At 48.7% G+C, this 67,484-nt stretch overlaps 2 protein-coding genes across 3 annotated transcripts; both read left to right on the top strand.

The window, feature by feature from the left end:
* The first annotated feature begins 35,299 nt into the window (after window positions 1-35,299).
* On the top strand, window positions 35,300-40,022 carry LYPD5 (LY6/PLAUR domain containing 5). Its single transcript, XM_008520076.2, has 5 exons — window positions 35,300-35,801; window positions 37,684-37,812; window positions 38,328-38,504; window positions 38,757-38,903; window positions 39,178-40,022. Exons 1-5 carry the CDS (start codon window positions 35,720-35,722, stop codon window positions 39,435-39,437), a joined length of 795 nt encoding a protein of 264 aa, XP_008518298.1. The 5' UTR covers window positions 35,300-35,719; the 3' UTR covers window positions 39,438-40,022.
* Window positions 40,023-52,616: 12,594 nt separating this feature from the next.
* KCNN4 (potassium calcium-activated channel subfamily N member 4) lies at window positions 52,617-65,194 on the top strand. Of its 2 annotated transcripts, none has more exons than XM_008520074.2 (9): window positions 52,617-53,282; window positions 56,179-56,274; window positions 57,548-57,975; window positions 59,657-59,792; window positions 62,035-62,145; window positions 62,268-62,386; window positions 62,732-62,801; window positions 64,015-64,182; window positions 64,614-65,194. In XM_008520074.2, the coding sequence occupies exons 1-8, from the start codon at window positions 53,124-53,126 to the stop codon at window positions 64,177-64,179; spliced, it is 1,284 nt and encodes a 427-aa protein (XP_008518296.1). In that variant the 5' UTR covers window positions 52,617-53,123; the 3' UTR covers window positions 64,180-64,182; window positions 64,614-65,194. The 2 variants fall into 2 exon arrangements, with proteins under 2 accessions (XP_008518296.1, XP_008518297.2); XM_008520075.2 differs by lacking the exon at window positions 52,617-53,282 and adding an exon at window positions 54,088-54,193.
* Window positions 65,195-67,484: the final 2,290 nt, after the last annotated feature.

Here is a 67,484-nt window from a genome sequence, read left to right as displayed (position 1 = left end):
TGAAGTAACTATTTGACAGAATGAGAGTCCAATGAAAATGACGAAGTCTTAAACATGGCCACCCTAGCCCATAATCTCCTTCATGATCTGCCCTGTCTGCTTCTCTGATCCCAGCTTCAACATTCCTTACATTACCTTATATATTTCAACTACATTTGCCGGTGTATCATTTAGAGATGCATTTGACAGAATAGCAAATAAACCCTCTTTGCTAGCTTAAATACATATATTTTGGTCAAATAAATGATCAGTGTTTATACGTTACGACTATTAACCACTGAACTACATGAGCTTTTATGTTACATTTCTATTCTCATTACAATTTTAATTTCCTGAAGTTAAAAATTAACGTATGTTAATATGTTTGGTTTCTCCGTGTACAAACTATTCGTTTATTCCTAAATCTCCGCAGAACACATCGGGAATTCTATCAGTTTTACATCCTTCTTGAATAAATTCCTCTGTGACCAACTGGACTATGTGATCTCTAGGCTGGCTGTGCAGCTGTCAGCCAAGGTTTCCTTTCTCTGTCATTGAACAAATCTCATTAGCATTTCTAGGGGGTTGAATCTCCAGTTTCCAGGGGTCCACGTTTTCCTCTTTTTCAGCTACTTTCTCTATAGAGTTTTTAGCCTTCAATAATTCCTGGAGAAGCATTAATAAAAGAGAACACTCAGACCTTGCCTCTCTGAAAATATCTCCATTCTAAATCATCTCTGATTGACATTTTGACAGGTATCCAATTTGAGTTTGGAAAACATCTCAGAATTTTGGCAGCGTTGCTCCATTGCGTTCCAGTTTCCATGTTGCTCTTTAGAAATCTGAAGCTATTTTGATTTTTCTCCCTTTGGATATGACCTGATGTCTGCTTTCTGGAATCTTTAAGAATATGTTTTTCCTTCCCCAAATTCTGAAATTTAGATAAGGGCTTATTATTTTGTGTGTGTGTGAGGAAGATTCACCCTGAGCTAACATCCATTGTCAGTCCTCCTCTTTTTTTTTTTTTTTTGCTGGAGGAACATTAGCCCTGAGCTAACATCTGTGCTAATCTTCCTCCACTTTGCATATGGGTTGCCTCCATAGCATGGCTGATGAGTGAGATATGGGCTTATTTTAATTAATTTCCTGCTAAACAAATGGGCTCTTTCAGTCTGTAAATGGATATATTTCAGTTTTGAGAAACTATCTTGTATAATTTCTTTGATATTATTCTCCTCTCCATGTTTGTATTTCTTCCTTCTAGGGACACCTATTATTCAGATATTCACCTCTGGGGAAGTTCTGCTATTTTTTCCTAATGTATCTAATGTTCTCTTCCCTTCTTCCAATTTCCTAGAGGTTCCCCCATATTATCTTCCAACGACTCTACTGAATATTTAATGTCTTCTGTCACGTTCCTAATTCCAAAAAGCTCTTTTTAGCCTTCTATCATTCATTTTAATAGCATCCTACACTTGTCTTATTCATGCAATAGAGTTTCCTATCTCACCAACAATATTATCTGCAAGTTGTAAAATTTTATTCTACTTCCACAGTATGCCTTGTTTCCTCCATGTTACTTTTCTTCCCCATTTGTCTGTCTTTATCTTTCTGTTTCAGGGTAGAATGTTTCTTCAAGTGCCTGCTGGTCCTTAGCTGATCCATTTCAAAGGATGAAGCCTTAAAAAGCTTATTCAGGGGCTGGCGCTGTGGCGGAGTCGTTAAGTCCGCGTGCTCTGCTTCGGGGCCCAGGGTTTCACCGGTTCGGATTCTGAGTGCGGCCGTGGCACCGCTCATCAAGCCAGGTTGAAGCAGCATCCCACATAGCACAACCAGAGACACTCACAACTAGAATATACAACTATGTACTGGGGAGGTTTGGGGATAAAAAGAGGAAAAGAAAAGCTAATTCAAATCCTGCACGGTAGGGCAGGAACAGTATCAAGTGGGTCTTCCACTATAGGGCTATTATATAGGCCCTGCCATTTCATTAGGGTAATGCCAAGTGTCAATATAAGTAGGACCTTTTTTCTTGGTTGTGTAGTTTCTGCAGGGAGGAAAACTTATGTTTGCTGCCTTGGAAGGCAATATTCAAAGAGGAAATAGCAAATGCATTTAGAAAATTAAATTTAATCAGAAAACTGAAATCTCATCTTGGAAAGAAAACAGGATAAATTTTAGAGGAGTCTAGACTGAGACCCACAGTCGTTGACTATCGAGTGCTTACAAACTGTCGGAAGAATGGTAGCTGTTTGTCAAAGGACCACTCGGAGATCTTTGTTTTACGACAAATGACAAAGTAGTTTCTGAAGATTTGAATATCACAGCTGAGGAGCACAAAGGGGCTGAAAGCTGGAAAACAAGCAGCCAGGAATGTACTGATGTTCACCAGGCGCAGGCTTGGGTTGGCAAAGCAACTCGTATAAAGTGACAAGATGGAGGAGAGAGAATAAAAGGAAACAAATGAGGTCACCAGATGCAGGACAGTGCAAGTGGCGGTGGTCTCCGGGGAGGCTCTGGGAGAGAGGCCGGTGTGGTGAATGTATTGGACTCCCTGCTTATGTCTTTGCAGGAAGAGCACTATGGAGCCACTGGCCCAACCCATGGGTCCCAAACACAAAATATCAAGGAAGGAAAACAGGAATGCATAGAGTGAGGACGTAAATGAATCAGACCCTTTTGTAGAATACAATCCAAAATGCTTTTCTGTAATGTTTGTAGTATTCTCTGGGTGAGTCACTTTCATTGGCACAACAATATTTATCAGAAGATGAAGAATCCAAAAGAGGAGACAGGAGGGTTGAACAAATCTAGGAGCTTTAAGTTTGAATTCTGCCCACTTGGAATGACTAGGGCTGATTGTGACAGCCTGGAAGCCACTCAAGAGGCACGTGGTGCAGAGGGAAACTCCCCGGGCCACTCTGTGGGTATAATAGCTAACCTTACACTCAACTTCTCCCAGGAAATATTTCAAACCCAAAGCAGCCAATGTCTGAGGGATTCCCCTAGAGAAAAGGACCAGGGAGTTGGCTAAAGCCAATTGGTTGAGAATTAGATCGGTGGGTCTCTGAGTGTGTTTAGTGACAATGTCAATGTATAACGATAAAGGAGTGAGGAATTCCCTAGAAGCCCAACTCCAGTCTGGAAGAGGAAGAGAATTCCCATTATCAACTCACCAGAAACCATAATGTTAATGTCTAGAAGAAGTTTATTTTATTCAAAGCCAGATGATCTACAGGGAAAGAGAGTGTGCGTATCATTTTCCTTAGTGTGGCAAATTCAATTTTAACAAATTGCACCTTTGTTTGCAAAATCCTACTTCATATTATTGGACATATAAATATTGATTCAAACTAATTTGAAAGAGGAAACTAGTTCTTTTCTAAGTTGTATATGATTTGCTAGCATTTTATCTAGGGTATGTGGATGTGCATTTATGAATGTCATTCGTCTAAACATAGGCTACACAATGGGGGAAAATGGGCAGTTTATGGCCTCAATATTTCTCTTCTTTTTCCCATTGTGTAGTTTAAAATTTTTAAATGATATGCCAACTTTTAAACAATCTGAGGTTTTTGTTTCTCTCTAAAAATAAGAAAATGCTATAGTCCTGGCCAGTGTCCTCCCATTACAAATGATTAATGGAGCTAGGTAATGTCAACTCCACTGATTGGGCAGACAGCCCCTAATTCACCATAGATTCCATAAAACCAGCTTTATTTATTCACATTAATGGCTTAACCCTGTATGATTTAGAATTGATGATTGCTTTTTTATACATAAAAAGCTTTGGGAAGGGAGGAACACAAGATGGAGTTCAATAGATTTATATCTGAAAATGTCACTCAGTTCACAAAAATAAATAAAATATAGAGAATCTGAATAACATCATTGATGAGGGGTCGGTGAGCCGAGGAGTCGAAAGAAAGATTTCTTAGACTCTTAAGATCTGGCAGTAGTGCTCTTTTATTTAGAGAATAGTATGGAATAGCATGGGGACAGGACCCATGGGCAGTCAGAGCTTCTGCTGCCCCAAGTTGAGGGTTAGAGCTAAATTTAAGGCATAGATATGTGGGTTATCTCTTTATGAGACAAAGAAAAAAAAAAGTTAAAATGGTACCAGTGCCGGTAGGGTCCGGCCATTGGGCGGTCCCACAACTTTTAGGTAAGAATCAAACCGGATTGAGTAAATGGCAGAAGTCACCGCTCGAATATTATCTTCAGCTAAAGACAAAGGAGGATTTTGGGGTGGGGGGTCAGTTACATGAGGTTGCCAGACAGTAAACAACTTAAGTTCTTGCCTTCCCCATTAAGAGTTTCCAGAGATAAGGCCATCCCCTCTTCCTCCTGGTGCAGAGAGGGAGGCATGGAGATTTCCTTCACAAATGCAACTATCTCTGATCAAAGGGGAAGCAAATTCAACTCCTCGGAGCCTGCTTCTCATCTGAAGTTTTAAAATTAACCAGGCTAAAATCCTCATCAATCATCAGCCTGCCTGATTTAATAGATTTAAGGGATAATTTTAAACTGTGAAAAAACATTTTAAAGTTAACCTATACATTCCGATAAGTTTTACTTAAGACAGTAGAAGGAAGATGGCATTGAAGACAAAAGAATAAATTAATGAAACAGAAATAAAAGTAACTCTATACTCAATAAAAATATAAATGATATATAAATGAGACTAATGTTGGTAAATATGGTCAAGACAAAGGGAAAAAATGAACAACTTTATAATGGTGAAAGAATATTAGTCTAGATATAAATAGGCTTTAAGCATCATAAGAAGATATTATGTGCGCAAGCTTAAGAAATGTTTGTTGATGGGTGCAGAAGAAAGAAGACAATTTAGGGGAGAGAGCTTTCCTCCCTTGTCTTATATTTAGAAGATATTTATTGTCCCAATATCCATAGTAGTAAATAATCATATCCCGGGTGACATGATATTGGAGGGGGTTTCCAGAAAGATTAAAAGCCTTGCTGAGTTGGGAAAATGATGAAAACAGATGTAGGATTACCAAATCTCCCAGATACTCACTCCTCTCTTTCTCCACCAAACCCCAGGACGGCAGATTACAGAGGAAGTCTCCCCACCAAGTTCTGCCTCTTTAGTATTTCAAGTGGAGTCCCTGGCCAGGGAAGTTTTCTAGAGGAGCAGCAATAAATCGGGTGATCCACAGGGGTTCTGTGCCACCTGGGGCTTTCCAACTTGCAGCTCTTCTCATCTCCTCTCCATATACTCAACAAGGACACAAACTGTCACCTTTCCATGAGAGAGTTACCAATCAGGGATGGAAAATACATGCTCACAGACTCAAAGGGCTAAGAGAGGGAGTGACTCTTCTCTGATAATAAAATTTTACACGCTTTTGATTTTCTGAACCCTGTTATTGTTCTACATTTTCCAAAAATCAAATCAAATCAAATCACCAAGGATGGGAAGGGATAAAAAGTTAAGACTGAAACAAATGAACCCGACTGTATTTCGCTGACTTCCGTAACCGCAATGAAGAAAGAACAAAAGGAAAAGTATGAACACAATAGCTGAATACATACCCTGAGTCTTGGGAGAGGTGGAAGGTGGAGCAGAAGCACAACCAAATCCTGAACTTTTTTGAGTAGGTTTGTTTTCTGTGGTAGTGTGAATGAAGCAATTCTGAAACAACTTCAAATGTTTTCCTGCTCTGAGCAAATGAATAATTGTGTTACTGTTGTGAGCCAGTGCTTTCACTGAGGAAGATGAGACATAGAAAGTTTGAATGGGGAAAAGCAAAAATGTGCCCTGTTGAGTTTCACTAGAGCCTCTTTTTGCTCTAAATGATCCTGGTTTGGAAAATAAATGATTTGTTCATGCTAAGCATAAACTCTGGGAGTCAGGGAGTGGGGGAGGTGACACTGGCTCATTCATTTGTGTCAAATATATGAAATCAAAGGAGGAAAGCACTAAGTATAGTACTTTCCATGTTTTAACTTCTCTTTAAAAATAAGAGATGTTTGGGCTGGCCCCAGGGCTGAGTGGTTAAGTTTGTACACTCAGCTTCAGTAGCCCAGTTCAGATCCTGGGCACGGACCTAGCACCACACATCAGGCCATGCTGAGGTGGCATCCCACATGCCACAACTAGAAGGACCCACAACTAAAAATACACAACTATGTACTGGGGGGCTTTGGGTAGAAGAAGGAAAAATGAAAAATAGTAATAATAAAAAAAATAAGAGACGTTATTATCATCACCCATTTTCAGATGAGAAAAATTCAATAAATCACCTAAAATCACACCACAGGAATGAAGGAGCCTTTGAATCCAAGCTTGGTGCCCCTAAATCTCCTACTCTCAACTCCGCGTTACACTTAAGCACAAAGTCTTCTCAGAAAAGGAGGAATTCAATGGCGTCTTGTCTACAAATTCTTACCCCAGCATCGAGAAGTCAGTGAACACCTTACCCTTCTGGTGGGTGGATATAGCACATGCCCTTTGTGATTTCAAGGAAGGCACTGGGATATTGGAAGGGAAAAAGGATCATAGATTAGCATCTTAAAGTCCATTTTCACTATGTTATGGTAAAAAAAAAGAAGAAGGAAGACAGGGAAGAAGAGAGGGAGGAAGGGGAAGAGAGGAAACAAAAAGGAGGGATGGCCAGCAGACAGGCAGGCAGGGAAGCCTGGCATTATTTTCAATGGGGATCTCATTAAGGAATTTCCAAGTGCTCAAGAATGATGGTGCATGGGAAGCCGCCACTTCCTGTCTCCAGCCCCAAGCGTAGGCTGCTAAAGGGACCCCACACTCTGTCTCAGCGATGTCTTTGATGACAAGAATATCAGGTCTTAGCAGCTCAGATTTGGGGCCTAATGCCTTTTCTGCTGAGCCTCACCTCCAATGTGAGTAGGACCACCGGTGTTTTAGGTCGGGTTCTCTGGAGCAGAGTCTGAGGCGAGGAAGCTGCCAAAGTGCTTTATTGAGGGAGACCTCTCAGGAGAGAGGGGTGAGGCAAGCAGATAGGGCAGGGGATAAAGGCTAAGCAAGGATGTGGGCTCGGTCTGATCTGATGGGGGCAGATGCGGGGTGGGGTGCTCCGGAGCACACGTTGCAGCACAGAGTCAGTCCCTTATGGAGACCACAGGCTGTGCTTACAGACCCAGTTTCAGTCAGTCACTGGCCCCTGGCCATTCAGGTAGCCTTGTAGGTGAGCTTGCTTCCCATCGAAGGGCAGGTCCCCTGAGAGGAGCACAGGTGTGAGGTTGTACCAGCCAACACTCACAGCAGCTGGGGGATGGGTGCAGCAGTGGGTCCAGGGGTGCCCCCACTTCAGACTGCCTTCCAGGAGTGCAGAGAAGGAACATCAAAGCAGACTCTGCAATAAGCTCCCAGATTCTTATGTGTTATGGTGAATGCGCATAAATGATTAGAAACAAGGCTAGTGTGGAGAGAGAAAACCAGGCCTGAGAGAATGAGAACTAAAAAATGTGGAATAAGAACATAGATAGCCAGATACTTCGGAGCCAAGTTTCCTTTGTCAAAAAAGAGTGCTATGCAGATGTTAGCTCAGGGTGATTCTTCCTCAAGCAAAAATAGGAAGATTGGCAACAGATGTTAGCTCAGGGCGATCCTTCCTCAGCAAAAAAAGAGGAACATTGGCAACAGATGTTAGCTCAGGGCGACTCTTCCCCTGAAAAAAAAAAAAAAAAGAGTGCTATGTATAGAAGCAAGAAAGAAGTCAGTCAGTCATTAAAAGGGAAATAGCAGGAAGTCAGATACTGAGACAGAAGAGGCAGCCCCAAGGTAAGGAAGGTAATTAACTCTGGGTTTTGAAACCGAGAATGAAGAGATTAAATTTTCTCTGGGATGCGGCAGAAAAAAATTTGAGATAAGCTTTGCTAACTGCAGCTGTGCATAGTCAGCATAATCAACTGTAGTTTAAAACTAACCAGGTCTTTCGGTCCCCCCTTTGTATGTGAGTGAGCTGTTTTTCCCAGGAAGTCAAGGTCCAGACATCAAGAAGAAAAGAGATTCAGTCTTGAAGGCCAAACACGGGCTGTTGAGAAGGCACCAACCAGCAAGGCCACGTGCTCCCCCTCCTCTACCTAAAACCCCAAAGAAAAACCCTTACTTTTTCTTTTTTCCCTTCAAGGAGGCGGATCTGAATTTTAACCCCCATCTCCTTGTCTGGCTGCCTTTCAATAATAAGCCTCTTTCCTTGCCACAAGCCTGACGTTCCTGTTATTGGCCGTCCTGTGCACTGGGTAACGACCCTGTGTTTTTGTTCAGTAACAGTTTCCCTTCTTTAGGCACTGGCTTCAGCCAGGAGGGGAGAAGCAAGGTGGTAACCTTCATGTGGTCTCTGTGGGTACCAATGAATAGTGATCAAAATAACCATACATTCAATGGGCTCTTTGCTGGGGCCCGCCCTGGTACAGCAGGTTTTGTCACTGGTGGGTTTCCTCTCTGGCACTGAGGCCAGAGTGGAGTCAGATGTCGGCATGCGAGAGGGAACCATCCTGAATTAGAGCTCCAAACTCGGGATTTCCTGTCTTAATGCCATGGCCTATTTTAGAACTGAGGCTCAGCACTGATGATGTGGTCAATGGCTGGCTTTATATCCATTATTGGTTCTGGGAAATAAATTCAAGAATATATCTTTCCTTAAAAGACTCAGAGTCCACAGTTACATTCCTTTCCTGTGGTCTAAGGAGAACCTGAGAAGAGTAGGGTTTAACCCTTTTCCTCACACAAAGGCATAGCTCTTTATGAATGTTTTTCTAAAGCCAATTTTGACCACAGAGAAAACAAGAAAAAAATGAACCTGGATTTCCTATGTCTGTTATCAAAGTTAGACATGTCTATCATTTTACTTATTCCTCATAATATTCTTACAATGGAGGTGCTGTGATCCCCAATTTTAAAGAAGTTTAAAAGCTTAGAAGGGAAAGGAGGGAAATCCTGGCAGGTCTAGTAGTGAGAAAAGATGGACGGGATGTCTCAGGGAGCCCAAGAACAAAAAGGAAAGGAAGCGAAAGAGGATAACTCAACTAATACAGTAAAATCACAGGACATATTAGAGCCCTCATGAGGGTCACAGATTTCTCCATAATCTTCATATTTAATATGGCACACCATCCCTTCCCAAGTAAGAAAGCATTTTAGGATTCCAAGATAAAGCTCCAACACGAAAGTCAGTTTTTCTGAAATTTTCTAAGGACAAAAAAGAAGAACACACTCACCAAGCAGACGTCTGATGCCTGGATGGTGAGCCTGTCACTGCCAGGGTTCCTGGCCATGAGTGTGAGAGAGCACCTGACCCCGAGTTATCAGTTAGGGACACCATGATATTTCTCACCAGGGCAGCCAATATAATGTCACTGGTAGCTATAACAGCGTCTGCAGGGGGAACTGATAATATCTCTGAGACACTGTTGGCCCGGGTGAAAAAAAAAATAGCATGAGTAATTACTAAGCCCTTGATGAGAAAAATCCAGAGGGACCAACGTACCTTGTAGACAAACTTTCCTGTGATGAGGAAGCAGACATGTCTCCAGGGTGGAGCAGAGGGGACCTCAATGACTTGAGTGCAGACCCTGTAGGACAGCATCAGCGACAAACTCCCGTGTCCCTTTGCTGACATTTTCATCTACCATTATCTCCTCATCTGACTCCACAATCCTGTCACCTGACCCCTCCGATTATGCCAGTCTAGGATCACTGCCTGACCAGCTGAGGCAAACCTGACTTGTCAGCAGCCTGGGATCCCTTTTGCCTATAAGCCCCTTGGGGGGCCCTTGTTTTCCCATTACTGGGAGAAAGTGATTGACTTAAGAAGTCCAGCTCTTGAGGTAAATGTCTGATATCTAAGTGATACACTGATCCACCCTCTGCCAGGCACTGTTCTCTGTACTGAGTATAAAGCAGGAGTTGGCATACTTGTCCTGTACAGGGTCAGATAGTAAGTATTTTAGACAGAGTCTCTGTTGCAACTACTCAACTCTGCCATCGACAACAGCCGCATACAATATGTAGACAATCCAGTGTGGCTGCTTTCCAAAAGAACTTTATTTATAGGCAGTGAAATGTGAGTTTGATAATTTTCAACTATCAATAAATATGGTTCATCTTTCTTTTTTTGACCGTTTTTTTTTAGATTGGCACCTGAGCTAACAACCGTTGCCAATCTATTCTTTCTTCTGCTTTCCTTCTCCCCAAATCCCCCCAGTACATAGTTGTATATTTTAGTTGTGGGTCCCTCTAGTTGTGGCACGTGGGATGCCACCTCAACGTGGCCTGATGAGTGGTGCCATGTCCGCACCCAGGATCTGAACCTTCGAAACCCTGGGCCACCATAGCAGAGTGCGTGAACTTAACCACTCAGCCACAGGGCCAGCCCCCTTTTTTTTTTTTGACCTTTTTTAAAATGTAAAAACTCTTCTTACTTGTAGCTTGCTAGTCTTGTTACTGAACACAAACATAGGTTTCTTTACCTGTCACACAACAGGGCAATAACTGAAACATCAGGCTTGTGGCAAGGAAAGAAGGTTTATTATTATTGAATGGCAGCCTAAGAAAAAAAAGAAAAACATACTCACCAGGCAGACAAGGAGATTGGAGTTAGAATTCAGATCTATGTCTCTGAAGGGAAAAAGGTAGAGGTTTTTAGGGTTTTTGGTAGGGGAGAGAGAGCATGTGCTGGGGGAGGGGAGGAGGAGTATATGGCCTTGCTGGTTGGTGCATTCCCATTAGCCTGTGTTTGCCCTTTAAGACTGAATCTTAAAATCTGGACCCTGAATTTCTGGGAAATAGAGCTCACTCATATACTAAGGAGGGACAGAAAGACCTGGTTAGTTTTGAATAACAGTTGATTATGTTGACTATGCACAGCTGCAGTTAGCAAAGCTTATCTCAAAGTTTTTGCTTTAGGGAAGTTTTTTAACTCCTTAGTTCTCAGTCTCAATCCCCTATTGCCAGCTGTTCATTCCACAGTCTTGCGGGATTAAGGGTGTCATTTCAAATCTGGCTACTTACTGCTGAATGGGGGCATCATAAGGGGACCATGGAATGGAACAACTTGACCCGTCTGGTAAAATTACTTTTAGTGCTTTTTTTCAGTAGGGGTTTTACAAGGTGTTGTAGTAACCTATCTTGTAAATTTATGTATAAGTTGTAACAACAATAGATACCACAACAGAGGCAAATACCAACAAAGATTATAATAATTAGAATTATCAGTAGCTTTTCCCCACCAGGTTGTCCTTGAACCCCCAAAGCAAGAAGCTCTGATGATGTCATCTGGTGGTCAGGTATCTTTTGAGTGGCTTATATAGCAAGAGGCATGTTATCATGGTTATCTCTCTTAAGTTTCTATCAAGCTGTCCAGCTTCAGTTTGTAGGGCTTTAGGAATAAGGGGGTTTCAGTTCTCAATGATTCCAAATGAAAATAATGGAAAAAAATTTGAAAATGTTAGTTTGGAGATTTGTAACCAGATATTTCAGGAGACTAGAAGAATTCAGTATCTAGTCCAGTTTACAGGTAGAAAACAAAACCTTAAAGACAATTAACAGGACCACAATCCAAAATCCACAAATGTGTATTATAGTTTCTGTTGAAACATAATTCTTCTCTCTAAAATCATCCTCATTTTTACCAAAGATAGCCAAATTAAGACTCATTGGTAGGTAAAGTAAGTTTAGTTTTAATAAACTTGACCCAATTATTTACATAAGTACAGTAGGAATAACAATAGATCATATAGACTCAAATTTGCTTTGCAGGCACTTTTGAAAAAATTATATCACTTTTTTTTTTGGTGAGGAAGATTGGCCCTGAGCTAACATCTGTTGCCAATATTCCTCTTTGTTTTCTCCCCAATGCCCCCCAGTACATAGTTGTATATCCTAGTTGTGGATTCTTCTAGTTCTTCTATGTGGGAAGCCACCGCAGCATGGCTTGATGAGCAGTGCTAGGTCTGCACCCAGGATCTGAACTGGTGAACCCTGGGCCACTGAAGCGGAGCATGCAACCTTAACCATTCAGCCACAGGGCCAGCCCCTGTTGGAACTTTTTATAAGGAATCTCAGATTGAACTTTAAAGGCCTCTTGAGGCCAAGAAAGCCAAACCAAGGACTTGTCATCAGACTCTGCCTGTGATGCCTACAGATTTAGGTGAATTCTTCTCTTCCTGAGGTCCCCAAAATATCCTGGGGTTCTCTGTACCTACCAGAGAAGTGACCTTATTTACTCATCTGGTAAGGTTTCTGGGAACCCTGTAAGCAAGGTACCAGGCCAATATTTTCAAGTAGCTTTATTCCATAAAGTCCAATCTTTGTTCCTCAAAACTGTCTGGTTATATCTGAGTTTATGTATGTTTTTTCAAATATGACATTCCAGTCAAAACCTTGGTAATATAACCAGTGTTTCTAATTGTGTCCTGGTATAATGAGAACAGACTCTTATTGAGCTTATGTAAATAATTATATTCCCATCAATATAAGAATATTCACTCATCAAGAGTTTTCAATTTTTGGAGTGTTCAGATAGGGAGAAAAAGATAAATGTTTCATTTAATTCTGTTTACAAATTGTTATAAGCCATAGTTCCTTAAGATGAAAAGATTTCCTTAAACCTGGAAAAACAAAACATTAAAAAAATCAACAATATTTTAAACAAAAAGTCATAAAAATTATAATCATCCTCATCAACTTATTCAGTCCCATGATATCAACTCTTAATCTTCTACTAGAAGTTTCATGAGGCCATCAGTTTCTCCATTAGAGCTCTGTAATTTTTTACCCAGCAGAGTTTTATAATCTGAAAGTTTATTAGAAACCTGCATTCTAGAGCAAGTGTCAGTCCTTTCTATGAAGCTCTCTGAAGAAGAAACATATTTGTAAAAATATCAGAGTAAAATAACAACTGTCTGAAAATGACAAAACACTCAAAATGGCAATTGACAAAGACACTTGGGTATTTCTGTGACCTACAACGTTTTGAGATAATAACTAGAATTATGACTGACAACCAGGATAGATCAGAATTTTTTGCAATGTTATATAATTTTTAAAAACATTTATATTAATAACATTTACACACAATATAACCTAGGAGGGTTTATTATCATTTATTTGACAATGTTTCCCATGTAATTTAACATATCAAATAAGTTTAACTAGTTTAATATCTTCCTCTTCGTAGAAAGAGAGAACAAACTCTTTAGAAGTCCCAGGGCTGATTAGAAATTCTCAAAGTTTCCTTTCTTAAGTCAAAAGAAAGACTTTAATTTTTGGAGAAGTTCATCAAAAATATCAAAAGGTTTTAAAACACTTGGTCAAACGGGAAACAATGCTAAGTTATCCATTCAAGCACGGTGACAACAGAAGAAGTCAAGGCAAACAGAGAGTTAAAACTGTCCAAAAAACCTTAATAGAGAGATCTCAGTCCTTTTAAACATAGAAAATTATTTTAACAAAACACAGATTTTCTGTCTTTTAGGTAAACTTCCTCAAAAGTAAAGAAAAACGTTTTATAACCTCTTTATCAAGAACAGACCAAAAATTCAAGAAAATTGTCTTTTGTTTTTTTGAGGAAGATTAGCCCTGAGCTAACTGCGGCCAATCCTCCTCTTTTTGCCGAGGAAGTCTGGCCCTGAGTTAACATCTGTGCCCATCTTCCTCTGTTTTATATGTGGGATGCCTACCACAGCGTGGCATGCCAAGTGGTGACATGTCTGCACCCAGGATCCGAACCGGCGAATCCCAGGCCACGAAAGTGGAACATGCACACTTAACCACTGTGCCACTGAGCCAGCCCCAAAAATTGTCTTTTTAAGAGAGAAAGCCAAATTCTGATTTGGCACCAGCTTACTTTTGATACTAAAACATTCATTTTAATTTCGTCCAACTTGACAATTCACAGAACTCCTCAGGGTTTTACTTCCACAAACCTTCTCTCACTATTTTTTACATCCAGAATTTGTCTCATGCTTTCTTTCCTTTTTTCCTTTCCTAGTACTTTAGGATAAATTTATCTTTCTTAACAAAACAAAAAATACATCTCTATCCTTTCTACCTTCTTTACTGAATCTAGAAATATGTGTTTTCTCATAGAAAGTTTCTCACCATGTGCAAAACATGTTTATTAGTAAATTCAAACATCCTTTAGTTTTTGTGAGATAAGAAACCAAAGGCAGACAAATCTATGCTTAATAATAAATTTCTAATATTTTATCTTGCTTGGAAATGACGTAGATACTCAATAAACTTTTATAATTTAATGTAGTAAAACTCTAAAGTTTTGTTACCAAAAAGATTTTTGAAGTTATTTTTCAAGCATACAGAACATAAAACATAATTATTGTACCCAAAAACTCTTATCCATTTTTATCTATTTAAATTATTTGTTCCCAATGATTGTTTATATTACTCATGAAAACTTCATGTGACATTAAAATTAGCCATCATCTTGAATTGTTTTAAGTACACACACGATAACATGTAATTATTGTTAAAAAGTTCCTCCAAAAACTTTCATCCTTCTCATATCTACTTAGTTTACTTGTTTCTAATAATTATATTTAGATTGTGTACAAAAGCCTCATGAGACATCAGACAAAATCAGCTATTATTTTAAAAGTTATTATTTTTTGCTGACAAATTTTTGTAACAAAGATAACATGTTTACATGGTATCCAATGTTGATAACTCTGAAAACATGTTTATTTTAATCAAACCCACAAACGTAAGTAAGCTTTTATTGACCAAAGATCATTTAATATCATGTTAAATAACTTTGTCTTTGAGAAGTTTCCGTACATTAATCAGAGACTGCATTCCGTTGTGAGAGGTTTCATTTTGCTAGCAGCGCCGCTGACATCCTCCGATCTGGCATGTTTAATTGTTTAATTATTTTCCTTTAAAGAGGCAGTAAAGTATTCCCGGATTCATTTAGAAGCCTGAGAAGACTAAAATAGACTTCTCATTCGTTGTTTAATTTGATAGCCAGCTTTTTCCAATTGCATGAGCAAATACACCAGTTTAGGTAAGCTGAAATTGCCCCATTATGGCCATTTTCTCTCTGGAGTCTAAGAAATTGTGTGGCCATGTGGTGTTACAAAAGAAAACCATCTTTTTCTTGGGCATGGGCTCATAGGTGAAGTCAGCCCATTTAGCCAACAGGCGGCCCAGAGGGCTTTTCTTGAGGACAGATGGAGTTCCCCTCATTTCAGAATGACAAATGTAAAGACAATCAGACACAGATGGTATCCCAACAGAACAGACAGACAGGATCCCAAAAAGAACAGGAAGGTGCATCCAAAAGATTCTGGGTAGTCCTACACTATGTCTCTCATTAGTTGGCACCCAAACTCAGATGGGGATATCTCTCCAGGATTTCCCCTGCAAGAGACAGGGAGTTCACAGCAGGCCTGGCCAAGGTGACTTACCCTCCTCCAGATCGAGCCCATTGACTCACCAGAAGCAAAAACAAACAAACAAATCTATAGCCTGTTTCCTTGCCACAAGAAAAATGCACTGAGGGCCAGTGATGCTGCATCAGACAGAAAGTACTGGGGACAGTCTGTAGGGCAAATCACCTAGGCAGCTGCTGGACTGCTTCCAAGGAAATCCCAGTCAGCCCAGGGCCATGGGGCTATGGACAAAGAGCCTCCTGACTGGCTCAACAAATTGTTACTGAACAAAAACACAGGTTCATTTACCCATCACACAGTAGGGCCAGTAACGGAAACATTAGGCTCATGGCAAGGAAAGAAGGTTTATTATTATTGAAAGCCAGCCAGATGAGGAGATGGGAGTTAGAACTCAGATCCACCTCTCCAAAGGTAAAAAGGTAGGAGTCTTTATCTAGGGTTTTAGGTGGGGGAGGGGGAGCATGTGGCCTTGCTGGTTGGTGCCTTCCCATCAACCTGTGTTTGCCCGTTAAAACTGGATCTTGCCATCTGGACCTTGAATTTCTGGGAAAGACAGCTCACTTATATACTAAGGAGGCAGAGAAAGGCCAGTTTAGTTTTGAACAACAGTTGATTATGTTGTCTATGCACAGCTGCAGTTAGCAAAGCTTATCTCAAAGTTTTTGCTCTGGGGAAGAGTTTTTAACTCCTTAGTTCTTGGTTTCAGTCTCATGAAACAGGCAGTGGGCCAGATTTGGCCTATAGATTTTAGTTTTTTGACCCTTCCTATCAATGAATAACCAAAGAGTCAAAATTCTTGCTTTAGTGGCTATTTTACTTGGCCAATGGACACAGACATAGAACAATTGGAATATAAAAAAACATAAAATACACTGTAATGAGTGAAAGTAAGAAAAAGAAGAAAATTATTTGAGAAGCAATGATGGGTGATCATGATTTAAATATGAGAGAATGGATGAGAAGTGTGCCTTTCTTTTAAGTGGAGAAAAGGCTCTTTTAGCTTGTGAGAGGCAAGGAAAATTGTAGGTGAACTCTCATGCATATCAATGTTAAGATAAAATACATGTGGATGTTGAGGATCTGAACGTTGACTCCTTTAAAACCCAGTTTAAAGACCACTGACAATACACACCCAACACAGCTGGGACCCTCTAATCTGTAATTCTTCTTCTCCTCTCCTTCTCCTTCTCCTCCGCCTCCTCCCCCTCTCCCTTCCCCTCTCCCTGCTCCTCCTTCCCCTCTCCCTGCTCCTCCTTCCCCTCTCCCTGCTCCTCCTTCCCCTCTCCCTTCCCCTCTCCCTGCTCCTCCTTCCCCTCTCCCTGCTCCTCCTCCCCCTCTCCCTGCTCCTCCTCCCCCTCTCCCTGCTCCTCCTTCCCCTCTCCCTGCTCCTCCTCCCCCTCTCCCTGCTCCTCCTCCCCCTCTCCCTTCCCCTCTCCCTGCTCCTCCTTCCCCTCTCCCTGCTCCTCCTCCCCCTCTCCCTGCTCCTCCTCCCCCTCTCCCTGCTCCTCCTTCCCCTCTCCCTGCTCCTCCTCCCCCTCTCCCTGCTCCTCCTCCCCCTCTCCCTGCTCCTCCTTCCCCTCTCCCTGCTCCTCCTCCCCCTCTCCCTGCTCCTCCTCCCCCTCTCCCTTCCCCTCTCCCTGCTCCTCCTTCCCCTCTCCCTGCTCCTCCTTCCCCTCTCCCTGCTCCTCCTTCCCCTCTCCCTTCCCCTCTCCCTGCTCCTCCTTCCCCTCTCCCTGCTCCTCCTTCCCCTCTCCCTGCTCCTCCTCCCCCTCTCCCTGCTCCTCCTCCCCCTCTCCCTTCCCCTCTCCCTGCTCCTCCTTCCCCTCTCCCTGCTCCTCCTTCCCCTCTCCCTGCTCCTCCTTCCCCTCTCCCTTCCCCTCTCCCTGCTCCCCCTTCCCCTCTCCCTGCTCCCCCTTCCCCTCTCCCTGCTCCTCCTTCCCCTCTCCCTGCTCCTCCTTCCCCTCTCCCTGCTCCTCCTCCCCCTCTCCCTTCCCCTCTCCCTGCTCCTCCTTCCCCTCTCCCTGCTCCTCCTTCCCCTCTCCCTGCTCCCCCTTCCCCTCTCCCTGCTCCCCCTTCCCCTCTCCCTGCTCCTCCTTCCCCTCTCCCTGCTCCTCCTCCTCTTCCTCTTCCCTGTCCTCTTCCTCCTCCTCTTCCTCTTTTTCTCTTTTTAAATAATACTGCAGTGTGCATTTAAAAATTTTTAAGAGGGTAAATCTCATCTTAAGTGTTCTTACCAAAACAATCATAATAAAAAAGATAGTTAAACAATAGAGGGGAAAGACCAGCTGGCCCCTTGCTTCACCTCTGAGCATCAAGAGAAAGTTCTTTAATGACTCATCCGTTTGGGGGAACAGGCAGCATTGGCACTCAGAATGTCCACAGCTATTGAAAAGTGCATTTTGTTTACATCCTCAATGTGTTACATTACACGTTGTTTGTACAACAAAATAAAAACAAAAAAATGAAACAAAAAGTTCTAATCTGTAGTTCTTAATCTACCATCCACTACTCTGCTAACAGAGGTTGCTGTTATTAATTTCTAATTTGATTCCACTGTGATCAGAGAAACTTCTCTGTGTGATTTCATTCCTTTGAACTCCTTTGGAATTTATTGAGACTTGTTTGAATTTTTCAAAAGTATTAAATGTGTCATGTTAATACATTAAAATATATATCCTGTAATTGTTGAGTGCAATGTTTTCTAAGTATCAATTTAAGTTAAATTGGTTGATAATCTTCAAATCTTCTACGTCTTTCTATATCTCACTGAATTTTGGCTACTTGTTCTATCAATTCCTAAGAGAAGCTTATAAAATCTCCCACTCTCCATGTGGATTTGTCTCTCCAGTTCTGTCAATTTTTTTCATGCACTTTGAAGGTATATTATTATGGAAACACATTTAGAACTTTTATGTGGTCTTGAAGAACTGAACTTTGCTATCTTTATGAAATGTCCCTCTTTGTCTTTTGCATTCATTCATGCCTTTAAGACTACTTTGAGTAAGATTAATATAGCCACACCAGCTTCCTTATTCATAGTGTTTATATAGTATATCTTTTTCTATCCTTTTAACATTTCCGTATACTTATACATAAATTTTTTAGTTTTTTGTAAACAGCATATGGTTGGGTGCTGCTTTTTTATTCAATCTGATAATTACCACCCTTTCATTGGAATATTTCCTCCATTTGCACTTAATGTAATCATTGATACGGTCGAGTTTAAGTCTACCATTATGCTTTTGTTTTGTTTTGTTTAAATTGCTTCTGTGGCTTTTCTTTTTTTTTTCCTGGGAAAGATTCACCCTGAGCTAACATGTTGCCCATCTTCCTCTTTTTTTTCCCTCCCCAAAACCCGAGTACATAGTTGTATATTCTAGTTGTAAGTCCTTCTAGTTCTTGTATGTGAGCCACCACCACAGCATGGCTACTGACAGGCGAGTGGTGTGGTTCTGGAACAGGGAACCGAACCCAGACCACTAAAGCAGAGCATGCTGAACTTTAACCACTAGGCCATCAGGGCTGGCTCTGCTTTTTGTTTTTTATTTGTCTCATCAGTATTCCTTTTCTGCCTCCTTTTAGATTGGATATTTTTAGTATTTCACTTTATCTCCTCTATTGGATTTTTAACTGTACCTCTTTTTTTTTTTTTTTGAGGAAGATTAGCCATGAGCTAACATCTGCTGCCAATCCTCCTCTTTTCTTTTTTTTGCTGAGGAAGACTGGCCGTGAGCTAACATCCATGCCCATCTTCCTCTACTTTATATGTGGGATGCTGCTACAGCATGGCTTGATAAGAGATGCCACGTCTGCACCCGGCATCCGAACCCGCAAACCCGGGGCTGCTGAAGCAGAACGTGCAAACTTAACTGCTGCACCACTAGGCTGGCCTTTATTTTATATTTTTAATGGTTGCTTTTTGGGTTACAATAAGTATCCCTAACTTACCAAATCTACCTTCAGTCAACAGTACACCTCTTCCTTTTCCCATCCTTTGTGCTATTGTTTCTTATATTTTATTTCTACATGGTTTAAAACTCCCCAATACATTGTTATTATTGTTGCCCTAAACCATAAATTACTTTTTTTATTTTTTAAAAGGGAAAAATGTATTTTATATTTGTACATATCCATTTCTGGCACCCATCATTTCTTCCTATAGATCTGCATTTTCATGTAGTTTCATTTCCCTCCAGTCTGAAGAAATTTCTTTAGCATTTCTTGGTGTATAGATCTTCTGGCTACAAATTACCTTAGTTTTCATTTATATGAAAGCAGTTTCACTGGATACAAAATTCTAGATTAGCAGCTTTTTTCTTTCAGCACTTTGAAGATATTGTGGTATAAGGCCTAAAATTAAGGCCCAATAGTATGTTCTGCCTTGACATCTGGTAAAATTGAGAGGGCCCAGATTGGCTAACCACCAGCTCCCCTCACACTCTACTCCCTTATCTGCAGATAAGCTCCTCTAGCAAACGACCCTCCTTCTCAGAGGAACCAGGGACAGTTCCTGCTCATCCCTGAGCAGCAGGTTTCAATTCCCTGCCAGCCCAGAGAATTATTCAAACAAGCCAGTCACATCCTCTTGCAAGAACCAGGGGTCGCCTCACCCTCTTGATACTACAAAGCCTGCCTCCCACAGCCCCTGGTGGTTCACTCTGCCCATGAGTGCAGCCCACATGTGGCCCTTATTGTGTAAACCCTGACAGTTGAGTTTTCTATTTTTTGTAATGCAAGTGACTGGCTTAAGTTTTAATGGCCAAGACATCCATTTCAGAGAGGCATCCACTTCAAATAAACACATTGCCAGCCACACAACTAGATAAAGAGCCAGGCCACCTCCTCCCACTGAGAATCCTTTGTTTTAGAGATGTTGGTTGATTTCAATAATTGACCACTTGGGCTACTTTTTTGCTCTTCTCAAGCTTTAAATTCCCACTCTTATGTTTTAAATTCACCAATAAAGAGTGAGCCATCAAAACCCTAGGCCCTCACCCTTGACCTCAGCAAAGGCAGAACCCAGGCCCACATGCTCTCTCTCTTTCCATGACCTCCCTGTGTGGCCCCAGGTCTTGTTGTGTACTTTCCAGGTCTTGTAAGTAATAAACCTTTATGTTTTCAAAGTTTCCTGATGGTTATTGCTGAAAGGCATCTTGCAATCATAATAAGAAGCATAATAAGAATCAGTCCAACCACAACATTGGTTACTGATAGGCTGAGACCAGCACACAACAGTCCTGCATGGTGTGCAGGGTCCTCTTATCCCAGGCTGTGTGTACATAACTAATAAACTACTGTCGATCTCATCTGTCCAGGGTCGGATGTCACGTGAACAGCCGTGCCTCTAATGCTAGGGTGGAAATCCCTCCCTCACCAACAGGGTGACTAGAAAGTGATTAAAACTCCAGTCCGTCCTCTATTGCTGTTTCCAAGGAAAACTCCGGTGGGACAAGTGAGGACAGAATGTTGGGATAAGCAATCTACAGTCAAGTTTGGGGCTCTTCCAGAATCTAATCTGTCCCACAGGCCACACTGTTATCCAAACACATTGTTATCCTGCAAAGTCTGTCTATGGCAAGCCTGCCTAGACCAGATCAGATGGCTGCCCCAGATATGGAACCTACTCATTTGCCTTGGAATTCAGCTCTTTAACACTAATTTGCATCCACCCCACCTATCTAGCTTCATAGAAAAGTATGATTTTTATTTTGTCTGGATTTTTCTTATTTTTACCATAGAACGAAGGTCTTTAATGTCACTCTATATCTATAGATTCTAAAATGAAGCGGAAGTCTCCACTAGGGTCTCTTTTTCATTATCTTTGTATCTTTTTAAAATAAGATTGTTACGGGTTGAATTGTGACTTCTCAAAACTCGTATGTTGAAGTTCTAATCCCCAGGACCTCGGAATGTGACCTTACCTGGAAATAGTTTCATTGCCGATGCTGTTAGTTAAGATGAGGTCATGGAGGATGGTGGGCCCCAATCCAGTATGACTGGGGCCTTACAAAAAGGGGAAATTTGGAGACAGACACATACACGCAGAGACTGCCTTGTGAAGACTGGAGCAGAGGAACACCACCAGCTGCCACAAGCCAAGGGACGCCAAAGACAGTTAGCAAACCACGAGAAACTGGAAGAGAGGCGTGGAACAGATCCTCTCTCACAGCTCTCAGAAGGAACCAACCCTGCCAACAGCTTGATTTCAGGCTTCCAGCCCCCAGCACTGTGAGATAACAGATTTCTGTTGTTGAAGCTGCCAGTTTGTGACAATTTGTTATGGCAGCCTTAGTGGACCAACACAGGGGTGTAGAGAGATTCAAAAACTCCACCGCTACTGCTAACATCTTCACTTTCTGCTCTTTTTTTAGGGGGGAAAGGGAGAGTGGAGAGTCATTTCTGTATTAGATTTAACTCAAATCTAAATCCAGGGAGGACTGACATTTTTAAAATAGTGAATGTTCAAGTCCATGAATATAGTACATCCTTTCATTTGCTTAAATCTTCTTATTCTGCCTCAGTAATTTCCATATTTTTGTGTATAGGTGTTACCTTTCATTTAGATTTATTTCTAGGCATTTTATGTTTTTCATGCTATTTTAAGTAGTACGTTTAAAATTTTTTATTTTCTAAATCTTTGTTGTTGATACATGGAATTACAATTTATTTTTGTATATTGTCCTTGTCTTCTGTCACCTTCCTAAATCCATTCACTTATTCTAATAGTTTGCCAGTCAATCCATTTGAATTTTCTGTGACTATAATCACAAAATTCTGTAAATAATTATGGTTATTTTTTCCTTTCAGTCTTTAACCATTCTGTCTTATAGCATTTGTTAGAATATTTAGCATGATGTTGAATAAAGTCAATTATTTTGGGAATTCCAGTCTCAAAAATTCAACATTTCACTATTTAGTATCATATTTGTTCTAAGTTTCTTTTAAAAATACACATACACTCAATCTATCTAAAGAAATGAGTTCCTTTCAATTATTAGTTTGCTAATAAAAATTAGTTATTAGTAATTGATTAGCTAACAATTAATAAGATAATTTTAGTTTGCTAAGTTCCTTTCAATTATTTTTTAATTAATAAATCAGTTTATGTCGATTTTTATCAAATATCTTTTCTATATCTATTAACATAACTATAAAACTTTTCTTCTTTATTTTGATAACATGCAGAATACATTGACTTTTTGTATGCTAAACCAACCTTACATTTTTGGAATAAACGAACTAGGTCACGATGGAAGATCCTTTTTGTAAATTGCTGTAAACTTGTTAATATTTTGTTAGTGGCTTGACTCACACTGTCAGCATGTTCTGAGAAACTCAGGCTGAGAAATTAGTATAAAACTGATCCTAGGTTTGGAGTGCCAGGGCGCTTGGAGAAGTCATCAAGAAAGTTGTCTGGGGGCTGGCCCCGTGGCCGAGTGATTAAGTTGGCGCGCTCCGCTGCAGGCGGCCCAGTGTTTCGTTGGTTCAAATCCTGGGCGCGGACATGGCACTGCTCATCAGACCACGCTGAGGCAGCATCCCACATGCCACAACTAGAAGGATCCACAACGGAGAATATACAACTATGTACTGGGGGGCTTTGGGGAGAAAAAGGAAAAAAATAAAATCTTTAAAAAAAAAAAAAAAAAGAAAGTTCTCTGGAGGACTAGAACTTCCATTCACGCCTCGAAGAATTTTTACAGATAACCCCAAATTTGACGTAAGAAAACAAGCTACCATGAATCTCAGGAGCAAAAACAAACATTAACATAAATAGGACACCAAGAAATTTAGGTATTATTGGGTACAGGATGTAACGTAAGTTCAAAAGAAGGGAAAAGTTTAGGATGAAAATTATAGGCTGTGTCCAACTTGGGAAGTTAGAAAACAAAGACTAACAGAATGAATACTAAAAAAATGGGTCAAAGTAAATAAGCATAAATTAATGAAATAGAAAACACTGATGTAACAGAGAAGCTGAACATCAATAACTGCATATTTACAGTGACTAGTTGAAGTGACCCATTTCTGAGATGATTAATTAATAAAAAAGAGAAAAGGCACAAACAAATAATATTAAGAAAGGAAAAGATTATGCAAAAATAGAAGCTATCTTTTGAATTAGAACAAATTTGAAAACAGATGACATGATCAATTTGCTAGAAAGATACAACTTAAAGAAATGAAAAGAAGAAACAGAAACTTTTAATAGACAATTACCATCACTGATGTAGTATCAGAAGTTTAGAATCTAAACTCCAGTCCTCCCCGGATCAGAGAATTGTGAAGAAGAGTTTAAATCAGGGAAGAGTTCAGACACACCTTATGTGCTGCCTCAGATCCTCTCAGCCTCACCTGTGCCTGGGGCCTTCGGGAGCCTGTTTCTCTTGAGTCACCGCTGCAGCAACCACCCCTGCGTGAACTCTGGCCAACTCCACGTGGGCACACCACCAACAGGGCCTGGCCTCATGCCTGACCTCATGTCTGCACTGGGCACCTCCTGCCTCAAGCCATCCAGGCCTGTCTGACGGTGCTTTTATCCCGATCACACATAAATAAAAGAGATTCTCCAAGGAGTCTGGTCGGATGTGGCTCAAACCCACAACTTCTTTGTGGGTGAAAGTTCATGTTTTTAGATATTTCTATTAGTTGGCTTTGTAGGTCTTCCTCCCTGTGTTCTTCATTACTATCGCAATTATTGTGTGAATGTGAGAGGAATGATGGAGATTCAAACCATTTAGTCCTTTAAAAATAGCCTGCAGAGAGGGAAGAGGAGAGTCACACTGGGGAAAGACCACTTGCCTACTCCAGGATTTACGTTTAGGAGTGAGGCAAAATGGTATCTGCCACTTGCTTTTAATGGTTCAACAGCAATAGACAGATGATGATAGATGATAGATAGATACATAGATACTAGAGAGATACGTGAAAGATACATAGATAGATACATAGGTACACAGATAGATACATGAAAGATACATAGATAGATACATAGGTACACAGATAGCTACATAGGTACACAGATAGATACATAAGTACACAGATAGATACATAGATACTAGATAGATATATGAAAGATACATACATAGATACATAGGTACATAGATACATGAAAGATACATAGGTACATAGATAGATACATAGGTACATAGATACATGATAGATACATAGATAGATGATAGACAGACGATAGCAAAAACAACCACAAATTATTCCCCTCCCTCTAACCACACTCTTTGTTCGTACCCTTCTACACTGATTCTGGGCTAGCCTTGTGACTTGCTCTGGCAATGGGACATAAGCAAACATAACTTGCGCAAAGGCATGAAAAGCACTTGCTTGTGGGAGGGTGCCCCTTCTCGCTGCCCTTTGGAACTTTGCCACTCCCATATGAAAAGGTTTAATTAGCCTGCTGGAGGATGCAAGCCACATGGAGAAGAACTGAGGCCTGGCTGACAGCTAGCCAACCATCAGTCTTGACAGTGAGACCATCCTAGGTCATCCAGGCACCATCCAACCCACCAGCTGACCACAGACACAGGAGAGAGCCCAGAAGATCTGTCAAGTCAGTCCAAACCAGAAGAACAACCCAGGAGACACACAGAATCAGAAGTTAAATAAAATGCCTGTTCTTCTAAGCCACTAAAGTTTGTTTGTGGTTTGTTATGCAGCAGAAGCTAAATGATGCAAAAATATAGATAGCATCACAAATATGGCAAATGTCAATAATTTTGATCTAGATGATAGGTATATGGACCATCTTGGCACTAATTTTTCAACACTTCTGCACCTTTAAAATTTTTCACAATAAAATTTAGGAAAATAGGCTTTGTTTTCATGATATCATGATTCTCTGCAATTCCATATCATCTTTTATTTCAAAACTAATCTACGAAGCATTGCTATAAGGTAAGTTGATTCAAAATAGTCACCTCTTGCCTTTTGTTTAGAGCTTTGTTCAGCAAAAAAGAGAATATTTAATAATTCTTTATGAACATATTTTAGACCTGGATCAGAAACTACACAGTGCTGCCAAAGAAAGGGGATTATCATGGTTTGGGGGTCTAGCACCCTTTTACATGTTTGCTATGATTGTTAAATCTTTTTTCTGTTACAATAGTGGTATCTTTCTTCTTGGACCAATTTCTAGGTCTACAGTCTCATCCTAGATTTGGCCACTAAGGGTCTAGGAGTTGTGTTGAAGCTTTCTTCATGTCACTCAGGTCATTCCTACTTAGTGAACAATCTATGATTTGCATTTCCAAAGCACTTCTCATATTTGTTTCCTACAGATCATCGAATGCAAAAAGGAAAAAGGAGACACTATCAAACTTTGTTTCAATTACCAGCTATGTTGAAATTGCTCAAACTCAATGAGATTCAGACTATCCACATGGGTAGCCCATCCCTTTTCTGTGTGGTTACCTAACAAACTGGCTTATTTTCTCCTGTTGCCTAATGCGTTAACACCACCAGAAGAACTGTCAAAGGAGATATGCACAGTTTTACCTAAAACCAACCATAATGATTCAAAAGTACCATCAAGAAGCAGGTACAGATGAAGCATTTCTTTCTGGAGTAGACTCCCGCATAGATGTGCAATGAAACTCACTCTGGCCAGATGGTTTTGGAGGGATCAGATGGCTTCTTGGCCTCCATGTGTCTCCTCCAGCCACCCAGGCCCCCAGGATGTGGCTCTGGACCTGGGCTGAGCCGTATCCACTCTGATGAGCAGCTAGGGCCTGAGCAGGTCAGTTTGATCTCTGGCCAGGTGCTGGCCCTAAATCCTGGAGTCCACATGGATGGACAGAGGGCCCACTGCCCTTGACCCTGATGTTTTGCCTTTGTGGAGCTCATAATGGGGAGCCTTAGGGGAATGGCACAGACCCTGAGAGGCATGAGCAGAGGTGATAATCAAACTATAGTAATATCAGGAACAAGGCAAGCAATGTACTCCCACTGATTCTATTCAATCTTGTACCATGCAATAGACAGGAAAAAGAAATAAACAGCATAAAGATTGGAAAGGAAATAAAACCATCCTTATTTGTAGATCATGTGACTGTGTACACAGAAAAGTCAAAGGAATCTACAATTAGAACTAATGAGCACGTTTAGCAAAGTTGGGGGATAAAAGGCCAATGTTTAAAAATCAACTATAGGTACGGCCCAGTGGCACAGTGGTTAAGTTCGCGTGCTCTGCTTCAGCAGCCCGGGGTTCACGGGTTGGGACCCCAGGTGTGGACCTATGCACTGCTTGTCAAGCCATGCTATGGCAGGCATCCCACATATAAAATAGAGGAAGATGGGCACAGATGTTAGCTCAGGGCCAGTCTTCCTCAGCAAAAAGAGGAGGATTGGCAGCGGATGTTAGCTCAGGGCCAGTCTTCCTCAACGACAACGAAAAATCAAATATATTTCTGTTACCACACAAAAGGGGGCCCTCTGCCCCATGTGCATAAAAAGCCAATAATTACAGCACCAGCTTTTGAGAAAAGAAAAGGCTTTATTGTGAGCTTGACCAGCAAGGAGACAGGAGGCAAGGCTCTCAAATCTGTCTCCCCGATCCAGGGCTTGGGGTAAAGTTTAAGAGGTTGGGGGGAACAGGCTGGGAAGTGGAAGTGCTGGCGGGGCAGGTTTTGATTGGCAGGCTTTAAACATTTATGGTGAGTGTGGAGGGGGCTTTAACACTGGATCTTCCCAGACAACAGACCCCTCGCTTCTGATGAGAGTCCAGCTTTCAAGTTCTAGCTGTGTCCTGCTCCTCTGGTTCCGTGGGGGACAGAATCTTTGGTTCTGGGTGTTATTTCAGGTCAAGATTTTCTCCTCTGTGCATGCTCTGGCTACAAGACTTGTACTTTTTGGCTTGCCCCTGAAAAGCAACTTTAACATTCTGTTGATAAGATGGGGTCAGTTTGGGAGCCGGCCTGGTGGCGCAGCAGTTAAGTTCATATGTTCTGCTTCAGTGGCCCGGGGTTTGCCGGTTCGGATCCCAGGTGCAGACATGGCACCACTTGGCCAGCCATGCTGTGGCAGGCGTCCCACATATAAAATAGAGGACGGTGGGCACGGATGGTAGCTCAAGGCCAGGTTTCCCCAGCAAAAAGAGGAGGATTGGCAGCAGATGCTAGCTCAAGGCTAATCTTTCTCAAACAAAAAAGATGGAGTCAGTTTGAACTGGTCCTAGAGGGTCCGTGGTCACATTTCTATAACCTAGCAAACAACTATAAAGGAAATTTCAAAGCAATTTCATTTAAAATAGCATTGAAACTAAACTATCTAGACATAAACATAATGGGAGCTATCCAAGGTCTATAGTAAATGCTATAAAATATTGGCCTTGGAAAATTAAAGACCTAAATAAATGGAGAGATGTATGGTATTCATGGATTGGAAGACTCCATATGTTTAGCCAGCCAATTCTCTCCAAATGTATCTACACACTCAACACCATCTCAGTAAAATTCCTAGCAGGCTTTTTAAAATAGAAGTTGACAAGATGATTCCAAAATTTACGTGGAAAGGACCTAGAATAGCTACAATGATCTTGAAGGAAGAGGAGGAGGATTTATACCACTGTATTTCAGGGATATTCAAAAGTCAGTGTAGACCTAAGGATCAATCAATCAATCAATCAATGAAGTAAGCCACATGGCAATGAATGTGCCCAGACGCCAATCAAACAGACCTAATGCTGACTCTAGGGCTGTGCAGTGTCCCGGAGGGCTGCCCCTGCACCGCCTGGTGGTAACCCTGTATTGCTGGGTTCTGGAGAGGCTCAGAGAAGCTGGCGAGGAGCTAAGTGGGATGTGGTGGTAGGCACTGGACTGCTGCCTGAGAGCTGCAGGGTCTTCAAGGGGACCTGCCTGGGTGGAGTGGCCGTGGCCAGGGAGGTCGGCGAGAGACAGGAGTAGAGTTGCCAGATTGAGCAAATAAAAATATAGGATACCTGGGTCCCCCTGTGGTGTAACGGTTAAGTTCGTGCACTCTGCTTCAGTGGCCTGGGGTTCACCAGTTCAGATCCCAGGCGCGGACCGACACATCACTTACCAAACCACACTGTCAGGCGTCCCACATATAAGTAAAGGAAGATGGTCATGGATGTTAACTCAGGGCCAATCTTCCTCAGCAAAAAAAGAGGAGGATTGGCGGTGGAAGTTCGCTCAGGGCTAATCTTCCTGAAAAAAAAAAAAATACAGGACACCTAGTAAAATTTGAATGTCAGATAAACGACACATAATCTTTTAGGTATAAGTATGCAGCATGAAATATTTAGGACATACTTATAGTAAAAATGATCTGTTGTTTACCAGAAATTCAAATTTAGCATCTTCTAGTTTTTATCTGGCAACCCTAGGCGAGGGGAAGTAGAAAGGACTCAGGAAAGACGGGCTAGGAAGTGAGGGGGAAGGGAAGAGAGGCTGAAGACAGGGGAGGGGAACTGAAAGGATGGCTTGGAAAGAGTTGGAAGTTGGGGGGAAGCAAAGAGAGAGAGTTGGAAGAAGAGGGGTGGGCATGGGAGAGGCTGGGAAATGGTTCTGGAAGTGGAACGGAAGTGGCGGGGGGAGAAGGATGTGCCAGGAGCGGGGAAACAGAGAGTGGGGGAAATCTAGGACACGAGTGAGAGGGAGGTGTGAGGGCAGAGAAGGAGCATGCAGTGGAAATCCTTGGAGAAGTCAGGTAAGTTTGGCACATGAAGGGGACCTGGAGTACGCAGGAGGCTGTGCACAGAAATGGAGGCATCCAGCGGTCGAGAAACTCTTGTAAGTGCTCTCCCCAGCATTTATCTGAGATCCCCTTGTCCCTCACCCACCGGTGCAGACCATGTGGGTGTATACCCTGGGGTGGCCCGAACTTGGTCCAGCCCCCCTGAAATTCAGCCATCTCTGCTCCTACAATGACAGCATAGGAGCCCTGCTCCCCACCCCAATCCTGACCCATTCCTGGAGCCCCCAGTCTCTTCAGTTCTCAGAAACCCAGGAGGTCAAAGAGAGCAGGTATGGCAGCTCCTGCCCTCCCCTCCCTCCCAACCCCCCATCCAAAAGGAGCAAAAGAAGCTCAGGAATGAGGAGGGCTTCCCTTAGGACACACAGTGAATGCAGGTCTCCTGGCCCACAGCTGATGACCTTCCAATGCCTGCCATCTTGAATTGCCTACCCCGATCCCAGTCATCCCTTTAGATGGTCCTAGAATCCACTCCTACCGAATCATCCTCAAGTCCTGCTCCTCTTCGTTGTGGATTCTTCCTAGAATCCACATGAGCCAATTCTACCCCCACGTCTGCCCCATCTGTGTGTGGCTTTCCAGTCACCACGTATAGTTGTTCGTGTTGGGCACTGCACAAGAGCACTACACCTGAGCAGGTACCACTCACATCAAAGACATCTTTATTATTTTGAAAACATTTTTTTTTAATTTTTTGTGCATTGTGTTATTCTTTTGCTGACTGCAAAGCGATTTATAATTTATTGCAGCCATGTTCCAGCAGGTGGCAATAAAGTGTCTTGTTCCAACAGGGTTGGTAGGCACCATTCCTCGTCCACTTACAAAGGAGAAATCAGTTTGAAAATGGAAAGACGTTGTTGATGTCATATCATCTAAAACAGCCTGTGCTTCTAAACAAGGAGCTGCTTTTCCACCTGATTCACAGAGGATGTTTAAACAAAGAAAATCGCACTAACAAAATAGAGGAAGATTGGCACAGATGTTAGCTCAGGGCCAATCTTCCTCAAGCAAAAAAAGAGGAAGATTGGCAACAGATGTTAGCTCAGGGCTAATCGTCCTCAGCAAAAAAAAAAAAAAAGAAAGAAAGAAAAAAAAAGATTCACTGTAAACAAGAACATTTAACTTCCAAAAGATGGTAATGGTAGACAGGAATGTTGTTTTGCCAAATCCTTCCAACTGGGGAATAAACTAGCAGATTCAGATGACTTTATTTCATCTCAAAGGAACCTGTAATTAATCACTATTTCAAACTCTGGGGATGGAAAAAATACACTAAAAAAGAGAATGAGTGGAGTGTGATGGCTGCTGAGATTTGCCACCAAGATCTGTTCAGGAGTGAAGGATGTGCCCCTCTCAGGTGCTGCCCCCTTGGAGACAGCCTCAGCTGCCGAGATCCCACGCGCCAGAGCTCCCCTGGGGTGCTCTGACCCCTTTGTTGGCACTGAATCACAGCCCAACATCTCAGTCTGCCCAGTCCTCGTCCTCGATTCCTTTCCACAGCTGCGAGCCCCACCATCCTGAGAGCGGATCTCCACCTGACAGCTAGTCTGGCCTCCCAGTGAGCCACACAGAGATCGGCAGCCTTGATCAAGCATTTGAAAATGAGGGGCATACCCACCGTGGTGTGCAGCATTCAAAGTTAGGGTCTGATTTCGTATATATCCAAAAGAATTCAAAGCAAGATCCTGAACAGATGTTTGTGCCCATGTTCACTGCAGCATTATTCACAATAGCCAAGAGGTGGAAGCAACCCATATGTCCATCCACGGATGAATGCATAAACAAAAGGTGGTATATGCATTCAGCGGAATATTATTCCACCTTAAAAAGGAAGGAGGGGCCGGCCCCGTGGCCGAGTGGTTAAGTTCGTGTGCACCCCTTCGGCAGCCCAGGGTTTCGCTGGTTTGGATCCTGGGCATGGACATGGCACTGTTCATCAGGCCACGCTGAGGCGGCGTCCCACACGGCACAGCCAGAAGGACCTACAACTAGAATATACAACCATACACTGGGGGGCTTTGGGGAGAAGAAGAAGAAAAAAAGAAGATTGGCAACAGATGTTAGCTCAGGAGCCGATCTTAAAAAAAAAAAAAAAAAAAAAAGGAAGGAAATTCTGACGTGTGCTACAACATGGATGAACCTTGAAGACATACTGCCGAATGAAATAAGCCAGATACAAGAGGACAAATACTGTACGATTCCATTCACATGAGGCGTCTAGGCAGTCAGATTCACAGAGTCACACGGGAGCAGGGAGGGTGCCAGGGGCTGGGGGAGGGGCACTGGGGACATGCTGTTAAATGGGTCTAGAGTTTCAGTTTTGCAAGGTGAAAAAGTTGCACAACAATTCGAATATACTTAACACCCCTGAACTGTAAAAAAAAAAAAAAAAAATTAAGATGTAATCTGAAAAAGAAATATTGACGCTACAGGCAGAAGTGAGGTGAAAATAACAAAAGAAAATATTGGCGCACAATATACGTGATTCTGTTTTTGGCAAGGCAGGGACCGGGGTTCCAGAAGAAAACTCCACAATTCTGATAACGGACGGAAGAACGTTTATGCAGAACATAAAGATTGGCAGCAAGTGATGTCACACACTACTTAGGGGATGACATTTTAAAAATCACACAAATCGTTACAATTATAGCATGTTTGATTAATGGGATTATTTTGAATAAGGTAAGGAATACTGACTATTTCTCAATAATTTGGGTCACAAAGCCTGTTTGCAGTTGACGAGTCAGTTGACAATTACTGGTATGTGGGTAGATTTCCAGATTGCACCTATTCCTACAGGTAAACACTTCGGGGAATTTTGTGCAGTAGATGCTATAACCGGAGACAAATGATACATACATTTAGTAAACTGCTTACATAACCCAAATCTGGAAAAACATTTGAGAGGCCAGGTATTTGCAGCTGTGCACAGAAATGGAAAGGTGCATGGAAGCTTATGGAATACAATAGAAGATTCTTGAAAAAATTCTAAAGCGTTTAATAGACCCAGGTGGACACTCAGACACCAGGCAGCTGAGGACATGGAAACAGATGCTCTGGCAGGCGGCTGGCGCTGGGACAGAGACATGAGGTGACACCTCCTGGACCAGCCTCCTTTCTCACCTCCTGGAGAAGCAAATCCTTGTTCTGCACATTCTTCAAACTGGATAACAAATAATGCAGCAGAAATTTCTTCATATGCCACTGAATTTTTAAATATCTCTCCAACTACTCTTTGGCTTCTAATAAATGTTGGGATGTATTGAAAACACATATATGAGAAATAAGTCTGAAACTATTCAATATACAAAGAGAAAGCGGATCTGATGGCAACATAGCACTAAATGGGTGACACCTCTTAGAAACTGTTCGAGATATTCACAGAGATTTGCATCTTAGAACATAAGCCAAAGCTACACTTTGAGAATCATCTACTTTTAAATGGTGTTTTAAGTGAAATTGATATTTTGAACAAAATAATGCAAGAATCCGATTATTGCCCTTCCAAGTATCAAAGTGGGGAAAGAATGACAGATCAGTGACAGGTTAGAAAGTGTCGAGTCCAGGTGATGCGGCATCCTCTTCTCTCTGCATTTGTTTGTGTTTGTTTGAAAATTTCTACAGTGGGGCCGGCTCCGTGGTCCAGTGGTTAAGTTCACGCACTCCGCTGCGGCGGCCCAGGGTTCAGATCCCGGGCGCGGACATGGCACCGCTCGTCAGGCCACGTTGAGGCGGCGTCCCATATCCCACAACTAGAAGGACCTGCAGGTAAGATATACAACTATGTACGGGGGGTTTGGGAAGATAAAGCGGAAAAAAAAAAAAAAAAAAGATTGGCAACAGTTGTTAGCTCAGGTGCCAATCTTCAAAAAAAAAAATTTCTACAGTAAAACATTTTAAAAATAGCACCCTAATGGCTACCACAAAACATCCTCATTTCCCCCCAACCCTTAAATAATTAATCATTAAAGAGTGACTATTGAGCCAGCCCTGATGGCCTAGTGGTTGAAGTTTGGCACCCTCCACTTTGGCAGCCTGGGTTTGGTTCCCCAGCGTGGAACCACACCACCTGTTTGCCAGGAGCCATGCTGTGGCAGCGGCTCACATGGAAGAACTAGAAGGACTTACGACCAGAATGTACAACTATGTACTGGTGCTTTGGGGAGGAGAAGGGAAAAGGAAAAAAAGAGAGAGGGAGAGAGAAAGACTGGCAACAGATGTTAGCTTGGGGCAAATCTTTCCCAGGGGAAAAAAAAGAAAAGCGATTACCAAAAAAAGAATCTGTGGATTCACAGGGAGCTCAGAGTTCATGTTGTACGGCCCTCTGTGGATGCAACAACTCTGCCAAAATCTCTCCACCTAGGTCACTGGGTCTCCACTTGATTACGTCCTGCAATGGGGGGGCTCCCTACCTGATAACTCACAGCCCCCAAAGGTACCTGAAGGTTACCAGAGTCAAAACCACACAGACTCCCCCAGCCACTTACACAGACTCTCACACACACACTCTCACACTCACCACACAGACTGGGCTGCACACTCTTCATGCCTCAGTCTCTGAAACGGTGAACCACTGTGAACACTTCCAAGGCCTCCACCCTCCTAGGGGCTGCAGAAAACCCGGCTCCTTCCGTAGCCAGTCTCCACCCTGCAGGGGCCTTTAGCTCCACCCTGCCCCTGCGTGACCAGCTCCAAAAAGAGAGCCTGGGATGGGAACAGGAGAAGCAGGAAGAATAATTGGGATGCAAAACAGGTTCGGGGAAGCGAGGCCTGACGGGAGGGGCCGGGATTTGGCAAGAAGAGGGTAAGGGAGGCTCTGCCAGTGAGTGTCCACAGCGCCCGGGTGTCTGCTGTCAAAGAAAATGGCACCAAAGTTAAACAGGCACGGGAGGCTTTATCGGAGACTATGGCGGCTGGGGAGAGAGACTGAACCCAACTCCAGCGAAACGAAAGGCAGGAGGATTTTAATCACCAGATGGGCTAGTGGAAAAGTGCTGGAGGAGGAGAGGAAGGAGGTCGGGCCACGGGACGCGTGCAGCACACTGAGTTATTCCTGAGTCTGCAAATGTTTTTTCTCCGTGATCAGGCCATCTGTGTTTGCTAATTGTCGCTCATTCAAGCTGGGCGCCTCCCTCCCCACCCCCCCACCCGAGCCTAGAGTCGGGGCACTATCTTCCTTGATAATGACATTTCAAAGGCAGGGCCTCCAAGTCCTGGAGGAAAACATTCCCAGGTTGTAAAACCGGCTAGAGGTGGGGAGATTTCCCCACATTTCAAAGGGACCGAGAAAGAATTTGCAGTGACAAGTTTTCTAAAGGAAATGCTCCGAGTAAAAGGGGCGGGGGCGGGGGGGGGGTGGGTATCGTCAAGAAGAAATCTGTGTAAAATTCAGTCAAGCTCAGGGGACCGTTAAGGTCATCCTGGTCACCGCCATTGTGTCAACCCTGTCCCATCCCTCTGTGGGTGCGAGAGTCTAGGTCTCTGCACCGCCTGGCGCCCACTCTGCTCGGCACGGTGAGCGGGTGTGATCCCAGCAGGGGGCTCCTCCAAGAGGCAGGTCAGGAATGGCTGACCTAGGGTCTCTGTCCAGCTCCAACTGCCCACAGGGGCATCCGTCTGGATGACCGCATCTGCCCAGTGTCTGAGTGCCAACATGGGTCTGTCTGTGTCCTCAGGGGACAATGGGTCCCTCTGGTTGTCTGCCTGTGTCTCTATCTCCTCCAATGGTTTTTAATTCATTCATTTAATAATCTAATAAACATTTATTAAATGTCTTCTGTGGGCGTGTCCTGATCATCGGGGTGTCCCTCTTCATGGCTGGGCTGGTCTATGTTTCTACAGTGACATCTGTCCACACTGGTGTGTCTGTCTTTCTGTATCCCACATGTAACTGCCCCTCTGGGGGTCCCTGTCTCTATGTCACTCTCTCTCTCTGTCACTCTGTTTCTCTCTCTGTCTGCCTCTCTGTCTGTTTGTACGTCCATTGATTCATTCATTCATACAACATCGCAAACATCCCCTGAGGCCTGTGATGCGGGAGATAGACACCAGCCCAACCCAGGTGAGGAGGGCTGGGAGACAGGGAGGTGCTTGAGGCTGAGGTGGGTGGGAAAGTGGGAGCGATGGGGGTCAGAGAAGGCTTTGTGGAGGCGTTGTCTGCATCCCTGGGGCTGGAGACGTGGCCCCAGGGTTGGAGGCTGCGTGTCTGAGTGTAGGATGGTACACGTTGGGGTGGCGGGAGAGAAGAGAAATCAAGAGACCATGTGTGCCAGCCTTGGACTAGAACACATTGCTGGGGTTGGGGTCGAAAGACAGCCTGCAAAACACAATGTCCCCCAAAATTAAGGGTTACAGGCCCCTGGTTCCTCCTCCCTCAGATCCAGGAGCCCAGGCCCCCAGTGCCCTCCTTCCTCAGACCCAGGGCTCACCACGGCCCATCATGATTACCTAGGAGGAGTCGAGTCCAAGCAAGGGCAGGCGGGGGTGGAGGAATCCTGGCCAGGCTGGGTAGCCGGGATGCCTGGGGCTCAGCAGGGAGAACCAGCCAAGCAGAAAGCAGAGCAGGAGGAGCTGTCCTCGGTGTCTCCCGGAGCTCCACGACCTGGCCATGGGAGTCCCCAGGGCCACCCTGCTCGGCCTCTTTGGGGCTGTGCTCTGCCTGACAGGTACCCAGACTTCTGAGTCCAATGGTAAGAAGGGCTGGGGGCCTGGACCCCTGGGTCTGAGGGAGGAGGGACTGGGGGCCTGGACTCCTGGGTCTGAGGGAGGAGAGGCTGGGGGCCCGGACCCCTGGGTCTCAGGGAGGAGAGGCTGGGGGCCTAGACCCCTGGGTCTTGGTGAGGAGAGGTAGGACTGTGTCCCCCCATTTCTCTTCCCCTCCTCTGTGCTTGCCTGTCAGCCAGCATCTCTCTTTCCAACACCCCAGCCTCTCTCCTCCTCCCTGCCCGCGCCCCCACGCATGGGTACTTGTGGGGAAGGGTGGGGGCTCTTTCCAGAACTGGCAGGGAACCACAGCTTCATCCTCAGGCTACCCTTGTCCCCAGTTTGGGCAAGGACAGGGCCATACTCCCATCAGGACTGCAGGGGCTACAAAGACAGGCAGTTAGAGTGGTGGGGAGGAGGCCCCGCCTGCACACACAGACCTCTTGTGTGTCTGCTCATCCACAGAAGAGAGTTTGATTTCTGTATGTGTCCATATGTCACCACGTCCTGTGGTCTCTGTGCTTGTCTGCGTTTCTCTGTGCCAGATTGCCATGTCTGGGTGTTTGAACAAATGCTGTATGGGTCTGTTTATCTCTGAGCTTCACTCTCTATGTAAAAGAGATGTGGGTATAATTTTGCATCTCCGTGGCTCTCTTTGTGTTTGTGCATCTCTGTGATCGGTAGGCCTGCATTTATCTCTGGGTATATGTGTTTGGGTATTTTAATATCTGTCTCTATGTGTCTTGTACCTATGATTTTATTTATTTATTTTCTATTTTTTAATTCTTTGCAGGGAAAGATTCACCCTGAGCTAACATCTGTTGCCAACCTTTCTCTTTTTTTCCTCCCCAAAGCCCCGGTACGTGATTGTACGCCCTGGTTGTAAGTCATTCTAGTTCTTCTATGTGACCCGCTGTCACAGCATGGCAACTGACAGAGGGATGGTGTGGTTCCGCGACCGGAAACCGAACCAGGGCCGCCGAAGCGCCGAACTTTAACCACTAGGCCACCAGGGCTGGCTCTATGACTTTAAGTTGTATGTTTTTGTGGGTGTCTTTTTCGTGCATCTCTAACTCTGCATAATTGTGGTCTCTCATTTTCTTTGCGTGTTTCTGATTCTTGGGTCTTTATCTGTCTCTCTCTGGGTGGGAAGGCCCGTGTTCCTGGATCTCTGTGTGCATTGCTATGGTTTCCGTAACCACACGTTTTCCTGTCTGTAAGTATGATTTTGCATGCGTGCAATGTGTGCCGTGGTTTGGGGAGTTTCTAGTGGAGGGTCTGGCTGCAACTTGTTTTGTGTGTGAATGCAGAACTCTGCGTGGACGCATTCAGGATATTCTGTGTATATTTGTGAGATTCGCACGAGCGTGTGTCAATTCTGTTATTTCGTGTTTAGGTCGGTGTTTAAGTGTCTTGTGTGTGTCCTGTTGGGGCCGGCTGTGTGTGTGTATTTGTATACAACCCTGCGCATCTCGCCGCCTGTTTGGAGTGTTTGTTTTCCATCAGTGGCCTGTTAGTGCAACTGAACGTCATGAGATTAGTTGGCAGAGGGACTGGCAGAGCAAGAGTGAATCACTTCCTCCTTCATCAAAATCTTAGAGGGCTTCCTGGAAGAGGGTGGAGATCGGGAGCAGCCTCGGGGGGTAAAACTGGACTGGTGGGTGCAGAGAGGTCATGACTTTGCCTCGAGGTAGACCCAGCCATGACGGCCAAGCCTGGTTCCCTCAAGGCAGCGAGGGCTGTCTCCCCTCGGAGCCGAAGAGCCCTGCCCGTGCGGCCCGCCGGCATTTGCAGGGTGGAGCCCCACGTCCCTGGAACAGGCTCATCCCTGGCCTGCTCGTCTCACCCCACCCCTGCTCCTCTCCTCAGCATCCCAAGCCCTGCAATGCCACAGCTTTCAACACATCTACTTCGGGCCCTTTGACCTCAGTGGCAGGAAATTCCTCAACGTCTCCTGTCTCCACGGATGCTCTGAGGCGGTCCTGTCCCTGGACACTGGTGAGGGCAGAAGGATGGAAGAGAAAGGAGTGGGGGAGAGACTAGAGAGGGAGGTGGTGGGGGGAGCCAAGAGCTTAGAGGGGCAATTGGGTAGAAGCGGAGGGGAAGGATAAGGTCAGAGATGGGGAGGTGGAGGAAGGGCGGAGAAGGGAGAGAAAGAAAGGGGGGGTGAGGGGAGGGACCAGAGGGAAGGGGAGACAATGGGGAGCCAGGGAGCGGAGGTGGGAGAAGGGAAGGAAGGAGGAAGAGGGGAGGGAGAGAAGAGCGGACCGATGACAGGGGTGGTGATGAGGAGAGGGGAGGAGAAGGGGTGAGGGGAGGTGGGGAGGGGCAAGTGGAGTCTGGAAGGGAAAGAGGGAGGAAACGGAAGGGCAGGAGGGAAAAGCAAGTGAGGGAGGCAGAAAAGCGGAGGAGGGAGAGGCTGGAGACTGGAGGTGGAGAGGCGAGGCAAGAGGGAGAGGAGAGAGAAGGCTGCCAGGAGGCGGCGCACAGACCCCACCCCCTCCCGCCCGCAGGGTATCGCGCCTCAGTGACCCTGGTACACAAGGGCTGCTGGACAGGCCCGTCCACGGGCCAGATGCAGTCCAACCACCACGCGCTGCCGCCCGACTACTCGGTGGTGCGCGGCTGCGCGACCGACTTGTGCAACTCCGACTTGCTGAACCATGACGCCATCCCCAACCTGAGCCCAGGTGTGCCGGGGGGACGGGCCGCGAGTGCGACGGTGAGGGGCTGGGAGGGGCTCTGCCGGGGCTGCCCCGGCAGGGTGGGGAGGGGCGTGGCCTCCGCTGGGCGCCTCCTCCCGGCGGCCAGGATTGCAGCCCCCCCCCCGCCCCCCCCCCCCCCCCCGCATCGGGCCGGGCGGACGCCCTGGTGCAGTGAGCAATCCGCACAACCGTACCTGGGAACCACTACCTGACTGTGCGTCTACTCTCTCTTGCCAGCACCCAACCCGCCGACGCTCAGCGGCACCGAGTGCTATGCCTGCGTGGGGATCCACCCGGCGGACTGCACTCCGGAAAAGTCCCGACGGGTCCAGTGTCACCAGGACCAAAGCGTCTGCTTCCAGGGCAATGGCCAAATGACCGTTGGTGAGGGGCTGGGAGGGGGGCAGGGCTTGGGCAAGGGGAGTGGAGGTAGGGCAGGCCTGAGGGTAGAGGCACCAGGCAGGCCTGAGGGGGAGACATGGTCCCGGTCTGAGGGAGGAGGTTGGCTCTAGGCTGAGAGAGGATGCAGGGCCCCAGTCTAAGGAGGGAGACTAGAAGTCTGTCCAAGGACCCAGAGGTGCCCCTGGCCTCTGAGGTGGGGGTTCAGACGTGGCCTCCTCCCTCGGTCTTGACCCCTCCTCATTGCGCCCACCCCCAGGCAATCTCTCAGTGCCTGTGTACATCAGAACCTGCCACCGGCCCTCCTGCACCGTCATGGGCACCACCAGCCCCTGGACCAACATTGACCTCCAGGGCTCCTGCTGCGAGGGCAGCCTCTGCAACACGGACTCCGTGACCCAGTCCTTCACCTCCACGTCGGCCAACGCCTGTCCCCGGGCGCTCCACGTCACGGCCCTGCTCCTCATGGTCCCCCTACTGGTCGGCACTCTGGGAGGCCCCCTCGGGCTCTCCTCATAGATGCCCCTCCAGCCTCTTCCTGGGCAGGGGTGCTGCGGACAGGGTCCCTGTAAACCCTTCTCGCAGCTTCAGACCTTAGAACCCGGCTCCCTGGAAAATGATGTCAAAGAGAAGTTTCCCTCTCATCTCTCTCCTTCCTGCTTCCCTACCACCGCCCCACCCTTCCCTGGTCAACAGACCTGGGAAAAATTGGGCAAGGTCCCCAGCATCCCAGGGTGGGGGAGACAGCCACCTCCTGCCCCGCATGCAGAGCAATCCTGATAAGAGATATCACTGACTGAGCCCCCACCAGGCCCCGGCCCCCCACGACCTGGTTTCCTGCGCTCTCCCTCTGGGGCCTGGGACCGGCTCCCCCAGGGAGCTGCGATGATGTCTTTATTCGGATCGTCATGAGAACCTCGAGAGGCAGTATGTCCCAGGAGTTACGAGCCCAGACTCTGGAGGCAGGCTGCATGAGTTCGAATCCCAGCTCTACCATTTAGCCTACGGGTGACCTTGGGCAAGTTACTTCACCTCTCTGTGACTGTGTTTCCTCACCTGGGAGGTGGAGGTGAAAATAAAACCTACAATAATGACAAGACCGACTTCACGGTTGTTGTGGTTGGAATTTAAAGAGATGAACATGGAGTACCCGGGACACAACACTCGCCCAGCATGAGCGGGCTACTGTCAGGATGCCCACGTCACAGATGGACAAGGGTGGGGGGGCCTGCTGGAGCTCACGTATCTAGTGAGTGGAGCACCAGGCGTGTGTGAGTCCCAGCCCACCACACCGCTAGGCATCCACCTCCCAAACACGTGGGGGTTGATTTGACGGAAACACATTTGAGTCCAAGGTGAGCCAGGAAAAATCCTCCAACCTGGGGAGATCTGGGAAGACTTCCTGGAGGAAGTAAACCTTGAGCAAACTCCTACAGGATAAAGAGGAGGCAGGGCATCTAGGGGGAGGAAACAGCCAGGACAAAGGTCCGGAGGTAGGAAGGAACCCAGAGTGTGCAGGACACCTACATGAGCACGTGAACTCCATCCTCTTGGGCTCATGTTTACAAGGTCCTTTCCCATCTTCGTCCCACTTGATTGTCCCAAGGACCCAGTGAGGCAAGCAAGAAAGGGAGGCACGTCCCCACAGAGCAGACAAGTCGCCCAAGGCACGGTGAGTGAGAGCACTTTTCAGAGTGAGCGGCAGAGCAAGGATGGATCCCACATCTTCTAATTCTACCTCGACAGGCAGCCTTGTGGGAGGAGGGCACGTGAGAAATGCTGCTACGCTCCTGTGAGGTCAGGGGAGAAGGGTTCGAGACGTCTACACAGCCTGATGTGGAAGGGAAACTGGATCTCCTTGCTCGTTCAACACCACACTAACTGATGGCCTACTGGGTGCCCACACTGTTCTGGTTGCGGGGCACCCAGCAGGCAACAAGACAGGCCACTTCCCTCCCTTCACAGAGCTGACCTTGCTGGTGGGGGGGAAGTGACTTGGGATTCTGTTGTGAATGTGGTTTAAAGCTGGGATGGTCAGTCTGATGTGTCAGCTCGGCTAGGCAACAGCCCCAGTTATTCATTCAAATGCTCATCTAGGTGTTGCTGGGAAGATATTTCCAGATTTGGTTAAAGTCCATAATCAGGTGACTTTCAGGGAGGTTATTCTAGACCATCTGGGTGGGCCTGCTTCCATCAGTTGAAAGGCCTGAAGAGCAGAGCCCGCAGCTTCCTTGAGAAAGAAGTATGCCTGGGGGCGGCAGCTTCAGGCCTCCATGGGGACTTCCAGCCTGCCCTTCCTCGCAGCCTGCCCTATGGATTGGAACTCACCCGGCCAGCCTCTGCAACCACATAAGCCAGTTCCTTGCAATAAATCTCTTAATGTGCATCTCCTAGTTCTGTTGTTCTGGTTCATCCCAGACTGATACAGAACCCTTTGGAGGATTGAGAGCCGGGGGCTGCCATGATTTTATATTATATAACATCGTGTTATTAGGTGTATCATATAGTATACATAATGTTAAGTGTATTATATGTATGTAATTATATACATAAATAATTACATGTATTATAACTTTTTCATTGAGATATAAAATACATACAGTAAAATGCATGAAGTGAAATTTTTCTGTAACATACACCTGAGTGACCTCCACCCAGGTCAAGATACAGAACATTTCCAGCCCGCGCCCCCATAGTCTCCCTCATAGCCCTTCACAGGCACTTTCCCATCTTGAAGGAAGCCATTATTCTCACCTCTATCATAGATCCATTTTGCCTCTTTTTGAACTTCATATAAATGGATCCCTCAGCATGTCCCCTTGTGTACATGCTTTACATTTTAAAAGAATCCTTGTGGCAAGAATGGAAGCTGAGACCTGTAAGGTGGCTACTGCACCAGTCCTAACGAGCGATGACAGGGTGGCCACCAAGAGAGTATTTGGGTTGAATAAGGGATAGATTTTGTTGGTAGAGCTGAGAGGACTTGTTGTCACATTTGTTGAGGGCTGTGAGGGAAAGAAAAGCCAAGACCGCTCCAAGGTTTTGGCCTGAGGAATGGGGTAAATGGTGGTGCTGTTTACCAAAGAGAAGGACAGATGAGAGGGAGTGAGAATCAACAGTTGAGTGTTGGACATGTTGAGTGTGATTCAGTTCAAACTAAGAGCACTTCAGTTTGCACAGGGCCCTTCATCAGGGCATAGAACATACGGGTATATCTCCCCAATGGAAATTAGTTTGCATGTTTCCTCCAGAAGACATGTCCTGGAATGTTCCTAGCAGGACAGTTCATAATAACCACAAGCTGGAAGCAAGCTGAATACCTGTCAATAGTCGAGTGTCCTGTTCCCAGAGTGGGATACCATACAGCACAAGAATGAACCATCTGCATGCAACAGCATGGATGAACCTCACAGATGTAATGTTGAGCAAAAGGATAAAGACACACAAGAGACCATCCTGTATGATTCCTCTTATATAAAGCCCAAAGTAGGCAAAACTAATATACGCAATTAAAAGTCAGGAGAGGGGCCAGCCTGGTGGCGTAGTGGTTAAGTTCGTGCACCCTGCTTTGGCAGCCCAGGGTTCGCAAGCCTGGATCCCGGGCATGGACCTACAAATCATTCTTCAGACCATGCTCTGGCAGTGTCCTATATACAAAATAGAGAAAGACTGGCACAGGTGTTAGCTCAGGCACAACCTTCCTCAAGGGAAAAAAAAAAAGAAGATTGGCAACAGATGTTAGCTCAGGGCCAATCTTCCTCACCAAAAAAAAAAAAAAAAAGGTCAGGATAGTGATAATCCTTGGGGGTTACGAGCAGAAGAGAAGACAAGGGGGATTCTGGGGGTCTGGTCTTTGTGTTTCTTGATGTGAGAATTCATTGAGCTTTTTGCTTATGATTTGTGTTCTTTCTATATACACATTATTTTCGATAAAAGGTTTTTTAACATTTTTTTTTTAAATCTTTCTTGGTGCAGAAGTGGCATATGGGGGAGTAGAAGAGAAAAATAAAACCTACCCCTTTCTTAAAATTTTCTGTTTGGTTACAATAGGCAAAAGGGTGAAGATTTCAGTTGACCATCTTATCACACGAAGCCTTGCAGGTGAGGCAATTTGTTAAAGGAAAAGGAGTGACTGAAACGACAGATCCAGAAAATACAGTCTCTATTCTGTTGATTGGTTTTGAATTATCCAAATGAGAGTTCATAATTTTTATTATCTACATTCTGGCTGAATGGACTTAAATTTGCATGCCATTCATTTTGCCTGTGTCGTCACACTCGGCTCTTTGTCATGTTGATCTCCGGTCATCTGTTGCAATATTTAGTCATTTTTTACTACTCATTGGACAACTAATTATTGCTGTCTCCTAATTGCAGTGCACAAGCAATATCTGGTCTTATGGGAGGGGAAAGGCAGTGAAGAAATAGGATGGATGCTACTGACAAAATTGTGATTACAAACATCAGGTCTGCCACCAACAACAATCCTTATATTAAATAATAAAGGGAAAGAAGAGGCAAGATTAAAAGAAGTTAGTAGATGGATAGATAGATACAAGAAAAGGTGGAAGGAAGGAGGAAAAGAGGGGGGCGGGAAACAAGCGAAGAAGGAAATATGCATATCTACTACAGTTTGAATCTCTGTGATTGGTCACAAGGCCATGATTGGTCTATTCAATTTCCTTTTTCCATTACTCATTCCACGTTTCCAAGTTTCCTTTGCCCTCAGCTGGCTGGTGTTCTTCACTTAGTGAGCTGACTTCCTGAAAGGTCTTGATCCTCAGTGGTCCTGCCTTTCTTGTCGTTGCTGTTGTTGTTTTTACTCTTGGACATGGAAGCTGTAAGAAGTGTTCCAGAGAATGCTTTGGGTTCTAGACATGGCCTCCCTTGGCTCCACTGTGCCGCAGGAACTCAGTTTCCCCTTGGTAATCAAGATCGGTCACCCAAGCCCATAGAGTAATCCTCCTCTTTGCCTCTTGGTTCAGTGTTGTGAGGAGCCCAAAATGGCCAGGAGACAGTGTCCCACCCCCCAATCCAGTGGAACCACTGCTGTGTCCTCTAGTGGGAGCATTCTTTCCTTAGGAACCAAGACGTCCAAGCCAGCAGAGCTCAAAGTTGTGGGGATGGGAAGCAAAACTTCTGCAAGTGGGTATGAGGTGTAATAGTGAGAGGGGTCCCTGCGAATCCCTGAGACCCCGACCCCAGTATTTGGGCTGTGCCCTGGGGAGACAGCATTCAAAGGATGCATGCGCTGCATCCCGTAAGACAAAACCCCATCCGTGCAGGCGTTGACTCCCAGTTGGCAACAGTCACTGAGTCATCCCATCATTGTATCAGGTGAGCTTCTTCTAGGAGATGGAGTATGAGGTAAGACCCGTGAACCCATGGGCATGACACACAGAGGCCCGCTTCAGACCTGGATCTTGGAAAAGAAGCTGAAAGGTGGTAGGGAAGCAACATTACCAAACTTGGATTTATAATTGGTCTCCGTCATGCATTGAGATCCTCCTATGTTCCTGGCCATGCACTGGGCACTAGGCCACGGAGGGGAGTCCCAGGCCTGGAGGAGCTCCCAGTCTAATGGGAGAGCTCTCATATCCATGCTCAGACAGCTGCAAGCCCATGATGGAGGGATGTGCAGGGACAAGAGGAGCCGGGTTGGAGGAGGGATACATTGGGGCTGGTGCCAGAGGGAAGAGAACCTGGTGACAGGTTTTAAAGCATGCCACATGGACAGAGAAGGGAACAGCATTCCAGGCAGAGGGACCAGCCTGTACAAAGACAGAGACACAGAGGCAGAAATAATCTCAGTAGACAGTCAACAGACATTTGTCATTGATTTTTCTGTGCTGGGTGATCCTGGAGAATCCTGTCCTGAGGAGTTCTTGGTCTGATGGGGGACTCAAACTAGGACCCAGAGGGACATAGCCCCCAGGGAGATCAGGGCAGTAAATAAGGGGAGTGCTGGGGCTGGAAGGGTTGGCAGGTAGAGAAGAAACCTCTGATTGGGGGTTGGGGCATCAGGGGTGACTTCAGAGAGGGTGGAGCCTGTGCTGGGTCCTGAAGGATGAGTAGGAGGTCACCAGGTGGACAGAGTGGGGATCAGCATTCCAGGCAGAGCCCACAAAAGATCTCGGGAAACATTTATTAAATGGCAGAGACAGCAGGACAGAGGCAGGAACAAATAAGAGACAGAGAGAGCTGCAGTAATCTATTCTTCGGAGCTGGGTGATGCCAGGGACCCAGCGATGAGTCAGACCCAACCCTGCCCTCCTGGTCTGGAAAGAGGCAGTGATAAACCCGGAGGCTCGTGGCTGGTAAAGCGTGAAGAAAGAGGATCTAAGGGAGCGCCAAGGAGGAAGACCAGGAGAGGCCTCTGAGAGGAAGGAATCTCTGAGGAGGCACCTAAGTGACAAGTAGGAATTGGCACAGCTGCAGGAGGAAGGGCGTTCCGGGCAGGAAGGACAGTATGCACAAAGGCTTGGTCTGTGTAGAAAGTGTGAGAAAGGAAGATGAGGATAAAGAGGGTGGCAGTGCCCCTGAAGGGCTTAAAATGTCAGGTGGGGATAAAGTTTCCTGAACTTTCCCCTGCAGCCGATGGGGACCCACGGAAGGGCTTAGAGCTGGGGAGAGGCACGGTGGCAGCCAGGTGACAGGACACTCTCCCTGTGACCGTGCAGGGGAACTGAGACTGGAGGCAGGGAGACGTGGGAGAGGTTGGTGATGGGGTCGCTCATGCATGTCTCCAGGGTCAGGGGCCTCTGAGGGCTGGAGGGAGGAGGAGGGACTTTGAAAACAGCATGCGAGGGCTGTGGGTCTGGAGTGAAGTTCCGTACAAGTGAGGATAGAGGTTTCCTGGAGGTTGGGGTGGGCGCTGTGGTCATAAAGGAGCACACAGGAAGATTATGGGGCATGGCAATATTCCCTCTGGGTGTGTGTGGTGATTTCATGGGGTTCACTGTGTAATTATTTGTGCCAAATATACCTCTATGTTTTATGCACTTTCTGCATATATGGTGTATTTCATACAAAAATAATAATAATGCCAACAACGAAGTCAAGGTGAGAGCCCAGGTCTTTGGACTCCCATATTGTGGCTTTTTAATCTTTGGTGATAGAGGTCAGGATACTGGCTATCTCTGGTGTATCACTTGGGAGAGGGTACAAGAGAACCTCCTGTGACGATGGAGATGCTCTATGGCTTGCTCCAGGTGGTGGTCACACGTGTATACACACAGGTAGAACTGAGTCAATCTGTACACTTAAGATTTGTGAACTTTATGGGCCAGCCCCAGTGTCCTAATTGTTAAGTTCAGCATGCTCCATTTTGGCAGCCCAGGTTCAGTTTCTGGGTGCAGACCTACACGACTTGTCTGTCAGTGGCCATGCTGTGGCAGTGGCTCACATACAAAAAGAGGAAGATTGACGACAGATGTTAGCTAAGGGTGAATCTTCCTTAGCAAAAAGAAAAAATTGTGAACTTTACAATGTGTAAGCCATATCCCAACAAAAAGAAACAATTAAAAATATGACATATAATTAATGATATCATGTCTGGGATTTGCATTAAAATAATATAGGAAGTGAGGAAGTGGAGGCATGGATGAAATGCCATGAGTTGATACTTGTTAAATGGGTACATGGAATTTTATTGTACTCCTCTGTTCACTTCTGTATGCTTGAAGTTTTCCATAATAAAAAGTATATATATGAATGTATGTATACGTGTATAGACAGATGATAGATAGATAGATAGATAGATAGATGATGGATAGATAGATCGATAGATGGAACAAATATCTGTTGAACTCACAGTGACCCAGGCTCTCCCTCCCTTCAAAACTCAGATGTCTGCCTTCTCTGGGCAATCCAGATGATCCAATGCCTAGATCATACACCCAGCATTGCCCCTTTCCCAAGATTCCTCTGCCCTCCCCAGCTCCATGAAAGTGGGAGCCTAGGTCAGCACCAAGGACAGATCCATAGCATTGGGTCTCAGTACCACAGACAGCAACTCAACTAATGGGGGGACAAAGGACAGGGAAATGAGGAAATGACATCCTCCCCTCCTCCAGGACAGTGTGGAACAGGATGAGAGGGCAGAATCGAAGGAGAGCCAGTCAATAGTATTGAATAAGAGCATTGCTTCAACAAATATCCACTGAGCCTCCCCTACGTGACGGATTGAGATCCGTCCCGAACAATAAGAAAAATAAGAAAACAGGATCACTTATATAGTCCTAAGTGCCATGATAAAGACAAAACAATGAAATAGGATACAGGGTTATTTATGGGGCTGGAGGGGACCGTTTTTGAAGAGGTGGTCAAGGAAGAGACTATTTTGAGCAGAGAACTGGATGAGGTGAGGGGACGACCCATGAGGAGGTTGGAGGTAAAAGCATTGAGGCAGAGGGAACAGCAGGCGCCCAGACCTGGGGCAGGAAAGGTCTTAGGGTGTTTGAGGATCAGCAAGGAGGCCAATGTGGTGGGGCAAAGTAAAGAGTTTTGGCAAGATAGGGGTAAACACATAGAGAGAAAGAGATAGAGAAAGAAAGACAGGAAAATATGAAAGACAAGCAGAGATTGAAAGAACCAAGAAAGACTCAGAGGGAAAAACATAGAAGTGGGGCCGGCCCTGTGGCCAAGTGGTTAAGTTCACGCGCTCCACTTCGGCAGCCCAGGGTTTACCGGTTCGGATCCTGGGTGCAGACCTAGCACCACTCATCAAGCCATGCTGAGACAACAGCCCACATAACACAACTGGAAGGACGTACAACTAGGATATACAACTATGTACGGGGGGGCTTTGGGGAGAAGAAGAAGAAGAAAAAAAAAAGAGATTGGCAACAGATGTTAGCTCAGGGCCAATCTTTAAGAAATCTTGAAATCTTTAAAAAATCTTTAAAAAAATGATACTAGCTGCAATGTGTAAAGTGCAATTTCCATAATCTATTCCATCATTCTGTTACCTATTCATATCTACGTATTCATACACAGTATATATGTATACATATTCATATATGTATACTTTTTATTAAAAACTTCAAACATAAAAGTGAACAGAAGAGTATATTTCTTGTTCTTATTGCGTAACAAATCAATCCAAAATTTAGTATCTTAAAACAAAAAGTGTATTATTTCTCATGATTCGAGGGTTGACTGGACACTTCCACCCTCTCTCTGGAGGTCACTCATGCGGCTGCATCCAGTTGGGGCTGGGCTGGGGCTCTTGGTCAGGGTACCTTGATTCTCCCCTGCATGGCCCCTCCCTGTGAGGAGCTTGGGCTTCCTCACAGCATGGTGGTCTTAGAGTTCTAAGGGGACAAAAGCAGCAGCTTTTAGTTCTCTTAAGAACTGGCCCTGGAACTGGTCCAGCATCTTTTCTGCCACATTCCATTCGTCAAAGCAAGTACAAACCAGTCAGATTGAAGGAGAAGGGACATAGAGCCTAGCTCTTGGTGGGAGAAGCCATATGCCAGCATAGAGGGGAGGAAGCATTGGCAGCCAGCTTGGGAGACAGTGCAGCACAGGGGCTTAACATATCCCAGGTCCCGTGTTGAGGGCTCCGGACACTCCACCCCACCTGATCCTCAAGCAACCCTGGGACATAGGTCTCATCATCCCCAGTTTATAGGGACAGCAGAGCTACACATGAACTCAGGGCTGTCTCTAAACCAGGCTGCATGAGTTTTATATCCCACACAAAAATAAAGTCATGTCAACGCTTGAACCAAGGTCTCTAGCCTCCCAGATTGTCAGATATATATATCATTTAACACAATAATATACATAATTGGTAATGAGTGGAGAACGCAGAGATACAAAGGAGAAAATAAACAAAAACAGAGAGAAATATAAAAGAGAAAGAAAAAAGGCATGCGCTTGGAGACAAAGACAGGAGCAGAAAATAAGAAGGGCCAGCGAGATAGAGAAGCAAAGACTCACAGAGACAGAGGGAAAGCGAGAGATTGACAGAACCACGAGACTTCCTTTAGCCTGGAAGCTCCATGAGGACAGGGATTTTGTCTGTTTTATTACTTATAGCATTACCTGGCAGTCAGTAGGTGCTCAATATATGAGGACAGGAAACTAGGCTAGTCAAGCAGAGTGCCTGCAGTTCCTAAAGCCACCACGAGGTGGCAGTATCCCAATGCCCTGAGGCTTCTCAACGCTTGACTCCAAGACTGCGGCGGAGGATTTGCCGCCATAGGCCTCTGACTTTCAGGACGACTTCCCCCAGGCTCAGCCCCGCCCCTCCCTGGACAAGCCCTGGGCGACGAGTGACCTTTCCGCCTGAGACACCCTCTTCTTCACTCCCCTCCGCCGCCCTGCTCAAACAACCCTTTGTCCCTGGCCCCTTCCGGCTGGGCCCTGAGGCACCTGGGTCCTTTCCAGGCCCGGAGATGGGGCTGGGCCGAAGGTGGGGCAGCTGGGCCGAGACCAAGAGAAAGTCCCAGGGATTCTGGAATCAGTTCGTCTAGCCTTTCCTGGACCCGGAGTATGGGATCTAGCTCCCGCCTCCCTCTGACCCAGGGGTGCAGGCCCCCAGCCCCCTCCTCCCTCAGACCCAGGGGTCCAAGCCCCCAGCCCCCTCCTCCCTCAGACCCAGGAGTCCAGGCCCCCAGCCCCTCCTCCCTCAGACCCAGGGGTCCAAGCCCCCAGCCCCCTCCTCCCTCAGACCCAGGAGTCCAGGCCCCCAGCCCCTCCTCCCTCAGACCAGAGAGTCCCAGCCGCAGAGTCCACACCCCTAGTCCCCTCCTCCCCCGAAGCCCCAGGCAGCAGCCCTCAGCCCTGTCCTCACACGCAGACCTACGTACAGTGGTCCTCTGGTGTTCCCCCTCCCTCTCTTTTACAGAGACCCCTCTCCCCCTCCAGTCCCCCCTCCAGGGTTGAGACCAAGGCTGACTCACAGGAAGCTCTGGGGCCCTGAGTCACCGCCATCCCCCGGCTCAGCCCCTCCCTGGGCTGGAGGGAGCTGGCTCTGGGGCCCGGTGTCCTCCCGCCTGCCCTCCCCAGCCCAGAGCTTCCCTGTGGAGGCAGGTGCTCCCCCGCTGCGACCCCGAGCTGCCCACCCCAGTGTCTCCCACGTCCAGCTTTGCTCCATTCTTCTCGTCTACTTGTGATCTCTTTGGAGATAAAATTTCCCTCTCTCTCTAACTTCCATGCCTTGATTCTGGCTCCTGCTTTCTGTTCACCTCTGGGTCTCTTCTCAGTTCATCTCTTTGAGTTTTTAAATTCTCTCTCCCTCTCCTCTGGCTGCACCAATCAAGGTCTCTCTGATTGTCTCTCTCTCCTCCTGGGTCAGTTTCACACTGAGGCACGGAAGCAGTGGAGGGCCTGGAGGTCTCTGTCCCGTGGCCTCTGACTCTCTCAGGTGGCCGCAGTCTCTGTGTCTCCGGCCATTGGCCCCTGAGTGCGGCTGGGGTGGAACTGGAAGGGGTAAGGCTATCCTCAGCTGTGCTGGTGAACAGGAGCGAGAAAATGAGGCACAGATAAGCATGGAGAAGCCCAGAGAGAGAGACCCAGAGTCGGCAAGAGACAGACACAGAGCACCAGAGGCCGAGAGAGAATGAGACAGAAAAGAGAGAGGGAGACGGAGAGAGAGTCAGAGAGTGAGAGATAGACAAAAACAGAGACAGAGGAGGATGAACACACAGAGGGACATAGAGGCAGAGAGACAGGGAGAGAATGAAATAGAAAAACAGAGGGACACAAAGATGGAGACAGAGATGCTAAGAGAGACAGAGAGACGCAGAGGCAAAGAAAGGAAGAGACAGAGAGATAGAAAGAGACAAAGGCATAAAGGAGCAAAAAACAGAGACAGAGACAGACAGATGGAGCCAGAGGTCAAGATGAACCCAGAGGCTTCCATTGCGGGAGACTGAGGGAGGAGCCCGAGGTGAGGCCCGGAGAACAGGAGAGGGAGGAGAGAGGCACAAGAGACAGGTGCCAGGCCACAAGGGGGGCGGGTGGCAGGGGCGGCCAGGCAGCAGCCCCGAGCGCGCCAGCGGCCGCGTTTTCTCTGAACAGACATGCTCGCAGTGTCTGAGTGCACCCAGGCGTGTCCATCACCATCCCACCATGTCTCACCCCGAGTGGGAATCACACACGTGCCATGGGGCGGGGCACCAGCACCGGTTGTGTTTTTGTCACTGGGAGAGTCTGTGTCTGGTGTCTCTGGGTGTGTCTGTGTGGGTTGTGTTGGTGTGATGCCAGCACGTCTGTGCGTGAGTGTCTCGTTTCTCCATGGCTGGCGGGTCCATGTTCCTGCATGACATACAACATGGGAGGGGAGAGGGGTTATGTCTGTGTGTTCCCCCAAGGGTGCCATCCAGGGGACCACCGGGCGTGTTGAGATGAGTGTGTGATGCTGTGCGAGGCGTCTTGTGTCACCACACCAGTGTGTCCCCGTGTGTTGCTGCATGAGGGCTTGGATCTGTGTCCAAAGGTACAGTGTCCAGATCATGTGTTAATTCTGTGCTGCTGCAAGGGGTCACATTCTACATTGTGTGTCACCCTTGGAGTCATTGTGCATCATTGTCTGTGTGTCTCTTGATGGGAGTTGTGTGTGTAAAGTTGTGCATCGTTCAGCGATGTGGCCCTGCGTCTCACGTCAAGGTGTCTGTCCATGCCGGGGGCCTCTGCTTTCTCGGCCAAGAGCGCAGCCCGGGTGCCCACACTCAGAGTGTGTTGTGTTTGTGCAGCTGTGTATTATACTGTGCTGGGGGGTGTCCCCTGGTGTTGTGTGTGGTGTTGTTGCAGGCCTAAGTGCCCGCAGCATCAGTGGGTCACATCTGCCGTTTCATGCGACACACGGTGTTTGTGACAGGTGGTACTGGGAAATACTGTGTTGTTGGGTGTCTGTGTAATACTCTGTATGTGTTGGGTTTGTGTGGCCACACTGTTGGAGTAGATCATGTGCTGGGCCGTAGGGTGGGTGTGGAGTGTGGTGTTTGGAGGTGGCTTGTCAGTGGGAGGTGATGGTGCTTTACTCTGTCCACATTGCGCTGGGCTCGGGGTCCATGCAGCCTGTGCCCCCCAGCCCCCTCCCCTGGGGCACCATTCTGGGCTGTGTCCTGTGTGATGCACCAAAACATATCTTTGGGCACATGCTGCTTGGGTCGCTGTGTGTGTCACTGTGCACCGCAGTATGAATGTGCGTCCATTCATATTGTTCTCTGACTGGACGTTTGAATGGCGTTGCACACTGGCGTATATTGTGTGTCAGGGTGAATCCGTGTGTCTTGTGAATCATTCTATGAGCATATGTGTTTGGGTCACCACATGCCATGATGTGTGTCAGTGTGCACATCGCCGTGTGCCAGGTGACTGGGGACTGCCAGGGGTGTGTCCTAAATGTTGTGTGTCTGTACACGTCAGGTATCATTCCAGGGGTGTGTAATGTTTAGGACACTGCAAGTGCACTGTTTACATAGATATGTTGTGTGTGGCATTTGGGTATCGCTCTGTTGATACATATTGTGTGTTTGTGGAACACTTGGTATATGTTGTGTTTGTGTAGTTACAGATGTCCAGAGTCCGGGTGTGGCTGTTTGTGTCGGAGAATGTTGTGCCAATTTTGACTGTAATGTTTGTGCCTGTGTGTGGACAATATTTGGGTGGCCGCATGTGCCACGGGGCGCTGTCTGCCTCATTGGTGTGTGTCACACCACGTGTGTGGTGTCTGGGTGTGGCTGTGGGTTTCAGAGTTTGTCGGGAGTTGTGAGTCACTTGGTGTAGGTTGTGTTGTGTGCCCCTGTGTGTTAGGTTTTGATTCCGGCCAGGCTGCGTGTAAGGGTATATTGCCTGGCGTCTTGTGGTGTGTGGGTGTGGCTGAGTGTAGGTGTGCTTTACTCGGGGCAGACCGTTGTGTGTGATGAAGCCCATTGTGTGTCAGCATGTGTCTTTATCCACGTGGATGCACGCCTCTTCCTTGCTCTGCCCCAGGACACACCCCAGCCCCTCCTTAGTCTGAGAAGGGGGGTGGGGAGCCTCCCCTCTGCCCAGAGGCCTCCTCTGCCCCTCCCCGCCCCGCCGTCACCACCCCCCAGAGGGCACAGACTCCGCTGTGCCTCAAAGCAAGAGCCCCAGAGCCAGCGTGTAGAGCAGGCCGAAGACCTGCAAGCCACAGTGGCTGGCCTTTGTGTGCTGCGAGGTGGGGGACCCTGGGCAGGAAGTTGGCTGAGCCCCAAGACCCCGGGGGCCATGGGCGGGGAGCTGGTGCTGGGCCTGGGGGCCCTGCGGCAGCGAAAGCGCCTGCTGGAGCAGGAGAAGTGGCTGGCTGGCTGGGCACTGGCACTGGCAGGAATTGGCATCGGACTCATGGTGCTACACGCAGAGATGCTATGGTTCGGGGGGTGCTCGGTGAGTGGAGCCCTTATCCTGGGCCACAGGAGGCTGGGGGCCTGGACTTCTGGGTCTGAGGGAGGAGGGGCTGGAGGATAGACTCCTGGGACCTGGGGAGGTAAATGCTGGGGACTCTCTCTGCGAAAGGAACACAAGAGGTGTCACAGCATCTCAATCTTTGAAGGTGTTGCAATTAGACAGCAGGAGGTCCAGGAGCCCTGGAGGCCAGGGGGTGGCTGATCAGATTCCTGAGTCTCCCACGAGCAGATTGGGGGCAGGTAACCCCAAGTTCGGTGAAGGGAGGGTGGGAAGAAAGACTAACTTTTTCCAGTAGGCGGTGGCTCCTCGGTCCTTATCTAAAGTTTACCTAGTACCTCTGTAGCAAAGGGCAGAGACCAGAAGAAACTGGCTGGGGTGGGGGTAGAAAACGGAAAACAACCCCCTGCTCTCCCATCTCCATCATTAAGAAGCTCAGCTTCCCCATAATCTACACACTATTTAGTCTCGGAAATAATGGAGAGGTAGGTTTACAGTAGCCAGCCTGGACTCCTGAGTCCCAGGGGAGGAGGGGCTGGGGGCCTGGACTCCTGGGTCTGAGGGAGGAGGGGCCGGGGGCCTGGACCCCTGGGTCTGAGGGAGGAGGGGCCGGGGGCCTGGACCCCTGGGTCTGAGGGAGGAGGGGCTGGGGGCCTGGACCCCTGGGTCTGAGGGAGGAGGCTCAGAGCATCTTTTGGGGGAAGCGGTGACTTTGAGGCTAGTGTGAGTGGGGAGGACAGGTGGGGCCAGGACAGGTTTGAGCAGGCTCCCGACACATTCCAGCCCTGCTCTGGGCAGTGATGGGGTGGATGGAAGCCATGGGTTGGAATCGGTGGCTTGAGGACAGAACAGAATTGCTCAACAGGAAAGGAGGGGTTGGAGACCTGTCTGGGGTAAGGGGTGTGGAACTGGGCTGGTCGGGGGGCACTGATTTGAGGATGGGGTTGGGAAGATTCCTGGGAGACGAAGGCTCAGGGTTGGATTTGGGGCTGGGGGAGGCAGGCAGCTCTGAAGTGACCGGGAGCCACACGGAGGGTTGAGGCAGGCTGGCTTCCTTTGGTCAGGCAGCCGAGGCGAGGGCAGCGGGCACTGAGGGGGTGGGGCCGCCGAAGCCCATGCCAACAGGAAGCATGGTCCAGGCCTGCCCTCGGCTCCTCCGCTTCAGCACCCCACCCAGCAGGGGAGGCAAGGACAGGGGAGAGCTGGCAGATGGGAAAGGACAGGGGGCTTTCCTACCCCACCCCCTCCCTCCACCTTCTCAACTCTCCTTTCTTCCTTTTCTCTACCACCTGCCAGGCTGCTCCCTCCAGCAGTGGGACTCTGGGAAACCTGCTGTCATTCTCTGAGCCTCAGTTTCCCCATCTGTAAACTGGGGGTGAGGGTTGAAATACCTGACCCTAGGAGTCCTCCTCAGCCCCCTTTCTAGACTGACTTGATAACATCCATGCCCCCCGCCCCATCTCAGTCTGATGCACTCATTTTGCAGGGACCCAGACACCTGTTCACTAGGGAGGAGAGCTGGAGGAAAGGCTGGTGCCAACCCCAGGGAGGGCAGGGGAACAAGACAAAGACATCGGGGGGGATGGAGAGAGGTGCAGAGAGGCAGAGATGCACAGAGAGACAGAGACGCAGGAGGAGAGAAAGGTACAGCCACAGAGAAAGCGGTCCGGGATCTGGGGGAAGAGGAATTGGCAAAGCAGAGAGGACCACCAGAGTGGTGGGGGCGGGGACATGGATGCAGTGTGCGGAGGGGGGCTATATCTGGTGGGGCAGAGTTTGGGACAAACTGAAGAAAGAGACTGGGAATGGGGAGCCATAGAAGGATGAAGGGGTGGGGGAGGGCTAGGGACAACAGCACCATTGTTCAGGGAGGGGTGGGGGGGCAGGCCCCCCGGAGCAGGAAACTGGCCCTCTTCCCCTGCACAGAGGCGGGGCTCGCCGGGCCAGGGGGCGGCTGGCTGCTGTCTTGGGAGAAACAGGTGCTGAGCCAAGCCTGGCAGACCAGGTGGCCCCCTTCCCCTGACAACACCCCCCAGGCAGGGACCCCCCACCCCCTCCTAGGGAATCCAGCAGTCCCAGTCCCCTCTAAATCACTCCCTCCAGAATTCTAGGTTCCTCCAAGGTATTGCCACACAAAGAGAGGGAAACAAAACTTCTCCGTGGTTTCTGGAGACATGTGCTTCCGGCCAGATCTGCCCTGGGCTTAGAGCCAGGAGAGAGGGCAGGAGGTGGGGGGTGGGGGTGAGGGGGAGGAGACACAAGGGCAAGGACTGGGGGGCCTTTCTCAGAGCTGGGGCTGGGGTCTCAGGGATTCTGCCCCCTGGATGAGAGCAGGGGAGGCTGTCATTTATTCCTTGAGGACTGAATGATAATTTCTAGGCTCCTCAGGAATTGAGGGGAGGGGAGCTTGAAGTTGCTTTCTAGGGCAGGACCGGCTGAGTGGGAAGGTGGGGGGAGGGGGCACTCTCTAGAGGCAACATGTCTGTTTCTAGACCCCCCCCCCCCACCACCACACACACACAGGACTGAAGAACTATTTCTGATGGGGAAGGGGACGGGAATTAAGAAGGAATGTCAGTTTCAAGGTCTCCCCTCAGGGGTGCGGGTCCCAGGAGAAGAGCTGAGGAGGAGGGTGGACGCCGGCATCCAGGACAGGGTTGCCTGGATGGGAAGGAAGAGGGCACTCTCCCTGGGGGCCGGGTGATGGTCTTGAGACTTCCTCAGAACTGAGACACCAGGAGGCACTGGGTTGGTGGTGGGGGTGGGGGAAGGAGGCTAGGAAATTGGGGAGTAAGAAGGGATGGCGGATTGGGGAAGGTGGGGGGGACTGAGCTGGTGGGCAGCTGGGATCTCACCCCTCTTTCCATCCCTCCAACAGTGGGCACTCTACCTGTTCCTGGTTCAATGCCTGATCAGCATCTCCACCTTCCTGCTCCTTTGCCTTATCTTGGCCTTTCACGCCAAAGAGGTCCAGGTAAGGCAGGCCCCGCCCTGAGCCCCTGCCTTGCTCCCCCTGCCCCAGCCCCCACCACACCCTGTCAGCTCACACTTTCCACCTCCTCCCGGTCCTGGGCTGAGTAATGAGGTTCCTCCACCCTGAGAGGCGTCCACACCCTCACCCTCACCCACCGGGATGGGATGAACCAGGCAGCCCTTCCTTCACCTGCAAACCCCGGTCTCCCCTGGCACACTCGGTCTCCCCTTGATGCTGAGAGTTCCCGCCTCCAGGCTTCTGTCCATCTGACCCCCAGGCAGCCTCACTCCAGGCCCAGCCTCTCAGATCTCTGTCCTCCATCCTTGAGTCTGCACCTATATTCCAGTCCCAAGCAACCTGAGATCATGGCTGTGCCCATAGCTCCTTCCCCACTCCTGAGGTCCCCACCTCTGCGCCAAAACCCCCCAGACTCAGGAGCCTATATCCCCCCCTCCAGTATCCTGTCTCACTGGGACATTCCCCTCTCCACTCCTCCCCTTCTTGTCCCATCCCCGACGGCCTAGATCCTGCTGCCCTTCTCCCCATCCCCCCTACCTTCCTGTATCAAACGGGGGTTATTGGCCACGTGTGGTAATGCCCCGTCCAGGGCCTGGGACTTACGAGGTGCTCAGTAAGAAGTACATATTATCATTAATAGCAATCATTCGAGCAGTTCAGTGTCCTGGGTTTGTAGCCCAGCTGTGCCACGGCTCAGCCGAGGGACCTGGGCCTCAGTGTCCAGGTCTATGAAATGGGGGCACTAATGCTCTCTATCTCACTGTGCTGTGGGCATTCACTGAGTCACAATGTGCGAAGGGGATACAGCAGTTCCCCTACGTCTGAAGGGCTCAGCTACCGTCACTGCCAATGGGATGCCGGTGATGATGACTACGCGTGTCCACAGAGACAGGAGTAGGAATGGCTTACGGATGGGGAATGTAAGCTCCAGGGAGGCAGAGGTTTGCGTTTTCTTCACCCACAGCCTCAAGATATAAAACGATGTCAGGCACACAGTAGGAGTTCAATAAGTGCTTCTGGGCAGAAAGTTCTGGAAGTGGGCTGAACTAGGGGAGGAGAAGGCGAGATGCCTTGCTCAGGTCCTGCCCTGCTCCTTCCCCACCCTCCCCAGCCCCCCCGGGCCCCTGGCCCCTGCGCTATCTGCCTCCCTCCCCGGCCTGATGGGGGAGCCCCCTTATCTCCCCAAGCAGGCTGGCGGGCAGCGGCCAGACCTTCGTGCGACCCACCCCTCCCCCGGTCTGTCCCCTCCCCGCAGCTGTTCATGACGGACAACGGGCTCCGGGACTGGCGCGTGGCGCTGACGGGGCGGCAGGCGGCGCAGATCGCGCTGGAGCTGGTGGTGTGCGGGCTGCACCCGGTGCCGGTGCGCGGCCTGCCGTGCGCGCTGGGGTCGGGGGCGCTGCCCCCTGCGACGCAGTCGTGGCCCAGCTTCCTGAGCCAGGGGGAGGCGCTGCTGTCGCTGGCCATGCTGCTGCGCCTCTACCTGGTGCCCCGCGCGGTGCTCCTGCGCAGCGGCGTCCTGCTCAACGCGTCCTACCGCAGCATCGGCGCCCTCAACCAGGTCCGCTTCCGCCACTGGTTCGTGGCCAAGCTGTACATGAACACGCACCCCGGCCGCCTGCTGCTCTGCCTCACGCTTGGCCTCTGGCTTACCACCGCCTGGGTGCTGTCGGTGGCTGAGAGGTGAGGGTGCCTGGCGGGGGCGGGTACGTGGAGCACCTGGAGGAACCGCAGACGGCCATAGCCGCCCTGTACGGTGGTGCAGGTTGGCAGTGGAAAAAGCTCACATTTTCCACCCACCTCCCCCTCACCCCTCCTCGCTAAGATCTGTCCACACTCTCATCCACTGGGGTGGAAGGAACCAACAGCCCAGACCCAGCCCTTCCTCCACCTGCAGCCTCCAGTCTCCCCAGATACACATACCTAGGAAGCCCTTCCCTTCCGGCTTCCAAACCTCTCCTGCCTCGGTTTCCAGGCACCGGTTCACTCTCCAAACCGAGGCTCTGGGGCCCGGCTAACAATTGCATCTGACTTGGAGGGAGGGGACACCTTTCCCAATTAGCACAGACGCACTGTAGGGGCTCCTGGTGACCCCGGGCTGCGGGTGCTTTGGGGCTGCTCTGGAAGGGAATTCCCTGCAGGGCATTGGGATGGGACTCAGGGCTGCTTGCTGGACACTGACCTGATGCCGGGCCTGTCTCCTTTCAGGGCCTCAATCTCTCTCCCACATGTGTGGGGGAGGGGTGTTGTCATCTTAGCCAGTGGGTCTCAAAGTGTGGTTCCAGGACCAGACCCCACCCAGACTTACAAATCCAAAACTCTGGCGCGTGGAGCCCAGCCATCTGCCTTAACAGGTGGTTCTGATGCCTGCTCAGGTCTGAGAACCTCTGGTTAGAACATCTGGCAGACTCTGGAGGGGAGCTGGAGACCTCTCCTCTCTGAGCCTCTCTTTCCTCATCTGCAAAATGGGCGTCAGATTCCACCATCTAGAGTCTCCCTGGCAATTCGAATCTTTCATGACTTTAAACTCATTCACCTGGCAGGATCTCAGTTTCCCCAATTGGGAAATTGGTGGGAATCGGGATCCGTGAATGCTCCTCCCAGCGTGTGTCTCATGTGAAAAACGGGATGGGGACGGAGCCACATTTCTGAATCCGGAGGCAGCAGTCCTCCAACTTGAATGCATTTGGGGGTGAGGGGGTGGGGTTACTCACAGCGCAGATTCGGGCCCCACGTCCAGACGCTAACTGAGTGCTAACTGAGTGCGTCTGAGGAGTCTGGGCCTCATGAACGAAGTGGCCCTGATGCAAAGGGTCTGTGGGCCAAGGTCAGACAAATGCCGATGTTCGATCCCTTCCATGGCTAGACCTAAATGTCCCCTTCTGTAAAGTGAGGGGAAAGGAGGGCAGAGTCCTGCCAAGCCTTTTCGAGTTCCACCACTTTAGTCCTTATACGGCCACCTCTAGGCCACACAGCATCTTTGTGCAAATTAGAAAAAGGCGCCCTTCCTCTGGGTGGATACAGCCCCCTGCCAGGCTCCGAGGTGTGGACCTCGTGGACCTCGGGCTGGGTTTCTGGGCCCCCTCAACCCCTCGACCACACGCTCCAATGCAGCAGCCCTGGCAGCCTTGCCCAAACCAAACAGGCTTTGGAATTGGCTGGATCCCACAGCCCAGAGTGGTTGATCATCTTGCCTAGGTTACACAGCAGAGGAGGCCAGGCAGGTTCTTCAAAGCCCGGAACTTACTGGCTCTCTCTCTGAGCGCTTCTTGGGACTGTGGGTGTGTGTGCTAGGAAGGAGGGTATCAAACATCAGGGGAAGCCCTGGGGTGGGGTTTCAGAACTAACCCACCCTTCCCCATAGGCAGGGCGTTAATGCCACCGGGCAACTTTCAGACACACTGTGGCTGATCCCCATCACATTCCTGACCATCGGCTACGGGGATGTGGTCCCGGGCACCATGTGGGGCAAGATTATCTGCCTCTGCACTGGGGTCATGGTGAGTACAGCCCCCTCAGGGGCCCTGCACCTATCCCAAACTGCTCATCCCCTGGGCCCCAGGAACCCATAGCGTCGACAAAGGCACTCAGGGACACCCCTGAGAATCTCGGGTGTCTGAACCCCCACAGCCCCCTTCCGTCTCCAGGACATAGACATTCAGCCCCATTTCCTTTTCAAACCTGGGAATCCATCCCCTAAGTCCTTACTCTCTGTGGGACCTAGGACCCCAGCCCTCATCCTCCTCAGGGACCCAGGCCCCTGACTGCCGAGCCTCATTTCCTCCAGAATCCAGGAATCAGCTCCTAGCCCCATCTAGGCTCAGGCATCCTGCCCCCACCCCAAGCCCCACCATCTATGACTCAGGCACCTGGTTTCCCAGCTCTAGGCTCCTCTAGGACCCAGGAATCCAGTCTCCCAGCCTCCATCAGGCCACAGAGTCTAGTCATCACGAGCACGCCTGTGGGGCCAGGCTGCCTGGGTTCCAATCCTGCTTCTGCTCCTAGCTGGGAGCAAGCCCAGTAATCTCTCTGGGCCTCAGTTTCCACATCTGTAAAATGGGATGCTACACTTGTGTACTCTTCGTGGGGTTCCCGAGATTTGATGACTTAAAGCATGTAAAGGGAATGCTCAGGAAACGGGCTGGGCGTGGGGGTGGGGAGGCTGTTATCGTAACTGGCCCCAGGCATCCGGCCACCCCACCCCAGCTCCTGTGCACTCAGGGATGAGGCAGGGGCTCCCCAACCCGACTTAAGCCTCCTCCCGAATCCAGACATCCACCCCCTCCCCTTCATAGACCCGGGCGTCCTGTTCCCGCCACCCAGCCCCCTCCAGGACCCAGCACCCAATGCCTTGGCCTTCACCTCCCCATGAGCTCTGGCTCCCCTCACCCTCAGGGACTCAAGCTGCCAGCCCCCAGTCCTGACATCCCAGGAAGGACGTGTTGCATCCCCAAGCCCTCGGTCCACAAGGGATGGGTGGGGTGGCAGGGAAATGTGACCCCTGCCCCCAGTGGTGAGTCTTTGTGACTAGGAGAGAGGCACAGAGACTCAGGCAGGCAAACACTCCCAAAGGGTCAGGGACCCTCAGGGCTGCCCGGGGCCTCCTCCTTCATTTGTCAAAAGGAGAAACTGAGACTTAGAGAGACCCAGTGACCTGCACTAGAACTCACAGCCCGCTCCTGGCTCAAGCTCCACAGTGCAATGGAATGACACTAGCTAACTTTTCTTGAGCACACTCTGTGCAGGTCTCTGCTCTCAACGGTTTCCAGGTGTTGACTTACGGAGTCCACAGAGTAATACTGTGAGCATGCCCATTTTTCAGACAAGAAACTGAGGCACTGAGAGATTAAATAACTTGCTCAGAGCTGGACTTGGAACCCAAGCAGTCCCGGAGCCAATGTTTGTTGCTGGTAAATTGCTCTGAGTGGTCCAGAGCTGAAACACTTCCTCGCTTGTGGGGTGGGGGAGGGCCTCAGAAGTTTCCTTCTAACTCAAGAGCGAGCAGGGGCCACAGGGCAGTTGGGATTTGATGGGGCCTTGAAGGATCAGAGGCCTTGGGAGAAGGAAGGGAGAAGAGTGAGTGCTTGGACCAAGGTGCTCAGACAGGTGAAGCAGAAGGAAGCCCTGGCTGAGCTGTCTGAGAGGGAGGCTGGGCAGAGGCAGAGAGGCCTGGACCTTGGAAGGCCTTGAGAGCTGGGCTAAGAAGTTTGGGGCAGTGGGAGCCTAGAAGGATATTAGGGTGAGGGGGGCAGGGTCCTAAGTGGGGGTTAGATCTTTCTGGGGTCAGGGTGGGGTGAGTGGGAGGCTGGAGATGGTCCAGGAGGGAGAGGATGGGCAGAGGTTGTGGGGGTGGGAAAGAGGGTGAGGCACACCCTCGGTGACCTGATGGCCAATTAGGTGTGAGCAGGGGTCTCGCAGGAGCCTGAAGTCTGCCCCTCGCCCCGACCAGCCCTTCTCCCCTTCCTCCAATCATACTCTTAATGAAAGAAGACATTCTGGTGGTGTGAATACTCTGCACAGGATTGGGGCTGAGACACTTGGTTTCTGACCCCGGCGCCACCCATCCCAGCCCTGGGATCCTTGTGCTCCTCGCTGAGCCTGTCTGCTTGTCTGTCAACTCGGGGTGGTCCTGCCTGCCTTCTGTGGCCATTGTGGGGGGCTTCAAGGAGAGAGAGGTGGTGGCATGGGGCTGGCCCATGGAGCCCCACAGCCCTCGTGTCATAGCGCCTGCTGTGCCCACAGGGTGTCTGCTGCACAGCCCTGCTGGTGGCCGTGGTGGCCCGGAAGCTGGAGTTTAATAAGGCAGAGAAGCACGTGCACAACTTCATGATGGACATCCAGTATGCCAAGGAGGTGAGGGTGGGCGGCCAGCACCCAGAGCACACCCCTCCTTCAAGACCCAGAAGTCCAGGCCCATCCCCCTCTTCCCAGAGCTTAGGGGTCTGTGTCCACTGACACCGTGCCGCTCCCCCCAGATGAAGGAGTCGGCTGCCCGGGTGCTGCAAGAAGCCTGGATGTTTTATAAACACACATGCAGGAAGGACTCTGGAGCCACCCGCAGGCACCAGTGCAGGCTGCTGGCCGCCATCAACAGGTGAGGGCCGCTCTGTGTGCGCACACACCACGTGCACCTGTGCCCACGTCGCCTCCTCCCTACACTGCGTGTGCGCACGTGCGTGCCTGGCCGTCACAGTGACTCAGTGTGTCTGTGACCGTTTATTTTGCATGTCTCAGTGTCTGTGCGCCTGGGTACCCCAATGTCCACCAGGGAGGTGGCCTCGTGGCTGCAGCCCGCCCCCCCACCCCTTCAACTCCCTGGCAACTTTTCCTCTTTCTACTGTGTCTCCATGGGTCTCTCCTTCCCTTATCCTGCCCCAAAGCTCATACAGCTTCTGGGGAACACACTTGGAGGAGAACTGACCCCCACTTCTTCCCACAGGTTCCGCCAGGTGCGGATGAAACACCGAAAGCTCCGGGAACAAGTGAACTCGATGGTGGACATCTCCAAGGTACCAGGATCCCGGGGCGGGGGGAAGTCTGGAAAAAGAGGGGGGCTGGGGCCGCTGGCAGGGGCCTGGCACACACAGGCATTCATTCCAGGTTTGTGGCTGAATAAATGAATGAGTGAATGAATGATGCAATCGTTTCTTAAGCTCACAGAAGGTGCAGATCCCTTTTAAACTTAAAAAAAAACAGAAACTGTACAAAGAACTCCAGTGTTTGGTTTTAAATTATTTTTATTGTCAAGTTTATTACGTGTGGACAGACATAAAATTCCTTCCAACCAGGACTTTCATACAACAATAAAACCAAAGCAAATTTGCCAACCAAGTTCAAACATAAATGGCAAAACCAATAAAATACAAATTAAAAACCCTGACACGGAGACGGTGATATTGTTTCAGACAAATCAGTCTCTGCTGCTACTGTAAAGAGTGGGCCAGGAGGCCAGGGCCCCAGGTTGGCCCGGCCCAGGTGTGACTCAGCTTGCCCACCTCCTGCCGAGACCACTGACTCGGCCAGTGCGCCGGTGGTGATGTCAGGACCCCTTGGCTTGACTCACAGCGCCTTTGCTTATCCGGTGGCCTTTGCTTTTTCTCATTAGTCCGAGACAATTCAAACAGTGGCCCTTGGCGCCAATGCCATGGTAAACACAGTCACCGATGCAGGTCCCTAGACTGCACGGCAGGTCTTGGTGAGGCAGTGGTGGCCCGGATCTGCCAGAATTGGCAGGTGATCGTTTGCAAAGATTATGGAGCCACAAACGCAGAACTGAAGGATCCCCACAGAAAGCTCACACCCCCCCCCCCCAAGGATGAAGCCATGACTCCCAGTCTGAGAAGGCAGCCGAAGGGCTGTGTGGATTGTGAAGCCAGGCATCCATCGACGCCACAGAAATTTCGTGAGCACCTACGTTCTAGACCTTGTTCTGGCACTGCCTTGGGCATGTCAATTAATGGCTCCAGGCCTCAGTTTCCTCAGCTGTGAACACGGGAACAGCATTCTCACTCCCCACGGCTTTAAGGAGCTTAAATCATACATGAAATGCACTTGGCCAAGTAGCTGGGCTGGGGCAGGTGGTCAAGAAATGAAAACTTATTATCGAGGATAATCCTCGAGGGCCGGTAAGGACTTAGGAAGTGTTGGTTCCATTGCCTGACTGTGCAGGACAGGGAGGGGTGTCCCCCAGGCCCCTGATGCCGCGACCCGTTCTCTGCCCAGATGCACATGATCCTGTGTGACCTGCAGCTGGGTGTGAGCAGCTCCCACCAGGCCCTGGAGAAGCGGATTGACGCCCTGGCAGGGAAGCTGGACACCCTGACGGATCTGCTTAGCACCACCCTGGGGCCGCGGCAGCTTCCAGAACCCAGCCAGGAGGCCACGTAGCTGGTGAGGGGGCTGGGAGTTGGGCAGGCAAGCATCCTGGAGGAATGGTGCCTGTGGCCAGCACCCTATGTGGCTAAGGGGGTGGGTAGGGCCTGGAGACAAGGCCACGCTTCCTCTTCCGCTCTGGCTGTCTAGGGGAAAGGCCTCCAAGTTCGGGCTGGACTGGCAGCAAAGGAGACATTCCTTCTCCCCTTCGCTGACCCTCCATAGCTTGCTCCCTCCACCTCTTCTATGCTTGGCCTCCGTCTCTCTCTGCCTGTCCCTGAGCCCTGTCCAAATGCCCGTCTGCACCCGGTCTCTTAGTGCCCATACACCTACCACTTCCTTCCTCCTCTGTCTGCTGGTTTGTCTGTCTGTCTCCACCCCGGTGTCCCCACTCTCCCTCTCCCTCTGATTTCCGGCCTGCCTGTCCATCCATCTCTCTGTCTCCCCAGGACCCATGGAGGAAGAACCAGGCTACTTTCTTTCCCCAAGATTGAGGTCAAGGACATCCTCCCTGCTACTCCTGACCCGGCCCCACGAACAAAGCACCTCAAGTGTGAGGACGGAAGGGGCCTCACATTCGAGCAGGCTGACTCGCTGTGGCTGCTGGTGGGGACATGGCTGAAGGAGGGAAGCCGTGGCCCCCTCCCTGGGGCCCCAAATGGGAAAATGGTCACCACTACCCCACATACCCTCGACCAAAGCCCCCTCAGTGTGCTGCTATAGACGACCTCCAGCTGTCAGTTAGAAGGGGAGGTGCCTGGGGGCTGGGACTCCTGGGTCCCAGAGAAGGAGGGTACTGGAGGCCCAGACTCTAGGATCCTGGGGTGTCTCAGTTACGGCTGGATGGCAGAGCTGAAGGCGCCAGGCCTGAGGCTGGGATGAGGCAGGAGGCGGCGCCCCCTGGCGGGAGAGCAAGGAGGACACCATTTTTCCAGAGCTGCAGAGAAGATCTGGCGGGTAGGAGGTGGACGGGGGCGCGCAGCTCACCAGTCTCCACTCTTAAACTTTGTAATAAATGTTAAAGCCAGGAGCTTTGCTGTTTCTTTCTAAACATATCCACTCTCCAAACGGGCAGGCATCCAGTGGAAGGCCCTTGCTCAGTTTCCCCATCTGTAAAACAGAGGCCTCCTCTAAGTGCCCTCCCAGCTGTGTAGGCTAAGGAGTCCTCTGTGACTGCCCCCTCACTCCAAATCTGGAGCTGAGAACGAGGGCTTTGAATTCAGGCAGATCGGGGTCCAAATTCTGGCTCTGCCATCCGCAGGCTGTGTGGCTTAGGGCAAGGGGCTTGACCTCTCTGAACATTCTACCTCACCTGTAAAATGGGGCCGCCTCCCCATGGAACTGCTGTGAAGATGAAAACAGGGCGTAGCACAGAGGGTCAGCATTTAGTAAGAACTAACTATACGAGCTTAATCATTTCTGTTATTGCTATTGACTTTCAGACAGTGCCTGGCTGCCCTTTCGCCTCTACTCACGTCTCACTAGAACCAGGGTGACGGTTCACCCATCAGGAGACTAACAGGAACCCCAAACCAACCCATATACCCATTTCCTACGTGCTAGGACTCAGACAGGAAAAGGGGAGGGGGCCTCCAGAGGTCCCACCGTATGCCCAGCTCTGTGCTCCCTTTTCATAAATCCCCATGACCACTGCCCCGCCCCACCCCATCCCACGGGACAAATGCAGAAGCTGAGGTTCCAAAAGGAGCCAGGCCTGGAGGCTGGGAGCCTGAGCTGCAGGGCGCGATTCCCACCTGGCCTGCCCACTGCTGAGCCTTCCCGCTCTGCGTGGCCAGATGTGAGTCATAGGCAGAGTGGCCTTGGGCCTTGAACCCTGGCTCTTGCTTCCCACAGCGGCTTCCTTCCACTCCGGGGCTGATTCATCCTGCTTCCCCAGATCTTCGGGGAAGCCAGGCTGTCAGAGGAGTCATCCTCCTCTGCTGAGCTATCTTTGGATTTCCCTCCAAATCCACAGCCAGCCTCGCCCCTCAGCCCTGAGAGCTAATCTGGGGCCTGTGCCACCCACTGCCACACACTGCTCTTCCTCTGCATGCAACCCACCTGGGGTGAAGGAGACAGGAACAGGACGGGACCTGTGCAGGCATTTCCAGCTCCCTCCCCCTGCAGGGCGCCTTCCCCTGAAACTCACTCCTCAGGGACCACTCTCCTCGTCCCACCCCTCCTCAGCTGGCAAGCTCTTTCCCACTCCTCCTTTAGGCCTTCGCTTAGATGTCCCCTCCTCCAGGAAGCCCTCTCTGAAGCTCCCGTAACCCCATGAACCGGTTTCCATCACGATAATATTTACTGCACCATGCACCACGTGAAGCCCTTTATATAAATGACCTCATAGAATCTCCGTGAAAAGACGCAAAGCGGGTACTGTTGGTTTCATTTCACAGATGAGGAAACTGAGGCACAGAGAGATTAAGAAACCTGGCCAAAGCCACAGCAAAGAGGTGGGGGAGCTGGGATTTGAGCCAGCACTTAGCCAGCTGGCCCATTCAGATGCTCAGAGGTCATGACACTATTTTCGCTTTTGTCCAGTGGTACGTCTTCAGTGTCCCACGCAGGGACTCGGTGACTAGCCCCGAATGATCACACTGAATACCCGGGGTGGCCTGAAGCACCTCACCTTCCACCACGTAGGTTTCCGCTGAGACAAGGTAGGAATTGGTGACAAGGGGCTTTTGACTACGAAACTAGGAGAACACGGGAGAGATGTTCTGAAAGATCTCAGTCTGCCCTGCCTGCTGGCCCCATTCTCCTCTGGGGGCCACATGTCCTGACACCCCTTCCCAGATCAGTACTTCCTGATGGCCCTGCCCCAGGGGCTGAAGCCACAGACATGAGCCAGAGGGGTCTCAGCCAGAGGGACTCAGTGTCACAGTAATTCTGGCTCCTTTCCTCTCCTATTTCTGTTTTGCCTCCACTCCCACAAGGAGACTGGGTGGGGACAAGGAGGTCCAGAGAGGGGTGGTGGCTTACCAGGGTTAGAGAGCCAGTCAGGAGCAGAGGCAGGGCCAAGCTCTGGCCTCTTCCCTTCCATGCACCGCGCCCCCCCACCCTCCAAACATGGCCCCTGAGGACCTTTCTGACACCCAGACCTGACTGGGCCCTTCCCGTGCTCAAAAGCCCTCCATGGCTCCCACCTACCCTTGTGTCAAAGTCTAGCTCCCAGGCCCAGCTCATTTTCCCTTTTATTGAGATCTGTTTTACATAAAGCACACAAATTTTAAATGCAGTCTCAATGGATTTTCACAAATGTACTCACCTGAGCAGCCACCACTCGGCTCAAGCGAGACGAGCCCCCTAAAAGCTCT

Source organism: Equus przewalskii, chromosome 9 (genome assembly GCF_037783145.1).
Source record: "Equus przewalskii isolate Varuska chromosome 9, EquPr2, whole genome shotgun sequence".
NCBI classification, from domain to species: domain Eukaryota; kingdom Metazoa; phylum Chordata; class Mammalia; order Perissodactyla; family Equidae; genus Equus; species Equus przewalskii.
This window is presented reverse-complemented; position numbering and strand designations above follow the sequence as displayed.

What these genes read in the sequence shown, in the direction of transcription:
- LYPD5 (XM_008520076.2), top strand. Translation starts at nt 35,720, where the DNA reads ATGGGAGTCCCCAGGGCCACCCTGCTCGGCCTCTTTGGGGCTGTGCTC. An exon ending in GGTCCTGTCCCTGGACACTG is followed by an intron (nt 37,813 to 38,327) that starts GTGAGGGCAGAA and finishes TCCCGCCCGCAG; the next exon opens with GGTATCGCGCCTCAGTGACC. An exon ending in CAATGGCCAAATGACCGTTG is followed by an intron (nt 38,904 to 39,177) that starts GTGAGGGGCTGG and finishes GCCCACCCCCAG; the next exon opens with GCAATCTCTCAGTGCCTGTG.
- KCNN4 (XM_008520074.2), top strand. Translation starts at nt 53,124, where the DNA reads ATGGGCGGGGAGCTGGTGCTGGGCCTGGGGGCCCTGCGGCAGCGAAAG. An exon ending in GCCTCTGCACTGGGGTCATG is followed by an intron (nt 59,793 to 62,034) that starts GTGAGTACAGCC and finishes CTGTGCCCACAG; the next exon opens with GGTGTCTGCTGCACAGCCCT. An exon ending in CTGCTGGCCGCCATCAACAG is followed by an intron (nt 62,387 to 62,731) that starts GTGAGGGCCGCT and finishes TTCTTCCCACAG; the next exon opens with GTTCCGCCAGGTGCGGATGA.